The sequence below is a fragment of the Loxodonta africana genome, chromosome 3, assembly GCF_030014295.1.
Source record: "Loxodonta africana isolate mLoxAfr1 chromosome 3, mLoxAfr1.hap2, whole genome shotgun sequence".
Classification (NCBI taxonomy): Eukaryota; Metazoa; Chordata; class Mammalia; order Proboscidea; family Elephantidae; genus Loxodonta; species Loxodonta africana.
The window spans coordinates 166684012-166755695 of record NC_087344.1 but is presented as its reverse complement, the minus strand read 5'-3'; the positions used below and the strand labels follow the sequence as shown (position 1 = coordinate 166755695).

Here is a 71684-nt window from a genome sequence, read left to right as displayed (position 1 = left end):
TGTGTCCAGAAAAGAGAGACTTCTCTGCCCAGAGGATAAAACGTGAATGAGAAGAATGAGTATAGATCCCTGAATGGCACAAATAATTTGTGCTCAGTTGCTAATGGAAAGGTTGGCAGTTCGAACCCATCCAGCTGCTCCATGAAAGAAAGGCATGGCAATCTGCTTCCATAAATAGTACAGTTAAGGAAACCCTATGGAGTGCATCTGTACTCTATAAGAGTGCATCTCTACTCAATAACACATGGGGTCACCATGACTTGGAATCAACTCAACAACAACCTGTTAGGATGAGCATATGTTTTGGAGAGAGGAGACCTGGGTTCTAATTCTAACTCTGCCATTTACTTTGAGCAAGTCACTTCTCTTCTCTGAGCTTCAATTTCCTGCACTGTAAGTAAAAAATAATTAGGATTGAAAATAATATTTGGAAAGTCCCAGCACAGGGCATGGTGGGTAGTAGGCACTCAATAATAGCTGTGCTATTGCTGTAATTATTTACCGCCACTGGTATTAAGAGGTGCGTGAGGAAGGTACAGGAAGCAAGAGCCACTAAATTTAGAGATAGGAAGCTTTGGAGGAGATAGCTTGGGCATGGGATGGAGTGTAGAGGGACCACCAATAATTGTTATGGTGATAATAACCATCAAATATAGTCGAATAATGTCAAACTATCAAGCCGACTCTGTAAGGCACTGTACACACACCATTTCATTAACTCTTTATAACAAACCTTAAATAACATCAGTGGTATCTTTGATGGAATTTCTGATGATATCTCTGAGGAAATAACCTTAGGGAACTTCTCCAAGTTTCAAGATCGCAGAGCTGATAAGTGGATGAAATGGGTTTCACCCTGCATGATTTCAAAGCTTGTGTTTTAGCTTTAATTCTTATGCTACTCTGAAAAATGCAAGGGGTAAAATATTCTGGGAATAAAACCTAGACTAGAAATTTGTCAAGAACGTAGGTGAAAGTTAAAACCAAAAAGCCCATTGTCATCGTTGATTCCAATTCATAGTGGCCCTATAAGACAGAGTTGAACTGCCCCATAGAGTTTCCAAGGAGTGGCTGGTGGATTCGAACTGCAGCCGAACACTTAACATGCAACCAGGACTCCAGAAGAGCTGGGTTAAAACAATAAGTAAAGCTACTAGGCTACATAAGGAGACCCAGTGGGGCAATGGTTAAAGCACTGGACTGCTAACCAAAAGCTCAAAGGTAGAAAAGACCTGGCCATCTGTTCCCACAAAGATTACAGCCTGGGAAACCCTATGGAGCAGTTCTACTCTGTCATATAGGGTCACTGTGAATTGGAATCGACTTGATGGCACACAACACTAGGCTACGTACACCTGTTCTTCAATTCCCTGTGCCTTGGAGTCCCTGGATGATGCAAACGGTTAACAAACTCACTGCTAACTGAAAGGCTGGAGGTTCGCATCCACCCGAAGGTGCCTCAGAAGAAAGGCCTGGTGAACTACTGCCAAAAAATCAGCCACTGAATATCCTACGAAAACCCTGGTGGCGTAGCAGTTAAGTGCTATGGCTGTTAACCAAGATGTCAGCAGTTCAAATCCGCCAGGCGCGCCTTGGAAACTCTACGGGGCAGTTCTACTCTGTCCTATAGAGTCACTATGAGTCGAAATCAACTCGACGGCAGTGGATTTGGTCTTTGGAATATCCTACGGAGTCCAGTTCTACTCTTACGTATATGGGGTCACCATGAGTTGGACTGACCCAATAGCAACTGGGTTCTTCTTGTTGTTATTGTCATTAAAGATATCTTAGCATTTTAAACACCTGAGCTTGTGCTGGACCCAACGGACTGCACTGAGTGTGGACCAGAGACAAAATGGAGAGCTGGTCCTTGGAAAAAACTCTCTGCCTGCACCCCATCCCTTCAGCCGCAAAAAGTTATCAGTGGTTTTAGGAAAGCTGCCTTTTAGGGGTTGCCCGGGGCCTGGAAGATCACGTGAAGGGAGAATTTTATTGGTTTGCATTTCCTTAGCACACATCAGATGTTTGCCTTAGCATACCATACATTCTCAGAGCAGGCAGGACATGGAGCTGCACCCCAGGCACGGCTGCTGCAAAGTTTCATCTGGCTGCAGCCTCTTTGACCCCCAGCGCCCGGTTTCATCCTGTGTTTCAGCATCACAAAGTTTAGAACCCAATTCTGAATTTCTGTGCACTGCTTGCCATTGTTACAGGCATCTTATCTCCTCCAGCCAGATGGTCTGAGTGTGCTCTGGCCCCTAAAAGCCCCAGTGAGTTGCAGAGTACTTAGCAAGTACTAATAAATACACCCTGAATTGACAGGTTAATTGAACTAGAGGAGTTTAGCAATATCACCCCTTTGCATCAGTATTATGTGGCATTAGTAGTGGGGAGGGATTGAGGGAGTTGTGGAGCAGGGGTGATTTCTTTAAAGTCCCTTAATTTGTATATATACATATCTCCCCCACAGAGAGTCCTGCTGAAAATAAACACAACCTGCCCTGTGAATCTCCACGGCAGGAGGGCCAGGAGGCATGAATAAGAACTGGAGCCTTGGGGTTAACTTTTCCAAAGGACACCATCTGTTTACTCAGCAAATATTTACTGAACAAAATGGGAGGAGGAAGGGCATTCCAGGGAGAGAGGACAGTTTGAACAAAGCTAAAGAGGATGGAAAACCAGAGGTATGTGGGGGGATACAGTGAGTAGCGAAATAAAGTCCAACAGGCAGAACAGAGCCTAATGAAGAATTTTAATACTTGGCTAAGGAATTTGGGCAATATTCAACAGGAAAGAGAGAGACAAAGAATTTGAGCAAGAGATGGATATAATCAAAACTGTTCATCAGGAAGATTAATTTGATAATAATGCCTAAAATTGCCTGGAATGAAGAATATATGAAGCAGCCAGCAACGACTTAGTACTTCCTGTGTGTCCAGCACTATGCCGAGCCTTTTGCGTACATTGTCTCAATTAATAAAACAAATAATTAGGTGATGCATTTAAGACTCAGTGCCTGACACATGGTGTATGCGTGGTGTTTTCCAGTCCTCATGACCACCCTGCCAGTTGGGTATTATTGTTATCTTAATTTTACAAAAGATACCCAAGGTTAAGTATGTTAAACCCAAGGTTAAACAACTTTAAGTGGCAGAGACAGGATTTAAACTGAGGTCAGTCTGCTTCCAAAGCTGGAGCTCTGAAGTCGGGAAGCTGTTAGGAAGCAGTCGCACAAGTGTTGACAACTGGTGATCAACTAGGGGAGGGCAAGAAGGAGAGGAAATGGATGTAGACTAAATTACGGATGCATAATAGACATGCCCTGGTGGCGCAATGGGTAAGCACTCAGCTGCTAACCGAAAGGTTGGTGGTTCGAACCCACCAGCTTCTCTGTGGGAGAAAAAACTTGGCAATCTGCTCCCAAAAAGACGACAGCCTAGGAAACCCTATGCGGCAATTCTGCTCTTCCCTGTAGGGTCACTATGAGTCAGAATCAACTCCACAGCACACAACCACAATAGACATGACATGGTAAATGACAGATGGTTGGAGAAAGTGGTCAAATATGACCCAGGGATTGGAGCATGAGTGACCAGTAGAAAGGTGAAACTATAATGAAAATCAAGAACATAGGAGGCGAATTAATTCATAGAGATTCTGAATACATTGAATTTGATGTGTTGATGGCATCACTAAGTAGACCTACCTTGCAAGCCTTTTGAAATCTTATTTCTTACATACTGTTCCTCACTTATCACTCCCCATTCTTTTCTTTTTCTTTCATTTTTTAAATGAATGTAAAGTTAAAATGACTTGTGTACTTATGTGTGTGTGTACAGATCTATAAATTTGAGTACATGTATACACTTATGTAAACACCATCATAATCAGGACACTGAACAGTTCCATCACTTCAAAAACTCCCTCACACTATCCCTTTGTAATCACATCTTCTCCTTCCTCTAACCCTTTCCAAGCACTGATCTGTTCTCTGTCACTGGAGAATATCATATAAATGGGATCATGCAATGTAACTTTATGAGACTGGTATCTTTCACTCAGCATAGTGCCTTTGAGACTCATCAAAGCTCTTTTATGTGTCAATTATCTGTTCCTTTTTTAATGAAGGGTAGTATTCTATTGCATGGATATGCCCCAGTGTGTGTATCCATTCACTCACTGAAGGACATTAAGGTTGTTTCCATTTGGGGGCAATTATAAATAGACCATTATAAACATTTCTGTGCAGGCTTTTGTGTGAACATAAGTTTTCATTTTTCTAGGGTAAATACCTGTGAGTACAACTGCCGGGTCATATATTCCATTTTATATGAAATTGCCACATTGTTTTCCAGAATTATTGTATCATTTTACATATATTTCCAGCTGCAATAAATGAGAGTTCCAATGTATGACAGCATCCTTGCCAACACTGGGTATTGTCAGTATTTTTTAATTTTAGCCATTCTAAAAGATGTGTCATGGTATCTCATCAAGGTTTTAATTTGCATGACCCTAATGGCTAATGATGGTGAACATCTTTTCATGTGCTTATTTGCCATTTGTATATCTTTTTAGTGAAGCATCTATTTAAGTCTTTTACTCATTTTTTAATTGGGTTGTTTGTTTTCTTGCTGTTGAGTTATAAGAGTTGTTTATATAGTCTCGATCCAAGTCCTTTGTTGGATATATGATTTGCAAATATTTTCTTCCAGTATATAGCTTGTCTTTTTATTCTCTCATAGTGTCTTTCATAGAACAAAAGTTTTTAATTTTGATGAAGTCCAGTTTATCTTTTCTTTTTGCTCATGCCTTTCTTGTCATGTCTTGGAAATCTTTGCTTAACCCTGAGTCGTTAAGATTTTCTGTTAAAAGTTTTGTTGTTTTTTATTTACATGTAAATCCATGATCCATTTTGAGTTAATTTTGGATAAGGTGTGAGCTTTAGGCAGGGGTTTGTTTTTCTGCATATGGAGGTCCAATTGTTCCAATACCATCTGTTGAAAAGACTATCCTACTCCAGTGAATCGTCTTTGGACCTTTGTCAAAAATCAGTTGTCCAAGATACTAGCAAGATGTAACAATTGGCCTCTATTTGCCTGGAGCAATGGAGGAAGAAGGAAACCTAAGACTCAGAGAAGCAACTGGACTACAAGACTGCCTTCATGAACCACTACTTCCTCTAACATGAGACCAAAACTGGATGGTACCCGGCTACCATCACTAAATGTTTCAATCAGGGACACAATAAATGAATCCTGATAGAAAGAGAAAAAATGTGGAACAGAACATCAAATTTCCAAAGAATTCAGACTTACTGAACCCACTGAGGCTGGAGGACCTCTGAGATTATTGTCCTGGGATACTCTTCAAACTTTGAACCACAACTACCCCTGAAGTCATTTTTTTTAAAAACAAACAAAAGAATAGCTCAAAAAGCAAAGAATGTCATGCCTAAGTATTGTGCTGTTTTAAACAATTATCTATATGAAACCAAAGGAATAATAGTAACTCTAAAACACAGATGAGAAGTTAGGGGGCAGCGAGTCTTAAATTAATGCAGGTGACATAACTAGAGCAGAAATAACAAAAAAGCTGACACAGCATTGTAAAACCAACGTGGGGGAAGTGTCTGACCTCCTCCAACGCTACAAGGGGGAAGGAGAACCAAGATCAACAGCCCAAAGCTGATTCCTATGAAGTGGAGGTCAGACACACCTCCTCGCTCCTCATCTCTACAATTCTGACACCAACTATCCCTCCCACAGCACTCCTTGCTGGGTTCCATAATTCATGGCAGCAGCCACACAGAACTCACAGACCATACTCACGATTATGGGGTTTATTGGGGAAGTATCGGTTATAATTCAAGCTCAAGAACACTCAGGATACAGGATAGCCTCTCCCCAGCTGCGCTCGCAGACATGCCTCTCCCTGGCCCTCAGTCTCTGCCCAGAGGCACTCAGCTTTCTCTCTCTGTGGGCCCAGCCAGGAAGCCCACTGCATCATCTCCTGTTGCTGGGTCTCTGCTGCTGGGTCTCTCCTGCTGATCTCACCTTCCATGGTGTTGGCGGGCTCCTCCTCCCTGCCCTGGAACTGGCTCTCTTTTAAGGCAAAACTGACCAATCCCCTTGGCAGCCCACAACTATCCTATCACACAGTCACCTGGGTGGGAGTTACAAGACCTAGGTAGAAAGGCCACACACAAAAGTAATTAATTGCACCACAGGTATGAAGAATGCAACCAATGTCACTGAACAATATGTGTAGAAATTGTTAAATGGCAGCAACTTTTGCATGTTTTGATGTGTAAATTTTCACCAAAAATTAAAAAAAAAAATTTTTTTAATCAATTGACCATATTTGTGGGAATCTATTTCCAGATTCTCCATTCTCTTCCACTGATCCCTGTGTCTCTCCTGTTGCCAACACCACACTGTCTTGATTAGTCTAGCTTTTTAGTAAGTCTTTAAATCAGATCATGTGATTCCTCCAACTTTGTTCTTTTTCCAAACTGTTTGAACTATTCTAGTCCTTTTACTTTTCTGTATGCATTTTAGAATCAGCTTTTCTATATCTTCTAAAAATCTGCTGGGTTTTTTTAATTGGAATTGAGTTAAATCCATTGATCCATAAGCTTGATCAATAAAACTGACCAATAAATGTGTTGATCAATAATTTTGAACCTTGAGCCTTCCAATTCATGAGCGTAGTCTATTTATGATCTTTTTTTTATTTCTTCCATCAGTTTTAATGTTTTCAGCACATAGATCCTATACATGTTTGAGGAGATTTATACCTGAGTATTTCTTTTCTTTTTTTTTTTTTTTGGAGCACTGGTAGCACAGTGGTTACGAGCTTAGCTGCTAACCAAAAGGCCAGCAGTTTGAATCCACCAGCCACTCCTTGGAAACCCTATGGGACAGTTCTGCTCTGTCCTATAGAGTCACCATGAGTTGGAATCGATTTGATGACAAGTGGGTTTGGTTTGGTTTTATTTCATTTTTTTAGCTATTATAAATTGTACTGTATTTATGAATTTTTGTTTCTAACTTTTATTCCTAGTATATAGAAATATGATTGTTTTTATATGCTGACTTTATATACCACAACTTTGATAAGCTTATTATTCCTAAGAGGTTTTTTTTTTTTCTTAATGTGGGGTGTGTGTGTGTGTGTGTGTGTGTGTGTGTGTGTGTGTCCTGCTGATTTGGGGTTCCTCAGCCCCTGTAACCACCTGAGTCAGGAAAAGCCTCCAGCCTGATGCCTGACCCATGGATTTGGGACTTGTCAGCCTCTATAACTGTGTGAGCCACTTTCTTAAACTCAATTTAGTCATGATATATATAGAGAGAGAGTTGGATTTGATTTTCTAATATTTTATTTTTATGCCTCACTGACTTATTGTCAATTATTAAATGCTTACACATTTTCAGTGATTGATGCAACAAGTGTTCATGTTTTCCTTCAGCTGTACTGTCAATCTGATTTCTTCTTGTATTTTGCAGCCATATCCAGAATGGAACAGTATCTACCAACCAGGTAAGCCTAGGCCTATGTGCAGCCCCACAACTATGCAGATTTCTAGGGGGGCTTAGAGCATTTCTTCTTCCTTCTCCTTCAGTAAGGTAATCCCAGGTCTCTGTAGGTAAGCATGGCTTTTGGTGGAGTAGACTGCCTATCTAAGGCCCATGGTCCATTGGATAAAGGGCAGCTCTGGACACCAGCTAGGACATGTGAAAGCAGACAAAGTTGGGAGCTTTCGACAAGGCAGCCCCTCTCCAAGTGGTGGGGAAAGGAGTTGGGACATTAGCTATTCATTTGTTTTGTCTCCTTTTCAAAAAACAATTTTTAAGTTTTTCCTAATGATATAGTCCTAAAGTGGAAGGATGTCTATGAAACAGGGTGAGAAAATAAATAATAAATAAACACACTTAAAAAAATTGTTAAAACTTATATAAAACCCATTGCAGTCGATTCTAACTCATAGCAACCCTATAGGACAGAGTAGAAATACCCCACAGGGTTTTCAAGGAGCGCCTGGTGGATTCCAAGTGCCGACCTTTTGGTTAGCAGCCATAGCACTTAACCACTATACCACCAGGGTTTCCAAAACCTATATAGTGCTTTTTATATGTCAGGCACTGCTTGAAGTGCATAACATGTATTAACTCAGTCAAGCCTCACACCAACCTCAATAAGGCAAGTACCACTGTTATCTCAGTGTTGCTAGAAAACTTGCAAAAGAGGGTTTGCAGGATAATATATATAGTACCATATGTGCAAAAAAAAATCCATGTATGAAAATACAAAAACTATTATGTGGAAGTGAAATTCCCCACTCTGATTAAGGAGAGCCTTGGAGTGGCTAGGGAAAGAGAAGATTTTCACTTTTGTTACACATCCGTCTGTTCGCTTACTTTTTTTTTGCAATGAGTGTGCATTATTTCTTCAATTTAAGATATTTAAAATGAAATTTTTGTTCAAATTACTCACCCCAAAAATGTTATACTTTATTGTAGAATTTTTAGAAAATAAAAACAGGCAAGAAGGAGAAAATTAAAATGACCTATAATCTCACTACACAGAAGAAATAAGCATTTGTGTTTACCTCTTTATTCCTTTTTTTCTCTGTATAAATACATAATTTTAGCTTAAAAATTATATCACACTGTCATGCTGTTCTAAAGCAGCTTCCCCCCCCACCCCCCATTAACAATATTATCATAAGCATCTTTCTATGTCATTAACTGTTCTTCTGACTGGCTGCACAGCATTGCCTTGTATGACGACCATATAGAGACAGAGATAGTAATTATTTACTGTACCGTATTTTTCATTGCTTTTGAGAATATACACAACAGAACATACACCGATTCAACAGTTTCTACATGTACAGTTCTGTGACACTGACCACATGCTTCAAGCTGTGCAGCCATTCTCATCCTCCTTTTCCAAGTTGTTCCTCTTCCATTAACATAAACTCATTGCTCCCAAGCTTCCTAACTAATCTTTCATGTTGCTGGTGTCCATTTGATCCCATATAGATGGATCTTAAAAGGGCATAATGCTTAAGGCAGACATTCGTCATTAGCTAACCTATTGTTTGGTTTTAAAGTTTTCAGGAGATATTTTTTGGTTTCAGGTTTAAAGATGATCTCAGGGCAAAAGTTTCAGGGGTACTGTACCATATTTTTCATTGCTTACTACTGAACTTTTCTTTTGCTATTGAAAGTGTAACAGGGTGATTAATTGAATATTTAACGTGGCAAAATAACCTGATTGAGAAATCAGCCATGTCTGGTTTTCTTGGCCATGGACTCTTTAGAAAAGAATGTAAAGTATTTTCCCCACATCCTCCCAAGAGGGTGGCCAGGGCTTCAAGTACTGGAGGTCAGGGAGGTTTGTAAGCAGCAGTTTTCCTAGCCTTACCTGTGGGCAGTGACTTCCAGCACCTGGGAACAGGGTGTTCACAAGTGGTAAAAGTTGAGATCTAAGCGGAACACACACCCCAGGGGTGACAAAACCTGGTAAGGAGATGGCTATGAGGAGCTAGAAGAAAAACCACTGCCTGGCCCGCTGTTGAGAGAGGCCGCTGGGAGCAGGGAGCTCCCCGGCCTGCCTAGAGAGGCAATACCACAGAGGGAGGCACAGCACGCCACACGTAGCACAAGGAGCAACGGTCACTGTGGCATCTTCACAGAACTAGCACCTGAGCCTGCCCCTGCCCCTGTTCCACAACCAAGCCTCTTGTTTGCTTGCTTAGTTTTGGATTTTTGTTTTGATTGATGTAAAATCCAGTGACCCAAGGGAGGAAGCCCTAATGTTAGACTTCTCACCAACTGTGGGTGGGATTTGGGACCAGATTTAAATAAATTTGGAAAAGTAAAGAATACTAACATTTCTTTTCCATCGAATGTCATTCCTCACTTTTGTATGACACTATGAGAAGCTTTCCTGTGGCTAAGTCTTTGAGTTCCTCCACAATTACTGGCTGTTCATTTCAAATGTCTTCTTGGCCCTGTAAAGGGTGGCAAGCTTTGCAGGGTCAGCCAGCTCCATAGATAAACCCCCTGGATTAAAGGACCCGTACTGGGCCAAGAGGAGCCCTGGTGGCGCCATGGTTAAGTGCTCGGCTGCTAACTGAAAAGTCAGGAGTTCGCAACTACCAGTCACTCCACAGAAGAAAGATGTGGCAGTCAGTTTACAGCCTTGGAGACATATAGGGTATTTGTACTCTGTCCTATAGGGTTGCTATGAGACAGAATTGACTCAACGGCAAAACCGATTTGGTTTTTTTTGGTTACTGAGTCAAGACAGATAAGCGTGGGAGAACTGGGATCTAGTCCTCATTCTGTTACTAGTGTGCTTTGTAAATTTCTTCACCTCTCTGAGCCTCCATTTTCTGACTTGTACAGCTCCATGAATCAACAGGTCTTTGTCACTTGGGAGCTCTCAGCCTATAAAGAAGTCTAGAAAAACTCACAGGTAACTTAAATAACACATCATAGAAACCATAAGCAGTTCCATATTTTTCCATGGGCTCCAGTCAAACGAGATTGCTTCCCATGTTTTAGAACATTCTCAAAGTTTCAACCTCTATATTTTTGTTCTTCCTGTTCCCTCTACCTAGAATGAGTGTCCCTCATTTCTGCTTATTGAAATCCTACTCATTCTTTAAGATTCAACAAAAACAACTCTCCTTTCACAAGATCATCCCAAGACCTTCCATGGGAAGCCATCTTTCTGTCTTCTTTGCCTTTGATTCCAGTCATCTGGCACATTCCACAAGCTCCTTGAAGGCAGGGGCTGAGCCTCATTCAGCTCTGCATCCCCCGCAGGACCCAGCCCCAGGATTCTGCAAGTTACAGTGCAGCCAAATGTTTGCGGAACTAAAATTGGGACCTGGGCCTAGACTTGGATGAAGTTTCAGCCAGGCTATTTAAGGCCCTGGAACGGGTGGAGTGACAAAAGGAGTGCGGGTGCTGGGAGATAAAAGTCCTGAGTGAGAATGCGGCTTGGGCTTTACTGACTGGAATGACTCCCCTGGCTCCCTTGACGCCTCCAAGTCCAGCCCTTACAGAAGCAGAGAAACACTGTGTACTTGCGACTCTTTTCAGCCAGAACCTTGGATCTTAGTGCCCTCACTCTGCCCACCCCTTTCTTGAACCCTTTTAAAGAGGGGCAAAGGCCCGAACAGGTCTGCAGGAAATGGTTAGAGGGGCTGCAGGGAGAGGCCTGCATCCAACTTCTTGATATCTGGCTTGGGCTCTAGTTCTCACTCTTAGTCTAAGAAGTTGTGTTGACCCTTTGTCCGGGCTCTGTTTGGAGTGTGGAAGGGGCATGAGCTCATGCTGGAGGCTGAGGAGCTGTTTCCTCACTGCTGTAGAATGGGACAAATGCTGAGGGTGGGGACACGGGAGGTTAACCCTTTTCCCAGGAAAGAGGCTGGGTTTGCACTGCATATGGTGGAGACTTCAACACTCAGAAGGCTGCCCAGGCAGAGTCCCAGGCTATCATGGAGCAGAAGGGAGGTTTTCAAGGTCAGCACAGAGAAGCATTAGGGGCAGACTTGGGAATGCAGGATGACTATAGGGAGGGTGAGGAGGATGAAATGGTTAATGTTTATTGAAAAACAGGGACAGTCTCTCCTCCAGGGGCCCAGCTGGCTGCAAAGGCAGGAGCAGAGGCTCCAAGGGTGATGCAATGGGGCCCGCCCTGCACACCAGAGAGGGTGAGGAGGGCGGGCTCCCACCCAGCAGCAGCCTCCACACAACCAACAGCCAGCCACTCTTTCTTCCTCTGACTCCAACAAACCAGCCACAGGGCAGGGCCTTTGGGGCAAGAGGGCAAGAGACTTGGGGAGTTGCAGCTTCTGCCTGTCCCACTCCATCCAGCCCCGCTGATGAAGCAAGCCTCTTCGCTAGCCCCTTGCAGGCAGGAAGTGAGTACCCAATAGGGTGTCTAATCAGCCCGTCCAACCTCAGGTCTTCCAGTTCCGGGAAAAGAACACAGTTGTCCCTCGGTTTCCAGTCCTAGGGGCAGGCGGCAGGCAGGGGTGTGTGGAGGGCCTGTAAGAGCACAGTCAGGTGATGCAGGACGTGACCCGTCAAACAGGTCCCTCCACCCAGTCAGCCCACTCCCCAATGTCATGGGAGAGGATATCTGCCCCCCACATCCCCGAGACAGTGTTCCAGAAGCTTCTAAAAGGCTCAGGGCAACTTCGATGGTGAACTAAGTCTATCTGCACTCTGGAGACAGACTGCTCTCCTCCTCTCCACCCTGGGGTATGACTTGGTCTTTATTCCTGAGAGGGGCTTCTCAGGGCGGGGCACATGGACAGAGTACTTCTGTGAGAAGGTATTTTGGGGGACCCAGATTTTTTTACAAAGTCCTGCTACTGACTCTAAGCCCCATGAGGACAGGAACTGTGTCTGTTTTTACTGCTGGATGTCTAGCGCCTAGCATAGCTCCTGACACAAAGCTGGTGCTTAAGAAAACACTGACCCGGCCGAGGCCTAGTCCTCTGCTGAAGTCTAAGGCCAGTTCCACAATTTCTGGAGCCTGCTTTTTTGGCAAGCTCTTCAACACACACTCACAGGCACAGAAAAATACACAAAGTAGCCCAAAGAGTCATCTGAACAGATTCCTGGGACATTGTTTACAATCACTGGATGCCTTTTCAGCATTAACTTTAATGGGCTGCAGCTTTGGGAACTGAAGAAGGATACAGCAGAGACTCAGTTCCAACCCAGAAAAGGCATCTGAGGACATTTTGAGGGGCTGCTGGACACACAGTGGCTGGACCACGGGGCCAAGTTGGGCCAGGGAAGTGGCATTTGCTCATGGCTGGGGCAGTTCCAGCCCTCCTTTCGGGGAAGCACAACTTGAGTGCAAACAAGTACTCAACACCAGCAATGACCAGCCTTTCCTGCAGCTGGTTTCTGCTTACTCTTGTCATTCTGGGAAGCAGGCAGAGAGAATCCCAAATCCTTGAAAACAGCCCTATCCGCCTCCAGAGTTTTAGCTTGGCCCCACATCCTAGTAACTCACATTTGCACAATATTTGTAACTTGTTCAAAGCTCTTTTGTATTTATATTGTCATGTTGGATCAGATCATCACCAGCCCCAAATGGAGAGCTAGCATCCTGTTGTGCATGAGGAAACCGAGGCCCAGGAAGGCCCAGGATCCAGTGGCCAAGTTGGCGGCAGAGTCAAGACTAGAGCCTACATCTCCTTCTGCTCAGATTCTCTGCTTCCCTCCACACCATGCTGCCTCCCTGTGAGTCAGCCATCACAAGTTCTGGGCACTGGACCTCAGGTCTCCTGATGGCTGAAGGTGCCTTGCCCTGTGCCTGTTTACAGCTAGGGCAGTTGGCCCCACTAAATATGTTTGCTCCCTCTCTCTTGTCAGGACTTGGCACTACGCCCCAACCTTGCCTGTCCTGCTTGAAAGCCATCCTACCCCCTCTCCTACCCTAACACGCTACTTCTATTGCTAAGCTGGATACAGAAGTCCTGGCAGGTAGTGGTTAAGAGCTCGGCTGCTAACCAAAAGGTCAGCAGTTCAAATCCCCCAGCTACTCCTTGGAAACCCTATGGGAGAGTTCTACTCTGTCCCATAGGGTCACTATGAGTCGGAATTGACTTGAGGGCACCTGACAACCACAAGCTGGATACAAATCAAATGCCCAACAATAGGAAAACAGTTCATCAAACTCCTAAGTCAATATACCGGGAACTTGAGAAACAATGACAAGTACGTGAACGATCTCTTTATGTGGTAATGTGTTTTTTGAAATGTTGTAATGCAATCAAAGCAGAACACAAAATGACTTGCAGACACTGATGGAAGTTATGTAGGAATGAGCTTCCGCAAACTGATACGAACCAGAAGTGAACTTAGAAAGATGTAAAGAGAGATTTTTATCTTCACAGGCTTTTTTTTTCCTATAAAGATGACATTCAAAATAAAAATGAACACGATCATACCAAGCAGAGGAGGAGGCAGAGCAGAAGAAGGAATCACTCCCTGTCCCTGGGGACCTGCCCGTCTTCTCACAAGGGGAGGAGGCTAGAAGGGGTCCTGGGGAGCTCAGGAGGCAGCAGGAGCCAGGCCCTGCTCTGGGGAGGGAGCACCCAGGGCCAGGCTGCTGTTCCAGGACGCAGAGGTGTGGCTGGGAGCTCTGCTCCTGGGTGTCCCTCAGGGCTGGCAGGGCAGATCATCAATGTGAAGTTGTGTTCCAGCGGCACCCTTCACATAGATGTCAGTGATATTCCTGGTGTTGTACAACATGGCAGTTCAGGGGCAGAAAGACAACTTGGGGGGTCTGCTCATGCAGGAAAGCAAAGTCACTGTGCTGTTCACCTGTTTCCGTGCTGCTTTTGTCACCCAAAGGAGCCCTGGTGGCACAGTGGTTAAGTGCTCAGCTGTTAACCAAAAGGTCAGAGGTTCAAACCCCCCAGCCGCTGCTCGGGAGAAAGATGTGGCAGTCTGCTTCCATAAAGATTTACTGCCTTGGAAACCCTATGGGGCAGTTCTACTCTGTCCTATATGGTCACTGTGTGTCAGAATCAACTCCATGGCAATGGGTTTATTGTCAACCAAAGGTCCCTAGGTAGTACAAGTGGTTTGCGATCAGCTGCTAACCTAAAAGTTGGCGGTTCCAACCCACTCAGCAGCGTAGAAGGAGAGAAAGAGCTGCTTCCGTAAAGATGACAGCCAAGAAAGCCCTATGGAGCAGTTCTACTCTGTACAGATGGGGTCGCCATGAGTCGGAATCGCCTCAACAGCTGCTAACAACAACATCACCCAGGATCTCCAGTAATTTTCCCCCACTAGACTCCTCCTTCAAAAAGAAAAAAAAAAATTTTTTTTAGACTCCTCCTTCTCCTGTGCTTATGATCATATTTATCATTATTTTGAATGTAGTCTACACAGGGGAAAAAAAAAAACCTGTGAGAATAAAAATCTCTTTAAGGCTTCTAATTTCACTTGATTCTTTTCAATTTGCAGAAGCTCATTTTTACATACCTGCCATCAGTGTGTACCTGCCATTTTCCGTTCTGCTTTGATTGAATTACAATATTTCAAAAACCTATTACCACATTCCCAAGTGCCAAAGTAGAGCCTGACCTGCAGGAGGTGGAAAGCCTACAGGGAGTACCCAGCCTTTCTCTGGTGGGGTGCCAGGCTGGGTGTGAAAGGTGCCAACCAAGGCTCCCCTGGGTCTCGGGGACAGTGTGTTCTGCAGATGTATCCAGCTCAACATCTAAAGCTGAGCTCTCATCTCGGCGGCCCTTCCACCCAGACCTGCATCTCCTCCCATGTTCCCAGTGGCCGTGCACCACCACCCACGCATGGGCCACCAAGCCCTGCGTGCTCTGGCTCCGGCTTCATATCTCCCTCGCCCAACTTTGTACCCTATGCCCCACCTGTGCAGAGATATTTCAGCTGCCCTGCCTTTTCTCATGCAGTTCCTTCAGCCTAGAATCCCTCCCTGCCTTGTCCAGAGGCAGCTCCAGCAGCATCTCCCTCTAAGACGCCTTCCCCAATCACCCCCTATTCCCGTCCCCAGGTAGAAATCAGGGACCTCATCTGTCTCTGTAGTCCCAAAATCTAGCACCACTCCTGAACTTCTTCAGCACTCAATATATATTTTATGAATAAAAAAAAAAATGTGTTAATGTGGAGGGTAAATTTTGGGACAGACAGAAGAGTGAATTTGGTTAACCAGAACAAGCCCATGTGTGGTACCCTAGGGCCACTACATTTCTGGCGACAGCATCTCCTACTTCACCTCCACACTCACCCCAGTTCCTTCTAGAACAAACACCTCTGGTCTCCAGGCCCTTTGGAGACTTCCCCTCACCACACACAACACATGCACCTGTCATTGGGTTCCTGCTCTTCTTAAACCTGGTCTCTGGACATTTCTCTCATCTGTGTTTGGATTGTGCTGTTCAGAGCGGTGGGCACTGAGTCAGGTGGTGGGTGGTGGCAGACAAATCATTCCTGGGCACCCATGAGAGGCAACCCCATTAGCTGGGCCGGGTAGGGCCATCTTAGGAATGTGTGGCAACATGCAATGGTTCTCAATGACGTTAGGTTGCCACGCTCCCTGACTGGGTGAGCTCTTTGATCTCCAGTGCACACACGGTGCAGGGTGGCAATCACCTATGCCCTCTGAAGTGGGAATGCCCCTAGACCTTGACCTGACATGAACTACAAAGGCCCACTGCCTTTCTACCAGAGCAGGGAGTGCCGCCCCTCCCATCTTCCAGCCTAAGCACCCCCAGCTCCCCTTAGTCGGTCTCACTAAGCCTCTACTTGGGCCAGGCATTCAGGTAAGTGGAGTCTGACCTGCTGGTCTCCTTCCTGGCCCAAACTGCTAAGGCACTGCCTCCTCTAGTCCTGGCCATGTCTTCACCATGCTGCAGCAGCAGCCAACTCTATGAGCCTGGTGTGAGGGCAAGCCTGTGAATTTGGTCCAGGAGGAGGCAAAGAGAGGCTGAACTTCAGTCTCCAGGAATCTCACAGTCTGAAAGCTAGAAGGCACAGCAGGAGACTGAGAGGCAAAGCACTTGGATGATGCGATTTTTAAAAATCAAATCCAAAAGCCAGACACGTATCTTCCTTTTTTTTTTTTTTTTTTTAATAAACTACCCTAAGCCTCCTGGTTTTCTATCCAAGGTTCTAACTGGCTCTGCCTCTGTTCTTCGAGCAGGTAGCTCTGATCCTGAGGCTCTGACAACAGTTTGGGCAAACGCACAGGACGGAAGTGACCGTGGGTCTTATGTTCAGAGGGTGCTGGGTGGGCCGGTTGTAGTGTCTGGCTCCAGCTGGGAGATGAAGAGAAAGGTGCCACTCTGAACCCTTATGGATGAATCTGGTGCTCTGGTCCCCCATCTCTCTGCCTCTTCTGCTACAGGGATGTAGCAGGGAGAGGGAGGTCTGGGTGCTCCGAAGAGTGGGCAGATGAGAGAATCCCAACAGCCCAAGACCAGGTCTGCAGAAGTGAGCGTCCTTCTAGGCACTTGCATTGCCTGCTTCAAGCAGACAGCCTCAAGAGGCTGGGTGTTTGGAATGTATACTTCTCCAACTAAGACTCCCGGGACCCCCAGAAGTATTTCAACCTCTCCCCAACCTTGAACACATGCAAGTGAGGAAAACATCATTTCAAACCACAACTTTGTTCTCAAAAGTGTTGGCCCTGTTAAAGACTTAATGGGTTTCTGGATTTTAAAAGGTGGGCTTGTAGAGGAATTTAGGAAAAAGGCCCTGGGAAGGCTTGAATTGTTCAGCATTGTAGAGAGGAATCTGGCTTCCCAGAATCAGTCAAGAAGGGAGCGGTGGGAGGGGAGTAACAAGAGGGAGTTAGATTAGACGGCAGTGGGCTAAGGGGTATGGCCAGTGAGAAATCCCAAGTGGTGAGACAGCCAAAATAACTTCTTAGAACATTTCAGAAATGTGATTTTAAATTGTTTGCTGTGTGATGTAACCTCTCCCCTGTGACCCACAAGCCTTCATTAAAAGTTCTGCTACATGTTACAGCCTTACTTTTGTAGTTGCTTTGGGGTTGGGGATGGAGGTTGAAAGAGAAGGGGCTGTGTTTCATATTTGGAACACAGGAGCTAAAGAAACAGTTGCAAGACCGGAGCAGGGAGTAAAACTGGGGCCAGAAGTGGCCATGAACATGTAAGCCCACTCAGTAATTCACAGAAATCCTGGCAAGGGCATTGGACTTTCCACAGGACATGGGAATTCCAGCCAATGTCATTTCAATCTCAAGGGACAAGCTACCTCAGCTGACATTTAGGTTCCATACAGGTTCTGCCTCTCCAGCTGGACTTGCTGGCTGCTGTGGAGTTGATTCTAACTCATAGCGAGCCCAGGTGACAGAGTGGAACTGCCCCATAGGCTTCTCTTGGCTGTAACCCTTACAGAAGCAGACTGCCATATCTTTCTCCTCCGGAGCTGCTGGGTGGGTTTGAACTGCCAACCTTTCGATGAGCAGCTGAGCATTTAACTGTGGCACCACCAGGGCTCCTTCCAGCTGGACTAAGCCCTTGCAAAACATAAAATGTGTCACGCATGCCTTTGCCATTCAAGGTCTTAGCGCAGGGGCTGCACACAGTAAGCAAAAAAACAGTAGTGCCCAGTAAAAGTGTGTGAATGGTCCATGAGTGCCCTGGGTGCCCAGTGGGAGTCGGCAGAGCCTAATGCTTGGGTGGAGGATGGAGCAGGAAAGCTTTCAGGCTGGGGACTTCTCCCGCCTTACTATACTGCTTTCCACCCTCTGACCCAGCATGGCTATGCGGCCTGAAGGTCTTGTAAACAGACAAGGCCCAGGCAGAGGCGGTGTCAGTGCAGGTCACAAAGGGTTGTGCAGAAACCAGATAGCTCTGATTTTGTTCTGTCCACCCCTGTAGGGTGAGAAGAGGCAAACATGGCCTCTTAGGAGGGGGCAGCTGGTCCAAAGGGCCTGGGGCAGAGGCAGTGAGTGAGTGAGTTGTCCGTGGCCCCGGAATATTCCTAGGAACGGCTGTAGGATATGACCTGTAGGGTTCTGGTCTTTGCTCCCAGCATACCCCTTACGCCCTCTGAGATCTCGCCTCGCCCGGAACACCGCAGTCCAAAAAAAAAAAAACCGTTACCGTTCAGTTGACGCCAACTCAAAGAGACCCTACAGAACAGAGTAGAACTGCCCCACAGGGTTTCCCAAGAGCGGCTGGTTAGCTGACCTTTTGCGTAGCGGCGGAGCTCTTAACCACTGCCCTACCGGGGCTCCCCCCCACAGCCCAAATACCCTCAATCCTCTGGCATCCAAGCAAGAACCCTGAGCCGCTCACAGGGCTGATGGCGCCACCTGGCGGCACAAAGGGTCCGGCTCACCCTGGGACGGAGTTTTACCATCAGCTAGAGAAAGAGGAGGTGGCTTCTGGGGCCCAGCCCGGTCCAGCGTGATGACGTCACGACAGAGCCCACTTCTCCCCGCCTCTTCCCCCTCCCAGGAGTTGCCAATACTTAACGTGGCGTCCCGCCCTCTGCCCTTACTTTGCGTGCGTGTTTGCGTGCGGCGGAGGTGGCGGCGCTGGCCGGTGGGAGCTCCGCGCTGCTGCTTCTGGTGCTCCTAGCGCGGCCGTCCGTGTCCCGCTGTGTTGAACTGCCAAGCTGACGAGGCGTCGGCCGCAGCCCCTTAGAACCGAACGCAGCCCGAGTTGGGGCCGGGCGGGAGGGCGGGCAAGCGCGTGTCGGAGGGCGCGGAGCGAGCAGGCGGGCGGACGCCCGTGAGGGAAGGAGGCGGGGGCGGCGGGTAAGCCGCGGGCCAGGCCGGCCGGGGGATGTCGATGCCTGACGCGATGCCGCTGCCCGGGGTCGGGGAGGAGCTGAAGCAGGCCAAGGAGATCGAGGACGCGGAGAAGTACTCCTTCCTGGCCACCGTCACCAAGGCGCCCAAGAAGGTGCGGGGGCTGTGGGTGGCGGCGGGGGCCCGCCGGGCCTCGCGGAAGGGGCGCGAGCGAGCCCCGGGTCCCGGCTTCGGCTAGTTTGGGACTTCAGGGGCGAGGGTTTGGGATGATTGGGGACAGCAGAGGTGGTGTGGGGTGGCGGGTGAACGGCCCCAGGCCCATCCCGAGCTGGAAAGGCCGTCCGTGACCTCGCTTTCCTTTGTCCCTCGGCCCTAGCCCTCTAGGATCTTTCTTAAACCCGACAGGGCCGGGCCTTAAATTTCCCACTGAGTTTTCCTGGATGAAGGGCCTCGAGGACGGGAGTGAGGGGGTGAACAAACTCAGCCGGCCCCTACGACCAGCCGCGGGGGCGGCGGGGGGTGGGTTGTGCAGAGAAGCTCCCCTCAGGTGAGTGAATGAATCCGGCAGAGCTTTTTCGGGCAAGTCTTTGGGAACAGTGGTCGTTTTATCCAGCAACTGCGTGATAGCTTGGAGGCAAGAGAAAAGAATGCGTGGACCCAGCGGTTTTATTTAGGTGAAGGCAATGAATGCACCGTGAGATTGAAAAGAAAACTATGATTTTCACCTTCTACGGTCTTCCTGTTGCTTTGACATCTCTAAGGAATTAACGTTTGGAGGTTGGTGACAGCAGACACTGTCATGGATACAGGTTGATCGAGAGTCGTGTGAATAGATCACTTAGACATCCCTTGAGAAAGGAGCTTGGGTGGGTTGGCAGGGTGGGCGGTAGGGAATGATTGCTCATTCTTTACTGCTCTTATTGAGGCAGAACAAGTTTAGTCTATTGTGCTGTGAGTTGAACTCAAAGGACACCCTTCTGATCCTCTTGTTATGGAAGATTAAATGGAACTCTTTGGAGGTTTTAGTCCAAACAGTTCTCCAGGTGGTGGAATTGGGGTCCCTAGTGCTTCCTGATCATTTACTGCCAACCACATCTTGACTTTCTACATACCTGGCACCCAGTTAACAGTAGACCAGAGAACCTTTGCAACAAAAAGGTGACCTTTCTGAAACCAATGAGAACCCGGATAATTTCTCTCCTATATAAAGACAGAGTCTGTCAAAGCTACCTCTGCCTGCAGCGTTTGATGGGATGCAGTGCTTGTATAAGCTGAACAGAGGCTTGCAGGAGTTGTTACAGTCCTTGAGGCTCCTACACCTGAACTGGCTAAGCTATCTTAAGTGGGAGAGATGACATTTAAAATAAAAGAATTTAACGCACCATTGCAGATACCAAATGCCACATTGAAAAGACATTGTGTGTGTGCTGTCTCCTCCCCTCCCCCCCCAAAAATTGAGATCTTACCAACGAAATGCCTAAAAGAGATTAAGGACCATCCCTTGGTTCTAAGGAGTCTTGATTAACTGTATTTTTAGTGCTCTTTGGTTCAGCTGGCTGCAGGGGGCTGTAACTCTTTGTATTCTGCACAGTTCTTTGGAGAAACAGTCACTGCACTTAGAGGCTGAATGGTTATAGGTATTATCTCGGTGAATTAAAAGGAAGAATGGGAAAGCCCTGATACCCTAATTCCCTGGACTCTTACTCTCCCCATTAGCCCATCTTTTGTCTAGTTGCTTCAGGGTATTAAGTGTCTTTATTCTTATTTGTGAATGCCACCGTGATAAGACAAAGTTTGTATTATAGTTTGTAAACTTTCATAAAGGCAGGGCCTCTTTATGCCTAGCTCTGTACCTAGATACTGTACTCAAATATTAATTGCCCACCTGGCTAACAAGTAACTGAGATGTCAGGATGGCTGCCTCCCAGAAATAAATATCCTTTTTCTCTCCTCTTCCCAGGAGGAATGTTGTTAATGTGTATTATTGTCAGGCCAAGAGCTAATGATTTTCGAGACTTGTATTCCATCAGCTGAAAGAAGCAGTCCCGGCCAGGGATGTGGGAATGCCCTGTTGTTAGTTTCCATTTGCTGGTAAATGTGCCCCCGTGTTTCTTATTAACCTTGCTCTTTCTGAGCTTTATTGTTTAGCATTTACGCAGCACTTGTATTAAAGTGCTTTATGATGACTAATTACTTTTCCCCTAGTGATGATAAAAGGCATTTATTTAGTTAATGGGTCACTTGAGGACTAGTTCAAGGTCACATATCAGGTCCTAGGTAATCCATATTTCAGAACTTCAACCTAGTTGGACATTATGACTTAAGTCACTTCTGTACCTCTGCCACGTGCCGATAACATGAGAAAGCATGGAAAAATAAGAGGAAAAAGGTAGTTTGGCATGGTACTGAATGGTATGAGAAAAAGACCTCCTGAAATGGTGCCAGTCCTTCACCTTTCACCTGTGAGGATTCCAACCTGGCTCTAGACCAAGAAATCCTTGAATCATCCAAGCCTGGAGGCCCCAGGGAAATGAGGGCATTTCTGGTGCCAGTCAAAGAATATAGGTTATTTCAGGGTGACCTCGATGGTCCTGCATCAGATTCCAGGGTAGCTTCCTGGTGAGCTTTTACTCACTTTGTTTGCTTTGCTTGGAGTTGAGTGGATGTCCACCCGTTCAAAGCAGAGGTATCTGGATTCTTCAGCTATAATAATGACTTAGTTTTGTGTGGCCCTGGGGTCTAGCACAGTGCTATGTAAATAATAGGGCTTGTTGGATTTCACAGTTTGATCTGGGTGTCAAGAAGCCAACTAAGTGAGTATCTCGTTTAGCAAATGAATTTAGCATCTGCGCTTCAGTTTTCTCGTCTTTCAGATAAGTACTTGTTAAGAATAGGTGGAGATAGAGGCATGTTGGAAACTAAGATAGCAAGAGGGCTTTTTAAAAAGTCTATTGGTGTATTTATACTCCCTCTTTTTAAAGAACATTTGAAATGGCTTATAACACAGAACACATATACAAGCAGGAAGTCAACACTATAGAGAGGAAAAAAAGAACTATTAACCTGAAGCCTGAGACAGTTGATAAGGTTGACTATCACCTGCTGCTCTACACTTCCTAGCAACCAGAGCATAATACAGGGAATCACAGGGTATAATCTCATTAGTAGACATAGTTATGTATTTACCATAAACACATAGCTGACCGAAGTTTTAAAGAAAATTTTCACAGGACAGTATTAATAGCTATACAGTCATGAGCCACATAACGTCCATTCAGGCAACGTCTGACCGCGTGTGCGTTCATGGTCCCGTAAGATCATGATAGAGTTCAGAAATCCCCGTCGGAGAACGGGACACAGCGGATATAACCAGACGTAGCAGAAAGCAACAGCTTTCTTCGTGCAACACATGTATGTAATGTCTTTTGTATACAAAGCAATTGTGCTGCCAGGTGTATAATGGTACAGTACGTATGTAACCTGTAATATGTATTCTTGATAGTCATAATAAATGCCTGTGTGACTGGCTTATGTAAGTACTGTCCTTTTTGTTGTTACTTTCATGTGGATTTTCCCTACTTACAAATAAAAAGTTTATCATATAACAGTGCATTCTTGAGCTCAGGCAGCAACGTCCAGTCTTGTGTATTGCACATCTCTTGAGTGTTACAGCATTATCTCTGTTTAATTTTCTTTCAAAAATACTGCCATGAAGTGCATCATGGCCCTTGAACGCAGCAAAACCAGTACTAGTGATACCAGCAGCAAGAGCCGATACCTGGTGGAAGGAACACCACTCTGATGTTGGGGTTGAGGTCACCAGTGAAAGGGGGATGTCCTGGAGCATTGTCCACAATTAGCAAAATCTTGAAAGGTATGCGTTCTTCCAAGCAGTACTGCATTTCACTGGCATAGCAATTGAGAAGGGCATCCTGAAACAGCATTTGTGTCATCCAGGACTTTTTACTGTACCTGTAATAAACCAGTAAGGTATGTTTGTTATATATGGTACTGGGCAAACAATGTGCAAATCACATAACATCCTATTTCATAGAACGTATCATGGCCATTAAGCAACACATGACTACTGTGATTCACGTGTTAAGGCTTGATAAAGACTATCACTGGTGATTTCAGATCTTATTGCCAGATAATTTGAGGTGAGAAAAGGAGTCCTTGAGTTGTAAGGGTAGTGTACATTGTACCACAGCTGAAGAAGAACCTTGTTTTGTGTTGGCAGTTATCAGTTGAACCAAATATGTTGTCCAGCTCACCGTATTCACTGGGTATTTATCCCTCTTTTTCAGCTACTCTGTGTTGCCAGGGTGATGTCTGTCCTTGGACCTTTGGAAATTGACATTGTGTCAAGTTGATTCTTTATAGGGTAAACTCAGATCTCTGGCTTATTGACAAAACCTCCTGAGATAGACATGTTCCTCTGGACAGCCTGTCAGAACATTTGTTATTCTCCGAATTTCTGAGCATTTGGGAGAAGTCTCTGAGTGATAAGCGTTAGGCATTTGACCTAGGATCTGTGCACTCAGACCTTTAACACCTGCAAAACAGGGAAAAGGAGAACAAAAGAAACCTCTCTTTTGCTTATAGTATATTCTTTATTTGAATAGAGCTTAAACCAAAAAACAAACCCATTGCTGTCGAGTCAATTCCTACTCATAGCGACCTTATAGGACAGAGCAGAACTGCCCTGTAGAGTTTCCACGGAGCACCTGGAGCACCCGAACTGCCGACCCTTTTGGTTAGCAGCTGTAGCAACCGCTACAGCAGCAGGGTTTCCTCAGTAGAGCATATGTAGCCCTAATTCATCAAAAGGAACAACTGAAATTTAGGAAGCAGACCTGGCTGCTAACCTAACAGGTGAAATCTGGAATGTGCCTCTTGTCGTCAGGGTTATCTTAGGGCTGATTCTTGGTGCACTTTTGTGGAGTTTACACCTGTACTTCTCAGATTCATTGAAAAAAGATCCGATGGGTTGACACTCCTGTCTTCTCTGCATCTTGAGTCTCATCAGAGCGTCTACTGTCTATTTTAGTGGCAGTCTTTGGACAAGAGTTAAAGGTGTAAGATGAACCTGACTTTTTAAGATTTCTCCACAGATACTGATTGCCTCTCTTTTTTTTATCTGGTTTGGCGTAGTTACTTAGATTCTGGTTTCCACATTACTTTGTTTAAATTCCTCTAGTTTTTCACCTTGTACGGAGAGAAATCTGTTCGTTAGCTGTATATCCTTTGCTGGCAAGATCACAAATTCGTACCTTTTATTTTTTGCAGGGAGGTGTTACTTAGATCCAATGTGGGTTACCCTGTATAATCTTGTAAAGTTGTTTACAAAGAATGTTTTCATACGTAGACTCTTGTGGATCTTTAGTTACTTGTGACTCCTCTTAAGTTTACTCTGCGACTTAAAGTAGCTAATGATCTGTAAACAAGCTCTTTGATGCTCTCTTGGGGACTGTTATGTAAAGGAGCTGGTTAGTAAAGGAGCAGCCCTGGTGACACAGTGGTTAAGCTCTCTGCTGCTAACTGTAAGGTCAGCGGTTTGAACTTACCAGCCCGCTCCGTGGGAGGAAGATGTGGCAGTCTGCTTCTGTAGACATTACAGCCTTGGAAACCCCGTGTGGCAATCCTACTATGTCCTATAAGGTTGCTATGAATCGGAATCAACACGATGGCAGTGGGTCTGGTTTTTGGTTTTGCTTAGTAAAGGAGAAATCATTTTATACCTGCCTTTTCTCAAATTTAGGTATTCAAATATTAAATTTTTGTTAAAAAGGAAACCCTGATGGCATAGTGGTTAAGTGCTTGGCTACTAACCAACGGGTCTGCCGTTCGAATCTACCAGGCGTTCCTTGAAAACTCTATAGGGCAGTTCTACTCTGTCCTATAGGGTCGCTATGAGTCAGAATTGACTCAACGGCAATAGGTTAGTTATACTGGATATGAGAACAGTGGTGGCACAATGGTTAAGCACTTGGCTGCTAACCAAAAAGGCAGGGGTTTGAACCCACCAACCATTCCATGGGAGAAAGATGTGGCAGTCTGCTTCTGTAAAGATTTATAGCCTTAGAAACCCTATGGAGCAGTTCTGCTCTGTCCTGTAGGATCACTATGAGTTGGAATCAACTAGCCGACAGCGGGGTTTATATTGAGTGTCATAATTCAGAAGGCATGTTGAGATGGGTCAGAAACATCCTTATGATGTATGAAGGACAACATATTTGCATAGTCTAGAGTTTTTCCAACTTGAAGTCTGAGAATCCAAAGCTGAAGACAGATTCTTACCACAAATTTTTCTTCCAGCTCTTGTCAACACTATCAGTGTCTTGCAAATGGTAAGCGGCTAATAAAAACCTACATGGAATTGTGGTCACTTTTTCTTTTCTGATTACATATTTCCCTTTGACTCACTTAGGTGGCTCTCTTGCTATCCCCCTTTGGCTGTTACATAAGAGCCTTTTGACTTCCCGTTTTTGTCCCTCAAACTGTGAGAAGTGGTAGTACAATGTAAGTGCTTCACCTTTGGGGTCACATGGGTTTACCCTTCAGTCTCTGCCATCTGATAGCCAAGCTCTGTGACCTTGAACAAGTGACTTAACCTGTCTCAGCCTCCATTTTCTCATCTGTAAAATGGGAATAATGATAGTACTACCTATATTGAATTGTTGAAGGAATTAGCATTTAGGAAATACTTTTTTGGAGCCATCGTGGCGCAGTAGTTAAGAGCTCAGCTGCTAACCAAAAGATCAGTAGTTCGAATCCACCGGCTGCTCCTTGCAAATTCTATGGGGCAGTTCAACTCTGTCCTATAGGATCACTATGAGTTGGAGTCAACTCAATGGCAACAGGTTTGGTTTTGTAAATACTAGTGTGTTTGCTCCTTTATCCCAGTTTGCCTGGTAGATTCCTGGTTATCTTGTTACCCCAGCATGCTGTCCAATGAGTGTTTCCTTACACTCTGAAAAGTATATGGTAAATTATGTGGTTACCCTGTTTATAACTCCCCAGATGATGCAACATGATAATTCAAAGGAGGGCCTAATTTTGAAATATTTTTAAAGAGCCAAAGCAAAGATGTTTCTATTATATTTTTTTCAACAGGAAAAAACTTTCACTGACAGAAAGTGCTGTTTTATGTAGTGCTTACACCTGTTGAACACTAAAATATTTGTTGATTCGTGGAAAGGGGGAGCATAGACAATGGAAGATCCTAGAGCTTGTGATGGAAATGGGATATGTTCTACCTGACCCCTCCTTGAGCCCACTCTTTCCCCCATACACTCCCAGTGCACCCATAGAATGTAGGTCTTTGTCAGGCACTGGCCTAGGCTGAGTACAGGAGTTTATTTCTCAAACTGCAGTAGTTTGGAGGTCTTCTAGACTGCCAGGATCTTTGAATTACATGAAACAATTCCAAGGACTCTTAGCTGTGATTTTATCTTTTCGTATAGTCACCTTCGATCTTAGCCCTGTGTACTCCAGCTCCCTCCCCCAGGTACTGTTTCTGTTTGCCCTGAACAGCCTGCTCTTACTTACCGGTAACTGGTTTTCTCCTGCAGAAGGTGGCCTTTGCTCCATAGCAGTTACAGCACTAGGGTGGAGCACCCTCTTTGTTGAGACTCAGACAGGTTTCATATTTTGCCTAAAAAAAAAAGTGCTTTTTTTTTTTTTTTTTTGCCTATGTCTGTTCAATTGTTCTGAAGGATTCAGCCTGATGCCTTAATCTCAGAATGTGTATAATGTTCTACAGTGGGGCTTAGCAATGTACCAAACCCGTTGCCATTGAGTCGATTCCAACTCATAGTGACCCTATAGAACAAAGTAGAACTGCCCCATACAGTGGGGCTTAATCATTTATTACCAAAACAGGACACAGTGTTTCATGAACTACTGGTGAAAAGTAGTTTCTAGAATCCTGAGATAGAGATTAGGGAAAGGACTTTGACAGAACCACAGATACAGGACTGTCCAAGCATGCACCTGCTTTCTTGCCACGAAAGCCCCAAAGCCTCACTCAGGTCCTGTGCCTCAGTTGATTAACCTGTAGCCCAAGCCAATTCACTTCTTTTAAAATGGACATACTGTACTCGGTGTGATGGAAATGAGGCTTAAATAGGAGGGGTTTGACTGCTCACTGTTCCATGGTGTGGGTCTTGGACCTGCCCCAGGCTTAGTGCTTTACAAAGTGAACAACTGCCTGCCTAGAGCAAGCCCTGTTTATCCATTTTTCTCTCCTGTCCTGAACCTGTGTATATATGATGGTATCAATGGGATCCCACTGAACTTGCATGCTCAGGGTGCCAAGGAGAATGCACATGTGCTGATCTACAATGGTGTACAGCTCTGTGTGAGCTAAATAGGGAGTAGGTGAGTGGCAGAATGAAGGGGCTGAAGGCCTGGAGGAGATGCTTGTAACCATGTTTCATTTTTTTAGGCCTCCTGAATGAAGCTGTTCAAATCACTTTGTACTGAGCAATGACAGGATTTTGGAAGCTTTGTTTTTAATCAGTCCCCCACCCATGGCGACCCCATGCACAATGGAACGAAATGGTGCCGGTCCTGCACCATCCCGGTGATCATTTGTGGATTGGACCATTGTAATCAATAAGATTTTCATTGGCTTATTTTCACAAGTAGTTTACCAGGCCTTGGCACCAGCTCTTCCATTACTAATTGTGTTAGAGTGAACTTTTGAGGCACTGAGGTTTCCATGGGCATAATGGGAATTATCCCTTTCCCCCAGGACTGGCTTGACCTGAAGTCAAATCTTTTGGGCCTTTACCTGTTCCCATTATGGTCCCAGGATCCTGAAATTTAAAAACAAAACAACAAAAAATCTACCAGGAAAGTTACTAGGGCAGAGATTCTGGTCTTCCCTCTGACTATGTCTGTCCTGTCTCCTTCTTAAAATGCTTTAAGGACAACCTGTTTGGACTCTCATGACTGGGAGCTTTATTTTAGAGCTGTAGAAAAGAGGCATTCACCTCGAATTTTCAAAGTGCCACCCCCATCTCTGTTTCTAATTTCAGGAGAGAAGTCAGTAAATATATAACTCTGGAAGGTAGAGATTTTAAGTAGGTTTGTCTTTTGCCTGTATGAGGGAAACCTCTTGAAATTTAGAGACTCCAGGACAGTGGTTCTTAATCTTTTGAGTCACACACACACAAAAAAAAAAACCCACTGGCCTTCGAGTCCATTCCCACCCATAGTGTCCCTTTAGGACAGAGTAGGTTTCCAAGGACCAGCTGGTGAATTTGAATTGCCGACCTTTTGTATAACAGCAGAACTCTTAACCATTGCACCACCAGGGCCCCTCTTGAGTCACAGGTCCCTTTAATTTTTTATGAAAATCATAGTTCTTTGCTCAGGATAATTCAGGAACACAGGAATTTGCATATACCTTCAGAGGGTTTACTGGATTCCTTGAAACTCATCCATGGGTCCTGGTTAAGAAGCCGTGATTTAGAAGGTCAGACCTCTGAGCCACAATCTTTTCCTTTACGGGTCCAAAAACTGCTAAGAGATTAAGTTTCCAGCATGCAGTTTGTCCCTGTGGCTTGGCACAAAGCTGAGGTTGTTGGTGTTCTTTGTTACCCAACCCTCCCCCACCTTGGGATGCTCCTCCGCTTCCCAAGAGACTCATTATAAATGCCTTGAGGGTTCACCTTTGGAACTTCAGCACACTGAAACCAGCATTTCAGCAACTTTTGGGGCTTTTGTACTGTCTCAACCCCACTGCCCTCCAGAGCTGATTCCCTGGGAATGTTGAGAATAGGAAGCTCACGTAGTAGACTGAATTTAAAATCCTAACAAAATAATTTGCTTCCCAATGTCTCTCAAAAATAGGTTTGATTTCAGTGTTGTGCTTCTCAAACTATTTTAAGGGCTGGTCTGATGATTCTTAATTTGATTTTTCTAGACCAAACTTATTGTAGGCAAGGACCATGATTCATGCGTACATGTTATATATAGTGTCTGGCCCATAATACAAATAAATACTTACTGTATTATGACTAAAATAATGAGGTGATCCTTTCTAGGAGAAAGTGAGTTGGACTCACTTGGTGGCTTTGGCTCACTTTCCCTTTCAGTTGATCTAGATTGTTCTAATTTAGGTCCCTCCCATGTGGGTGATAAGGGAGTATCAAGAACTGCAGGTGAGAAATTTATGGGGTTCTCAACAGCTTATTAGAGGCTTTTATGATGCCGGAAATAGGAGTTAAGGGAGGAGACTGTTGTGAATATGTGGCCCCTAGTTTTTTAGCCCAGTAGCATGGAAATGTAAGTCAGTGGCCTAGAAGCCTAGGGCTATAGTTAAACGTAATGGGAAAGGTAACTTGAATTTCCCACCATTGAAACAAACTTTAAACCCTTAGCATTCGGGCTACTCTGCTCAGAGTTGAAACTGGTATTCTGGTTTATAGGGTGCTTGAGGTCTGAGACCAGTGACGAGTTGAGCAGTTTGATTTTGGAATGTGTGTTGGAGTCCTGAAAGTAATAAAGCAACAGCTCTGCCCAGCAGTGGGAGGCAAACTTCTGGCTCTTCTCATTCTGCAGCCCTGGCTGTCCCTTCGGAGCCAAAGCTGAGCTCAGTGCTGAAAAGCTTTATGTGTCCTTGTCTTTGAACCGCACCTCCTTTAGATAACAGTCTACTGGGACCTGGGCCATTGCTTGTCCTAGCCGCGAGCTCAGACTCTAGTTAGCACTAAGGATTTTGTGTGTGTCGCTTCCTTAAAGTACATGACCTAAGCAGGATTCAGGGGAAAGAGACACCTTCAGAATTGTACTGCTTTGGCACTGGAGATGCTTCTTAGAAACGGCAGATGTGTTCAGTTGTTCTGGTAACTAAGTTTCCTGATGGTGGCCAGGTAGTATCCAGCTTCTGATGTAGTACTTGAGTTTTTAGTGCCCAGCCTCTGAATACCAGACTTCTTGGCAAGCAAAACACGAAGGTTCCCAATGTTCGCTTCTTCTGGGGAGTAGCCCAGCTGGCTTGTCATGCTGGACTAGATGAATTGTGAATGTTAATTATACTGGTCAATACAGTGGCCTTGGTAACAGACTTGTAGCTGCTCTAGAATCTTTTGCCAAAGTTTTTAACAGAAAAGAGACCAAGCTGGTTGGGGACATGATGTTCTAAGTGCAATAAACTATTGTACATCCAAGGAAACTGCATGGCGGAGGGGCTGACCCTTTGTACCCCTTCCCTAGGATTTCCCAGAGGGAGACATTACTCTGGGGTGGCTTCTGTTCTTCTTTCCCAGTTGAGAATGAATTGAGGTTGGCAAAGGCTTGGTACTTTGTGGGGTGGAGAAAAATGATTATAAAGAGTAAAAATTAGAAGAGTGCCCATGTTGGGGAGCACCTGATTTCTCTACCCAGCTTGTAATTAGGAGTGGATAGTTGATGAGTTTTGTTTCAACCCTCACATTCAGGAAAAGGAGCTCCTCCAATTTGGGGAGTAGGGGGTTCAGAATTCTGCACATTCTTTTCTGACTCCACAGCGAGGAGATTAACTAAATGCTGGGCATGTTTGGAATGAGAGCACCTTGCCAATTTTTCCTGAAGTTGAACCGAGCCATTGTAAAAAACACTGTCTCCTTCTTTCTTAGACAGGCTGTCGTCATGCTCTCCTAAACCTTTGTGGGTCCACATGGTGGATTGTCCATATCTGACAGGTGGAATTGGTATTAAAGATTCTCTCCTTCCTTTGCCATATTTGTCTTATCTCTGCCATGGCCTGTCTAACCCATTCGTTCCCTGTGTTCATCGAGCCGCTTTAACAAGAGCCTGGTAAACTCGTGTGCTTGTGTTTGCTTTTCCACACCCTACTTGGATTAACCTGGTTCCTAACCCCTACTGAATTAGAATGGAGGAGGGGACAAGAGTAAGAGGGCAGATGGACAATGGTTTGGTATATGGATTTTGAAACAGTTTCCTCAGGTAAACTTGATAGATCTCAGGTTTATAACCACTCTTTTATCTGACAAGGCTGGCAAAATTTTTAGAAAATCTTACGTTGGAATGGTAGTGCAGCGACTCCTATCGAGGATGACTTTTGGCCATGAGGAAAATCTTAGGCCCAGTGTGGGGGAGCCTGAAAATTATCTGCCTTTATTCTTCTTCTCCAAGGTATTCAGAGTAAATCAGAAATCGTTGTGCAGCCCTATCAGTTTAGGAAGTGGATTTGAGTTCTTTGTTGAATGAATGAATAAGTATTGCTTGATCACCTACTGTGGCCCAGGATCTGTTCAGGCACTTAGGATAGTCAGTGAACAAAACAAAGACCCATAGTCTGTGAAGTTTGTATTACTGTGGGGTTATCATTTGGGTCATTTCAGTTTAGTGTAGAGGTTCGTACCCATTTGGGGTTTGGAGCCCTATCAGAGCTGTGTACATCTCCCAGAAAAAAATGCACCTACCCATTAAAATTTACACTTAAGGGGGTTATTGGCAGCCTATCCATGAACCCCAGATGAAGAACCTAGAATGCTTGCCTAGAATTGAGAATGTGGTGATTGGGACAAAGCCAGTCTCTGAGTTGGGTGTTTGGGATTACTATGTCCTAACTAGACTGGCTGTAGTTTCTTCATCTGTACAGCCAGTGAAGTTTGAAAAGAACTCAAGGGTATCTCTAGAAAAAGTGCAAGGAACAGTGTTTCTTGAGTCTACGTTCTATCTGAAATGCTAACAGTGGTTCTGACTGCTTATCCCCATCCCCACCTCCAGTTGCTGGCTAGCCGAGCTTCCTAGACTCAGTCGATTAAAATTCAGGTCAGAATATAAGGATTTCCTTAACATGCTAGTTTATATTGTAAATTCCTGGACTGAGAATGATAGTAAAATTATAAAGGTCATCAGAGGGTGTTTTAATGAAATTCTGGCTTCAGAAAATCACAGAAGGTGCTGAGAGTAGAGGGACTGAGAAAATAGCCAAAGAGTGAAGTTTGGAGAAAGATAATAGGGAAAAAAAGGAGAGCAGAGCTCAGAAAGACAGTTGACTAAGCTGGTGAGCTCAGTTAGTCAGGAGACCAGCTTCCACCTTAAGCCAGAGGGGATCTAAGACCCAGACAGAAAAAGATTTCTTTTTAGTCCTAAAGCAGTCTGTCACCATTGCTTTCATTTTCTTTTCTTTTTTTTTTTTTGAGCTCTTTGTTGTGTTTTAGTGAAAGTTTACACAGCAAGATTAGTTTCCTATTGAACAATTCATATACAAATTGTTCCTTGACATTGGTTGCTGTCTCCACTTGTGTCAGCACTCTCCCCATTTCCATCCATGCAGTTTCTCTGCCTCTCCTTGCCTTCTCATATTTGCTTTTGGTCCGATGTTGCCCCTTTGGTTTCATATAGTTAATTGTTCTAAGGAGCACACTCCTCACGGGTAGTGGTGTTTTATAGGCCAATCTGTTTTTTGGCTGGAAGGTGCCTTCCAGAAGTGGATTCAATTCCAGATTAAAAGGGTGTCTTAGGGTGGTAGTCTCAGGGCTTACTCCAGCCTCAATCCAGTAAGTCTGGCCTTTTTGTATGAACTTAAATTTTGTTCTACATTTGTATCCCATTTTAACTGGGACCTTCTATTTTGTCCCTGGTAAGAGCAGTCAGTAGTAGTAGCCAGGCACCATCTAGTTCTTCTGGTCTCAGGCTAGAGGAGCCTGTGGTTCATGTGGGCCATTAGTCCTGTGGATTAATTGTCTCCTTGAGATGTTGGTGTCCTTCACTCTCCTTTGCTGCAGACAGGAGGAGACCAATAGTTGTATCTTAGATGGCCACTTGCAAGCTTTTAAGACCCCAGACGCTACTCATCAAACTAGGATGTAGAACATGATCTTTATGAACTATGTTATGCCAATTGACCTAGATGTCGCCCAAGACTGTGTTCCCGAGCCTTCAAACCAGGCATCTCAGTCCTATGAATTATTTGGATATGGCTTGGAAGTTTCTATAACTGTGCCCCCATGTGTTCTGTGATACGTGTGAATATATGTGCAGCATGTACAAAAACGTATATACACATGCCCACAACTGTACATAGATAAGCAGAAGCATGTACTCCCATAGGCGCCCCCCACACACACACCTGTATAGGATACGTATCTACCTGTGTAACCACTCGCCGATTTTTGGTTATTGTTACTGTTGTTGGAGAATGTATATGTTATAGCATTTACCACAGTTGTCCTTTATTCTTGTGTACCTTTTGGTGTCTTCATTTAACTTGGTCATGTTGTGCTGACTTCCCCCATATTGTATATTGCCTTTGCCTTCACCAGAATTAACACGTCTGCTATCTAGTAAATAATTTTCCCGCTCTTCTGCTCCCAGTTCTGGTAACCATCAAAGAATGTTGCTTCCTATTCTTGACTTTTTATAAAATTCGTATCATATAATATCTGTCCTTTCGTGATTGACTTGTTTGTCACAGCATAATGTCCTCTAGATTCATGCATGCTACATATAATATGTTTCATGGACTCATCAATATTTTTTATCATTGTGTAGTATTCCGTTGTATGTATGTACCACATTTTGTTTATCCATTCATCCATTGGACACTTAAGTTGTTTCCATCTTTTTGCTATTTTAAGTAATGCTGCAGTGAATATGGGTGTGCGTATGTTTATTCATGTCACTGCTTTTATTTCTCTAGGTTGTATACCTTGGAGTGGGATGGCTGGATCATACAGTATTTCTATTTCTAGCTCTTCAAGGAAGCACCGTACCATTTTCCATAGTGGTTTTACCATTTTACAGTCCCACCAGCAGTGTCCAAGAGTTCCGATCTCCCCACAACCTCACCAGCATTTGTTGTTTTCTGTTTTTTCGATCAGTGCCATTGTTGCAGCGGTGAGATATGCTATCTCATGATAGTTTTGATTTGCAGCTCTCTAATGGCTAATGATCCCGAGCATCTCTTCATGAACTTGTTAGCTGCCTGCATGTCTTCTTTGGTAAAGTATCTGTTCATGTCCTTTGCCCATTTTTTGATAGGATTGTTTGTCTTTTTTGTTGAAGTGTTGAAGTTTTCTATATATTTTAGAGATTAAACACTTGTCAGATTTGTCTTTGCCAAAAATTTTTTCCCAGTCTGTAGGTTGTCGTTTTACTCTTTTGGTAAAGTCTTTTGATAAGCGTAAGTATTTAATTTTTAGGAGGTCCCATTTATCTAATTTATCTTCTGTTGTTCATGCATTTTTGGTTATATTTTATAGTGTATTTATGCCACAAATTAGGACCCCTAGCTTTGTCCCTGTGTTATCTTCCAGTAACTTTATGGACTTAAATTTAACATTTAGGTCTTTGATCCATTTGAGTTAGTTTTTGTATATGGTGTGAGGTGTGAATCCTGATTCATTTTCTGCAAATAGATACCCAGTTCTGCCAACACCATTTGTTAAAGAGACTGTCTCTTCCTCCATTGAATGGACTTCAGTCCTTTGTCAAAGATCAGCTGTCCATCGCTGGATAGATTTGCTTCTGGGTTCTCAATTTTGTTCCATTGGTACATGCATCTGTTTTGATACCGTGACTGTTCAGTAAGTTCTGAGATCAGGAAGTGTGAGGCCTCCTACTTTGTCCTTCAATATTGCTTTAGCTATTTGGGACCTCTTTCTTGTCCATATAAAATTAGAGATTAGTTTTTCCATTTTATTGAAGAATGTTGGATTTAGATCAGTATTGCATTTTATATCTGTGGATCACTTGGGTAGCACTGACACTTTCACAATGTTAAGCCCTCCAATCCATGAGTATGGTATATTTCTCTATTTACATAGGTCTCTTTTGGTTTCTGCGGTAGTGGTTTGTTGTTTTCCTTGTATACATCTTTTACATCTCTAATTAGATTTATCCCTGGTATTTTATCCTTTTGGGGGCTATTGTAAATGGTATTGTTTTCTTGATTTCATTTTTGAAGTTCTTCTTAGTGTAGAGGAATCCAACTGATTTTGGTGTGTTGATCTTAGACCCTGCCACTTTGCTGAACTCTCCTATTAATTCCGTTAACTTTCTTGTGAAATCTCTGGGATTTTCTGTGTATAGGATCATGTCATTTTTGAATAAGGATAGTTTTACTTCTTCCTTACCAATTTGAATGCCCATTATTCGTTTTCTTGCCGTATTTCTTTTGCTCAGACTTCCAGTAGAGTATTGAATAAGAGTTGTGATAATGGGCATCCTTGTCTCGTTCCTGTTCTCAAGGATAATGCTTTTGATCTCTCTCCATTGAGGATAATGTTGACTGTTGGTTTTGTTGTACATATACCCTTACTTATTTTGACCATTGCTTTATTAAATAAATAAGACTCAGGGTGAAGAAGGGAGGGCAGATGAGGCTTTGCTTTATACCAATATTAGTATGTTTCTCTTCCTGGAAAAGTTAGTGTTTGACCAGAAAGAATGGCCATACCCTGCCTTAAGGTTAGTACAGTGTGTAACATGTACTGCAGAAACACGAATGAAATTTAGTTTGGGGCACGGGAGAAAGAATGATGTAGAAAGACATGGCCAGATATAGAGGTTGGAACACACTAAGCACACAGAGTCCCTTACCTCTCTGAAATCTGATCTGTAGTATAACCACGGGCCAAGACCTCTTTAGGGTGGTCTTTGCAGGGATATTCTTTTTCTCTGCCTGAGGTCTAAGAGGAATTTCCATAGCCACACCGAGAGATTGCTGAATAAATGTTGTATTCGAGGCCTTATGGGCTAAATGTGTATAAACTGAGAGCCCATTAGAGAACAGAGCCCACAGTCCTCCCAGAGGAGCCAGGAAGACCTAGATGGTTCCAGTTGTAACTGTTCTCCAGCACATGGAAAAAATGTTCTGCTATGAAGCCTTTGAACCTGCTGTTAATATAAGAATGTCTTATTCTTTGCTCACTGATGCAATAAAGCCAAGAGGAATTTAAGCACACCACCAATTATCTATTTATTTTTAAAGAAACCCTTTAAGGTGACCAAAGGAATTTCAGAACTGACTTCCTGGGACTAATTAAATTTGTTTCGAGGTTCTTTTCAGTCTGAAACTATATAGTTAAAACCTGTTACTCAATTTTGGGGAAGAGTTTCCGTATCTTAAAAACCATGTAACTGGAGGTTTTTCTTCAGTCGTTCATTGAGTAAGTAAATGTTTACCATAGATATGAAACCATGATTCCATAATCATGTATCATGTTACTTCAATACAAAGTATTCAGTGGAATTAATAGCCTCACAAGAACTTTTTCTAGTCCTAGTAGAGTCATTTGGAGAGGTGATACCAAAATGTGGGAAAGCATCAATGACAAAATTTAGCTTTTTTTTTTTTTTTTTTACTTCACGTCCCCAAATTTAATATAACTCATTTGTAGTGGGAAAATTCAACTTCTCTAGGTATTTCAGGCATGTTATAAAATGGAGAGATGATTTGAAGACAATACTTTCTTTGAGTAGCACACTAGTTGAGAAAGGAACCTACTAGAATGTTCTCATTTTAAGGATGTGATATTTAATTTTTGCTGTTAGTCTCTGAAAGAAAAGCTCCACCATTCCCATTTAGCACAGGATAAGTAAATGTCTTCATAAGCACATTTAAAGTATACTCTTTATTGCATGTTTTAAATATCGTAATTTACTATGAAAATAACCAATGTGTTTTACAGGTGATCCCCCCGCCCCCCCAAAAAAATTATTGGTCAGTTTTAGTCATACAAAATTGAAAATCTGCTTGTATAAATACAGGTTGGGATTTCTAAGTTGCATTTGATGCTGGTAGGAAATGCTAAGGACATTTCCTTTGAGTAAAGTGGTCATGATTAGATTACCCATACATTGCCCTGCTCCTCATTCCATCCATCCCCAAAAGACAGCAGACATATATGCCAGGATGAAACACCTTGATTCCATAGTATTTGAGCTGTACTTTTCTTTCCTTGTCCTTTCTGGGTCTAAGGAACAGTACCTCTCAATAGCAGTTCATTGGTAACTGTAAAATATTACATTTGTCTGCATTATATCACTTCCCCCAAAAGGAGTCTAGATTTTGGAACTGAAATTCTTTTCCTTCCCCGAAAGCACACAAATGTTCAGCTGGTATTATAAGCTCAGAAAGCTTTATTGCAGTAGTAGACTGTTCCATAAACTGACCCCTTGAAAATAAAAGGGAAAGCTGGTATTTCCCCAGCCTATTCCAAAAGAAGGAAAATAGTACTGGGCTGATGGGTCGTTTGGTTCTTTTTCAGTGTCAGTTTTGGTAGCAGATTGCTTTGAGCAAGTCACGTAACAGCATTCCCCCACCACCCAGCGTTCTGCTTTCTCTGTGAAGTGTAGATGCAGCACTCACGTGATTCTAAAATGCTTTCACATACAGAGCATATGTAAGGAAATCACAGTCACAAGCCACTAATGTTGGGGCAAAGCATTTTAACTAGAAAGTCAGGGAAATCCAGGGATTTAGGACCTTGGTGTTCACGATACTAATAAGTATGGATTTCAGACTCCTTCTCTACTCGGCTTATGTAAACCCTGACCTAGTGCTCTCAGGTGGTTCTACCATTGAGGCTTGTTCCTTATATGCCAAAGTTTAAACAAAAATGGTTTGAAAAATACTGACATCAGTGATGTTCTGGCAGTGTTATTTACTGAAACATTTTAGCAAGCAAGCTTTCCTATATGGGGAGTCCCCGGATTACCAATGAGCTGCATTCCTTTATCTCTCTTTAAGTGGAATTTGTATAAATTGGAACAGTTAGGTACAGTTCGTATCTAACATCAGTTAAATGTTTGTCTTGGTATATTGTCTACCTTTCTATCCATCAAAAAAAATTAAAGAGACTTCCAGATACACTACAATAATAATGTTTTGATGCACATTGCAAAGCAGTATCCATTTGTTATTACAAACCATTGTATGTACCTCAGATTTTTAATATACTAAGCTTTACAGGGGTTGGCTCGTAATTCCGGGTTGTATGGAAGTAACCCGAAGACTGCCTGTATACAGAATTTTATTTTGATTTCTGGCTTGCCATACAGCCTAAAGAAAGAGATCTTTATCCTTGTATTTCTGTTTACTTGTTAGAAAATGGCTGTTCAGAAAGTCATAGGTCAGGAAAACCCAAACTTCTGTATTCTGGTCTGGGAGGTAGAGAGTGTTGGGGGTTATACTGTATTCATTATCTAGTAGCTGTTATTTTTAAATAGCCCCACAGAAGTTACAGCCAACACTTTCAGTCATCTTGTTTCTTACAGACCATCTAAGATTATAATTTTATACTGAGGTTTTTCTCTAAAACTGAATATACACAGCTGAAGGTAGAAAGTCAAGAAGATGACACATATTGCTTATCGGGAATAAAAAAAAAAAGCTTTTTAAGTGGTTTGACATGACTATCTTTGATAGACTGCTGTACGTGTATTGTGTCTCTGGTCTGTCCTTATAGAGCCTTAACGTTTTTTGTTTTAAGAGCTGTGGAAACTAAGACCAACTGCCACTGATCTTTAAAGGGGTTTAACCTTGTCCTTTGAACTTGAAAATATCTAGTCTAACTGCATAATGGATTCTGAAAGGTCTCAGTGACCCACACACATTTGGAAACAGTACCAATTATTACTTAGTTACAATTTAACATTAGGTCCTTAAAGTCAGACTTAGTTAATGTTGAGTTTTGATGACCCTTTCCTCCCTTGAGCCTATGCCTTGTGAAAAGCAGTAGATGGTGACTAAAAAACTGATACGGCTTTTGTCTCATTAACTTTTGTTGAGTGCTAGCCTGAGGAGAAAGCTCACCTGCATAGACTTGGCTGCCACTTATTGAAAGTTACTTATACTTCTGCCACCCATGTACTACTTGGCAAGGACTTCCATGTCTTTCACCTCTAATTAGACGTAGCCTAGCCTTCCCAAATGCTAAGCTGACTCATAGTTGAAATTCATTCACTTAAGCAATATGTGAAGAGGGTTTGATTTGTAGGATGCAATTGGCTTTCAGCCTCACCAGATCCAAGAATGGAGAATTGTTCTTAGACACCTCCAGTCTTGCTCCTTCTTGGTAGTGTAAGAAATTACACAGACGGCATTTACGAGTAACATCTGTGTGGCCACCTTCCAAAATGCCAGACACCCCATCTTCCTTCTAGGGCTGTCTACTGATCACTTGCTTTTTAAGTCAACTTTTCTTACCATAGAAATTCATTTGCAGAATACATATTTGCCTATTTGTAAGCAATTGGTAAGTTTTCATCTTCTTTAAAAAAAAAAAAAAAAATGCCAGCATACATTGCAGTAGGGTTTGCCTGTTTCTAACTTCTTGTGAGCTTCATTTAAAATCAGGGTTGGCTTTCGAGAGTTAAGGCTCATGATTTTTTTATTACAGACATGTAAGGTTGGGAAGGTGAACACAGTAACCTAGCACAGTCTTTTCCCAACACCAAGAAATGTTCATTCTTATACTCTGTAAACCAGTTCCCAAGTTAAAAAAAAAAAAAAAAGTACAGAATATTTTAGTATGCTACATTTTGAGTAAGAAAGTGAGACTGTAAATATGTATTTGCTTCCCCCCCACCCCCAAAAAGGAACATGGGTTGGATAAACTAGAAACCAATGGAAACAGGAAGGGGGAGCAGAGTAGCAAGGATAGAAATGGAAGTGAGACTTCTCTGAGTATACCTTTTTAACTTTTAAGACATGTAAATGTTTTATATGTCAAAAAATTAAACCAAAGAGAAAAAAAGAAGCCTTAAAATTGCTTACAAACAAATGAACCTAGCTATACATCAAGTTGGTTATACAATCACACAGAAAGCAGTACTCTGACTGTACATCCTAGTAAAATATATTCTAAGAACAAAAAGAACTGCAGTGAAATCTTGAGATTCACTCAACAAATTATTGTTAGTGGTAATATTAGTCTTGTTATTTCTAAGCTATTTTATGTGTATTAGGGAATAAAGCAAATAAGTAGGTATTGTTATTAAGGACCAAGATTGGCAACATAAGAGAAAAGAAATACAAATAGGAAAATTTAAAGTTTGAAAAAAGTGGTAAAGTTAAATTTGAAATGGCAATGTCAGTATGAACTCATAATTGAAACAAATAGATGTATTTCATTCCTCCGAAAGAACCTAAAAACAATGATACTTCTAATAGCAATTAGCTTACTTTGCCCCCATAAATTAGTTTCTAAGTATCATTTCCCACTGCAAGAAATCAGGACCCTTGGAGAAATGGCTGATTGCAGGTCTGGGGCAGAGAAAGAAAAGGGCAGAGACTGGTGTATCTTCTTATGTCAGAAAGGAAGGAAGTGCTTAAAGACTAATGCAGTTGGGTCAGAAGGATAGAAGAGTCAGCTTGGAGGAAGCTCCGACTGGCCAAATGTGGGACAATTTGAATATTTGGTGTACTCAGTGTGTAATTGATTGTAGCATGTCGAGTAAATAAAAATATGAATGCTAAGTAAAAATGAAAAAGAGAAAAGGGAAATATTTCCGTACAGTAGAGTGCCAGATATGTGGAAGGGAATGATAAAAAATTCATGATTTTATAATCTCCCTCCCCATTATAATTGGTTCAGACAAGGATTATTATTAACAGATGCTAAAGCCAGGAGAGAGTCCCAGGGTGGTGCAAATTGTTAAGTGTTCAGCTACTAACCAGAAGGTTGGCAGTTTGAATCCACCCACAGGCACCTCAGAAGAAGGGCCTGGCAATCTAATTCTGAAAGATAACAGCCATTGAAAACCCTTTGGAGCATAGTTCTACTCTGAAACACATAAGTCACTGTGAGTCAGAATCAGCTCGATGGCAATTAGTTTTTATAAGTCACTAGGGAATTTTTAATTTTTTTTAGGGAAACAGGATATTAACACAATGACAGGGGTCAACCCACAAATAAACCTTCATTTGCAAAGGAGAAAACTTTCAAAGGAGAGGTCTGATGGTCATCACTTTCACCCAGGGTTCAAACATAGCATCACTAATAGTGGTACAACCTGACATGTGCCTACTGATGCGGTACAAAGTGAAATATACATCATTATCTATAAAATATTCTTGCCAAAATTTTGTAAACCTCTTTCTACTCAACCCTCAAAAGTGAACTTCCAGTTTACAGGAAGAAAATAATATGAAATATTCAGAATACAGAAGATTCTGTAACACAGCTGGCCTAGATTCTTCAAAGAAAAGTCAATATCACTTGGGGAAAAGGCAGGGAAGGGACTCTTCTAGATTAGCAGAGACTGAAGAGACCTAACAACCAAATGTATTTAGTGAACCTTGATTCAGTCCTGGTTTCGAAGGGTGGGAGAGGCTGTTGGGACCATACCTATGAAAGATATTCTTGGAGAAATTTGAATACAGACCAGATATTTGATGCTACAGAATTGTTAATATTCTTAACTGTGGTGGTGTTATCTTCGTTCTGTAAAAATATCCTTACTCTTAGAAGATACGTTCTGAAGAATTTATAGTTCAATTTTCATAATGTTTGCAATTTTTTACAGAAACATTTGAAAGTATATGGGTTTATGATTGCACAAGTACAGAGAAAGAAGGCTAATTTGGAAAATGGAAAGATCCAATGTAGGTGGAGGGTGCACAGGTGTTTATTATACTCTTAACTTTTTTGTTTGTTGAAAATGATCATAATAAAGTTGGAAAAATAAATAAAACAGAAAGTGCAGCAGTGGTGGAGGGAGGAAAATTTGGCGTATCATCGAAATTGTGGGTCTATTCCAGAGACGTAAATTTCTTCAACCACCTGTACTTTTTTTTTTTAACCTAAAGTTAATGATAAAAGGGATGCCTGGCATGTTTTTATATAATGTTGGGGTTGGAATTGAGGATGGGAGGTATGACAGCCCAGGCAACAGGTAGGTAGCTAAATCAGTATTGAAACAGTGTGGATGTGTGCTATATCCTGTTGTAAATTGTTTTAAAAAGATTATGAAGAACACACAAACTGCCCAAACTGACTCAAGAAGAAATAGAAGGTCTCAGCCGACCAATAACATGTGAAGACATCGAGTCAGTGATGAGAGACCTCCCAACAAAAAAAGTTCTGGACCAGATGGCTTCACTGGGGAATTCTACCAGACATTTAGAGAAGAATTAACACCAATACTGTTTAAACTCTTCCAAAAGATAGAGAAGGAAGGAATACTCCCTAATTCAATCTATTAAGTAAACATAGCCCTGATACTCAAACCAGACAAAGACACCACAAGAAAACTACAGGCCCATATCTCAGGAATATAGAGGCAAAAATCCTCAAGAAAATATTAGCAAACAGAATCCAACGGCATATGAAAAGAGCCATAAACCATGACCAAGTGGGATTTATTCCAGGAATGCAGGGATAATTGAACATTAGAAAATGAATTGACACAACATTAATAGAACAAAGGAAAACTACATGATCGTCTTTATGAACGCAGAAAAAGCATTTGACAAAATCCAACACCTTTTCTTGATGAAAACCCTAGAGAAGATTGGACTAGGAGGGAAATTCCTCAGTATGATTCAGGGAATATATGAAAAGCCAACAGCTAACATTATACTTAATGGAGAAAGACTGAGGTTTCCCCTTGAAATCAGGAATAATACAAGGGTCCCTGCTCTCATCACTTCAATAATAGAAGCCCTAGCCAGAGCAATAAGACAAAAGAAATAAAAGGTATCCAGATCGGAAAAGAAGTAAAATTATCTCTGTGGATGATATGATCCTATAAATAGGAAATCCCAAGGAATCCACAAGAAACCTCTAGAGCTAATCAAGGAATTTAGCAACGTTGCAGGGTACAAGGTCAACAAACAAAAACAGTTGGGTTTCTATACACCAACAATGAGGAATCTGAAAGGGGAATTAGGGAAACAATTCCATTTACAATAACATCTAAAAGAATAAAACACCTAGGAATAAATCTAACCAGAGACGTGGACTTATACAATAAAAACTATAAAACACTGCTGAAAGAGTTAAAAAACCAAACCCATTGCTGTCGGGTAGATTCCAACTCATAACAACCCTATAGGACAGAGCAGAACTGCCCCAGAGGGTTTCCAAGGAGCAGCTGGTGGATTCAAACTGCCGACCTTTTGGTTAGCCGCTGAGCTCTTTAGCCACTACACCACCAGGGCTCCAAAAGAGATTAAAGAAGACTTAAATAAATGTAAAGATGTTTCATGTTCATGGATTGAAAGAACTAACATTGTTAAGATGTCAATACTACTGTGACGGTTAAGGTTGTGTGTCAACTGGGCGGTGATTCTCAGTGGTTTGGCAGTTATGGTGTGGTTTGGCCAGCTATGTAGTGATGTAATCACTTCCATAATGAGATCTGTTATAATGTAATCAACTCTGTGATGAGATCTGCTATGAGCAGCAAATCAGTGGAAGGGGAGTTTCCTTGGGGTGTGACCTGCATCCAATATAGGTGGACTTTCTGGCAAAGCTCACTGGCTTTTGCACATTCTGGATCCTGCTGCCGACTCCTGTTCATCTGACCTGCAGTTCTTAGGACTTGAGCTAGCAGTTGACCTGCCCATCTTGGGATTTGTCAGCCTTCACAGCCTGTGAGCCAACAGCCTGTCATCTTACTGCTGATCTTGGGATCTGCTGGCCTCTGCAGCCTGTGAGCCAGAGCCCTGCTGTCTTACCTGCTGATACTGGGTTCATCAGCCCCTTCAGCTACATGAGTCAGGAGAAACCTCCAGCCTGACCGAAGGAGTTGTGATTTTCCAGACTTGTGAGCCATTTGCTTGATATAAATCTCTCTCTGTATATACTTACGCACTTCACTGATTTTGCTCCTCTAGAGAACCCAGGGAAACCCTGGTGGTGTAGTGGTTAAGAGCTATGGCTGCTAACCAAAAGGTCGGCAGTTCAAATCCACCAGGCGCTCTTTGGAAATCGTTTGGGGAAGTTCTACTCTGTCCTATGAGTTGGAATCGACTTAACGGCAATGGGTTAGAGAATCCAGCCTGAGACAACCGCACAAAACTATGGATTCAATGCAATCCCTATCAAAATTCTAACAGTCTTCTTTACAGAAATAGAAAAACCAATCCTCAACTTTATGTAGAATGGCAAGAGGCTCTGAATAGCTGAAACAATGTTGAAAGAGAAGAACAAAGTAGGAGGACTCAGACTTCCTGATTTTAAAACATACCATACAGCTATGGGGCAGCTCTACTCTGTCCTATAGTGTTGCTATGAGTCGGAATCGACTCAATGGTAACAGGTTTTTTTTTGTTGTTTTTTGGTTTTTTTTTTAATACAGTTTTGGAGCCCTGGTGGCACAGTGGTTAAGAGCTACAGCTGCTAACCAAAAGGTTGACAGTTCAAGTCTACCAGCTGCTTTTGGAAACCCTGTGGGGCAGTTTTACTTTGTCCTAGAGGGTCGCTGTGAGTTGAAATCAACTTGATGACAGTGTGTGTGTGTGTTTTTGTTTTTGTATCCAGCTGTGAGTCAGAATTGACTTGATGGCAGTGGATACAGCTGCAGTAATCAAAACAGCCTGGTACTGGTTTAACAATAGACACGTAGACCAATGGAATAGAATTGAGAGTCCAGAAACAAACCCACACATCTATGGTCAACTGATTTTTGACAAGGGTACTAAGTCCCATTCAACAGGTAGAATCTCTTTAATAAATGGTGCTGGGAAAATAGGATTTCCGCATGCAGAAAAATGAAACAGGATCCATGCCTCACACTGTACAGAAAAATTCAAAATGGATTAAGGACTTATATGTGCAAACTAAAACCATAAAATTCTTAGAAGAACAAGCAGGGACACTGTCAGGTCTAGCTTTCAACAGTAGATTATCTAATGTAATACAAAGAACGAACAGCAAAAGACAAATAGGAATCATAAAAATTAAAAACTATTGTTCATCAAAAGACTTTACCAAAAAAATGAAAAGACAAGCTACCGACTGGGAGAATATCTTTGGAAATCATACATCCAACAAGGATTTAGTAACCCAAATATATCTAAAACTTCAACACGTTAACAAAGAGAACCCAGTCATAAAATCGGCAAAGGACTTGAACAGACATTTCACCAAAGAGTACATTCAAATGGCCACCAAACGCATGAAAAGATGCTCAGTGTCATTCACCATCAGAGAGATGCAAATCAGAACCACAGTGAGATACCATTTCACTACCACTAGGATGGCTAAGATAAAACATAAAATAAATGTTGACAAGGGTGTGGGGAAATTGGAACCCTTCAGTGCTGGTAAGAATGCAAAATGGTACAGCCATTGTGGAAAACAGTGTGGAGGTTCCTCAAAAAACTAAAAATAGAACTACCATATGACCCAGCAATCTTCCTAGGTGTATACCCAAAAGACTTGAAAGCAGAGACTCAGACAGAGACTTACACACCAATGTTCATTGCAGCCCTGTTCACGGTAGGCAAAAGGCGGAAAAGACCTAAATCCCCAGCAACAGATGAGTGGATAAACAAAACGTGAAACATACACACAGTGGAATACTACTCAGCCAGTAGGAAAAATGAAGTCTTGACACATGCTACGGTATGGATGGTGCTCGAAGAAATGCTGAGCGACATAAGCCAATCATGGAAGGACAAATATTGACCTCACTTATATAAAAAGACAAATGTATAGAGACCAAATTTTATTGGTAGTTACCAGTAGTGGGAAGGAGGGGGGGAAAGGTGGGTTAACAGTGATGGAAAAATCACATTGATTAAGGATAGGGTTGTGCAGCCAGTTATTGTAATTGCTATCAATAAGTTCTACACCTGTAAAAAGTTGAATTGGCACAAGTCATGTGATACATTTATAACAATGACAAAAGAAAAAAAAAAAGCTGCTGTGGCTGCTTATATACAACCAAACACCTCATGAGATTTGGTTTCTTGGTTTAGAGGTTTAGGGTCATGGTTTAATGGGACAGCTCAATTAACTGGCCTAATGTTTAGTGTTTCTTTTCTACTTCCTTGTTCGTTGTGTAGCACCTGGGGTCTTAAAAGCTTAAAAGCAGATGTTCCAAGGCACAGCAATTGGTCTCTGTTCTCCTGGAGCAACAGGAAGAAGGAGAGTCAGGAATAGGAGGAGGATATGGAATGTGTGGCTAATTGACTCTATGAACAACTGCCTCCTTTGCCATGAGGCCAGAAGAACTGGATCGTGCCCAGCTACCATTACTGAACATTTTGGTCAAAGATTCCATGAAAGAATCCTGGTCAAAAGGGAGAAAATGTAGAAAAAAATTTCAAATTCTCAAGGACCTTAGACTTTCTGGAGCCATGGAGGGTAGAACTCCTGAAACTATTGCACTAAGATAATCTTTAAACCTTCCGAAATATCCCCTGAAGTCACCTTAAAACCCAACAATAATTTAGCTTAACTAGTAAAAAAAGTCTGCCTTGAACATTATGCTCTTGTTACGCTCTTTTTAAGAACTATCTGTATGAGATCAAATTGACAACAGCAACTCGAAAGATTAGGTAGGAACCTTAGGGGGCAGTGACTTTATGTTCATGAGGGAGGAACAACTCAGAAAAGAAGGGTGAGAGTGGTTGTACAACTCAAAGAATGTAATCAGTGCCGCTAAATTGTACATGTAGAAACTGTTGAGTTGGTGTATGTTTTGCTGTGTTATGTTCTCAGCAACAACAAAATAAATAAAAATTTTGGAAAAAAAGATTAGGAAGCCCTGTTCTGTCCTACTTCTTGCTATTTTTTAACCTCTTAATTTTGTATCTAGTTGGCATTTGGAGGCCCAGATCATTCATTTGTACTAGAGCACTTGAGGCGATAATAGGAAAGCCAGTGAGTATGTTGTCTCATATGAAGGGAGGGGGAATCGCTTATAACGGTGAAATTTGGCAGTTTTTCAACCTCCACCTTCCTCACCGCTTAACCGACTCAGCAATGTGGTGCCCGGTGTTACCTCACCCCTTCTTCCCACCAGCACTGACAAAAGATCAAGTTGAGTCCCGTTTCTTCTGACTGTGGAATTGGATTCTACCAATGTGTGTGTGTGTGTCTCATATCCTGTTACTGTTGAGACACAGAGACTGGTGGAGTGGGGGAGGGAGCTGTGTGCTGTGATTAGTCAGCTTGCCCACCTCTCCCCTCTCTGGGGTGACTGAGAACTTTAGAAACTTGAGACAGGGAAGGAGGGCAGGGAGCAGCCAAAACTGAGTCTCAGAAGACTGGTTTGTGCACTAGGGAGTGGAAGAAGTGACTGAAGGAGGCTGTGGATTCAACTCTGTGGCCTGAGATCGATTCCCTTGAGATAAGTTGTTTTCTGGTAGGTGTGCCTGAGAGCATCGTGTTGGGAAGGGGATGCCCTTCATCTCTGGGAAAACTTCTTTTACCAAATTGAGGTGAAAGATACTCAGACTTGTCTATTTCTTATACCAAGAAGTTGGTGTTTCTTGATAACTTTCTTTGGATTCATCTGAAATGGGAGTCGTACTGATAGCTCACAAGTTATCTAGAAGAGGTAGAGAGGCTGACAGTCATTCCCTCTTCCTGTCCTCTGAAAAAGAGAGGGTGAAAGTAGAATCCGTAGAAGAAAGGATAAATTAGCCAGAAGATGTATGCAGTAGGGTTTAGAAAAGATAATAGGAATCCTGGAAGGTGTTCTAGCACGCTCTTCAGTAATTTGCCTTGTTAAAATTTCTAGCTTATAATAGTTGCTTTTTTAGTACTCACTTGCTAAGTGTTGATTTAAAAAATATGCTTATGCTGACCATAATTTCTCAACAGAAAAATCTGCACACACATATGCTAGAGTAGACAATGGGACAGAATATATAAAACTGGGGATGTTCCAGAAACTCTGTAGGGTACCACAAGAGGGATACAGGCCTTTCAAATAATCCTCGGCAGTAAGAAAGACCTGCTACTCACTTCTAAGGTATGTTTTCTTAATGATTTGTTTTCCTAATAATCGCTGTTTACCTTTGAGCCTAGTTCTTCACCCTTAGGAGGAAACCTTTCTGAGGAAATTAAAAGCTGTTAGATAGTCATGTGAAATAACAAGTTTAACAAGGTGACTTTTGGAGGCCTAAGTTAAGCAATATGCAGATAAAACTACGAAGACTGTAGTACCCAGCACGTTCCTAAAGAAATAGTAAAATTCCCTGACAAAGCCACCTGTGTCATTGTTAAACACTGTGGGTCAAAACACCTCTACAGACTTTAAAGTACCATATCGCCTTTCTTAGATCTTTTGTGGAATAGCCCTGGGTTTAACATGCTCAGCTGTTAACCAAAAGGTTAGTGGTTGTAGCCCACCTAGAGGTCTCTCATAAGAAATGCCTGGCAATCTACTTCCAAAAAATCAACTATTGAAAACCTTGTGCTACACAGTTCTACTCTGACATAAATGGGGTCACCATGAGTTGAAATCGACTCAATAGCCGCTGGTGCTTAGTTGATGCCCATTAAATGTGTTGACTGTAAGAATGTAATGCCCCATAGGGTGTTATCCTTATCACTACCCCTTGGCCATAGTGTCATAGTGGAATTCTGGTAGCTTTTAATTCTCTCTTATTCAGGAGCTAGAAGGCAAAATTGAGTGGTACTTGGGAAGGAAGTATAGCTAAGCATGAGTATATAGGCCATGTGTTTGTGGAAATAAACTTCTCAATCAATGTCTAATGGTAAAAAATATCAGTTAGGGTCAACTGAGTAGGATACAACCGTTTTTCTTTTTGAGGCTTATAACTTTTTTGGTTTGCCTCTGATCCCTTTTTCTTAAAAAGTTCTGTATAATTCTTTCGGCTCACTCTATCACCAGACTTACCACTAGGTGGTGGATGTACCCACAAGTTGTTTCTTCAGTAGAATTTTTCTTTGTCATTCTCAATATCACATGGAAGAGAGTCCATCATTAGTCAGCTAAGCTATTGGTAAAAAAAAGGTAGAGGTGCTTTAAAACAGTTAGCATGATAAACTGGCCTGATATTTAACTGGGTTTTTAAGACATAGCAAGTAGAGTTCTGTATTTGGATGTGCCATTTGGAGAATGGGCCAATATGACCTTCTAACCTTTCTCAGATTAGTATTAGTTCAAGAATGGAACACTAATGTGCTTGCCCAGCTGTTGGTAAGGCTGTTTATGGGGTGGTGAGCACCCAAGCACAAAATAGTTGTTTAACACAGAACTTGTAGACTTTAAGGTAACTTTTTGGACTTTAACCACTTTATCTCCTTTCCCTCCCTCCTTCGCCTGCTGTCTACATCATACTTAAGACCCAGCATCCCTTGGAGATCTAGATTTGAAGAAACACCAAAACACACCAATTAATACTTAACAACGATAGGAAATAATATAAACAGAGCAGCTTTGCGGTTTGTCTTTGGATTTTGTTTTCACCCAAATTAGCATATTTGGCTTTAATTGCAGTGAATCCAGCCCAGTTAGAAGTCTGTTACTAAGATCTGGTTTCACTAGAGAGAACACTCGTGACATCCAAGTTGCTTTTGGCAGCAGTGTCTTTATTTACAACGTGAAGGTGAACAACACTCCAGGAAGTGCTTTGTGCAGGGGGCGGGGGGGTGGGTGGGGACAGCTTCTAGCTGTGAAAGCAACCAGTGGACCTAGCCTGCCTGGAGGAAACTGGCAGAGCAGAGGCACTCCACGGCAGCAGTTGTGATACAGGTGTCATCAGCTTTTAGGTTGGGGTCAGAGAGAAGGCAAGGTTAGCATGCAGCTTGTATAGCTGACGTGTCACTGGACCACCTTACAAGCAGTGAGAATATCAAAGAACGTAAAGAATAGGCAGCCACTCATCCAGGGTCATGGCTTGAGTTAACATTCTGCCCACTTCACATATGGACCATATTCATTATTCAAATATGATTAGTAAGCTGCTTGCAACACAGTCTCATATTTTTAGATGGGAAAGATTTTTTCTAAGCTTTAGGCTACCGATGAGCTGTATTAATACAAGGTAGGATTATGCCTATTAATTCCATTCTTAGGTTGCTAAAGAAACGTACTTGTATCTTGCCACAGCTGCCTAGTTTCATATTTAAAAAACTGCAAATGTTATTGCAGTTTTCCCTTCTCCCTGCCCCCCAGGTAGGTGGTATCTGGGAACATGCCTAGAACTTTTTGAAAAAAGATGAACAGAGGAGGGAGGCCTAACAAGCCAAGAGAGGAGAGCAGCTTCCGGATAGGCTGCCTGTGCCAGCAGCACGGAGGCTGGGAGGGGGAGGGCTGCCACTGTTTTAAAAGGCTTTGCTGGCCCCTTGATTATTTTTTTCACCACCAAAATATTTGCACATTGGGTTGAAAGTCATTACCTTGGCCCTGGATTAATCTCTTCAGTAAAACAAGCTTTGCTGACTGCAGAAGTCACATGAACATGCAGTGGGAAATCCTATCTAGGACTAATGCCGACCTGTGGCCATCTCATTGAGTGTGTTTTTGGACAGCACTTGTGCTTTTGACATTTCAGGTATTTAAAATTAAAGTTTTAGCACCTAACACGAAAGAAGAGCTGCTTTGGACTTAACAAAGATATTTGTTAACCGCAGTGCAGTATATGTGGTTTAACTTGAGTTTTCTTAACTTACTTATTTTGAAGCTTGAGTGATTTGATCTTACAGAAGGATTCTGAAGGGGTAACACATTCTACAAATATCTACTGAGTGCCTTCTGTGTTCAGGGCCCTGGACTAGGTGTTAGGACATGAAGGTCTTTTCGTTCTGTGCCTTTAGGATCTGTCCTCAGACTTAATAAAACAGGCGGTGGTCTCTGCCCGCTCCTTATTTCACCGAGTAGCCTAAAGGAAAAAACTTGCACGATTGGATGTTGAGCCTGGGCGGGGGGTTTAAATGGAAGCGTATCCAGCTATTTCCCCGAGGGCCTGCTGCCCAAGTAGTGGTGTATATGGCCGTTACTGCATGGCTATTCATTCTCTGCTTTCATTTTTGATGTGAACCGTGCCAGATGGGAAGTCGAAAACACAAATCTGCGCTGCCTTGATTTTTGCTTTGTAACCTATGGACCCTACTAATTCAGTTTCTGATTTGTTCATTTTAGCTGCCTGTGCCTAGGCTGAATTTCAGCCTGTGAGGCTGTACTTCCCTGGCTGGAGAGTACACAGTGACAGAGGGGAAGGTTTTGCAGCTGTAACTAATGAGCACTTCACTATTGCTGGCTTGGGAATGACCATAGCTATGTTGCCAGCTTCATGGAGAGAAGATTTTAATCTATAATAGCTTACATTTCCAGAGATACTTGCTGAAGATTTAGCTTAATGGATTCTCCAAGGGAACCCTTCCAGATTTAGTCAGATTGTGATGATACAGAAGAGATTCTCAATTCAGAGTCTCACACCATCCTGTTTATTTTCGGAGGCTGAAGTTTATTTTATATTCTGATGAAAAGGTTTATCAGAGTTTAAACAGCTTAGGAGAGAGGTTTGAACCATTTAATAGAAGGAAGTGTTTTAACGCACTTTAGAAGCATCCATTAATTTATTTACAAATAACATTAATTGCAAGCTATTTGCCATTTATAAAGCCAGTCTTTCAAGCACTCTTCAGACAATTCTCTAGTTCTGGTTTATTTCATTTAAGGGAGTTTCTAATCCAGAGTTTACCAAGTCATTATTTTCCCTTTCAAATTAGTCCTAATTAGTTGGACTTTAATATGATGTGTGTATGTTTTTTTATCTTTTTCATCAGTATATTCTTTATTTTAAATTTTTAATGAGTGTAGAAGGTCCTAGAGAATGCTACATTGGCTATGTGAAGTATAGGTTATGGGTGGGCTCTGACTATTGGCACCCCAATGTCCACTAGCATTTCTAGGCATCTCTTTATGATTCTTTAAAAAGTCAAGACCGTTGCCAACTTCAGGGTAAGAATATGCTACAAGGGAATGTTCTGAAGCAAACAGAAGCACTATAAGGTTGCGTCGGTTTTTTGATAGAGTTGGGAAGAAGGGTAAAAAGCTTGTTTTAACATGTGAAGGTTATAAGAGAAAAGAAAACTATGGAATGTGAGAAAGAAGGATTGTGAAGTTGAATAAATTCTAAAAGAAGTTGGGTCCTCACCACCACCCTTCGCCTCCCCCCAAAAAAGAATTCCTCCTGAAAGTTGGGAAGTGACAGTAATGGGCATCTGGGGGGCAGGGCGGGGGGGGAGTCATAGTAGCCTCTACTCTGTCATTTCTGGTGGGAGAGTTGCTGCCTCAGTAGGAGCCACACGGTAACGTTGCCATTTAGGGAAAACAGTGAATGGCTTTAAAAAAGGGAACATTTCATAGTCTTTCTTATTATAAGTTTTCAACTTTCTGTCTTCTGCTTATAGCAAATCCAGTTTGCTGATGACATGCAGGAGTTCACCAAATTCCCCACCAAGACTGGCCGGAGATCTTTGTCTCGCTCCATTTCCCAGTCCTCCACTGATAGCTACAGTTCAGGTAGGTCTGAGCTTCGTGTCCTCTCAGAGCCTTGAGCTATTTCACTACCCAGAGGCCTTCACTTATCTGAAATCTGAAAATACCTCATGTCAGGACTGTCCGTTTTTGTGCCAAACGCTAATAATTAATGGCTGAGCAGTGGGAAGTCCTCAGCCAGGCTTGTAGCTGGGGAAGCTCTTGTCATTTTGAGACTTTTTACCCCTGACTGTCTCTGTGTGTGGTCTGTGGCCAGTGCCTGGTTGATAGTACTGGGCCGGTTCCCATTCCCACGTTTATCCCCTCCCCACCCCCAAACACAAAGGGAGGGAATCAATCGTATTTTGGCTGACGGAAGTAGCCTTGAAAAAGAAGTGTACTTGAAAAAGAAGTGTACTTTGGAAGCTTAGTTTATTTATAAAATATTCCCTGCCACCTATCTTTTTTTCTTTCTTGTCTCAACACTGCTTGAATTGTAAGAATGAAATTTAACATTTTAGACATTTATTAGGTTACCCTTTATGTGGAAGTACCTTCCTCTGTTAAACTCTGGAGTAGGAAAGATTCAAGTTACTATAACATGACTCCAGTTCTTTTCTTGTAGTTCTCTCCTCCTATTTTAGCTCTGTGTAAGTAAAGTCTTTTTCTGCTTTGAATTACGCCTCTCTCAGCTATAGAGAGGGTGTTATGAACATTAACATGGAAAGAGATCTGGAGCTTTAGGATTTGAATACAGGAAGAAACATTAGGAGAGTCTAATTTAACCCCTTCATTGTTCGTCTGAGGAAACTGAGTCCCTAAGAGATAAAGAGGCTTGCCTCAGGTCACCGATGGCCAATCGTGTCAGCAAAGAGATTGTTACAAAAGCTAATCATTGTCTTTTGCCAGAATATTGTTTGCATTGTCTTACTAACATTATGGACTGGGCTTGATGTACAAGGAGTATAAAAAAATCAAGGAAACCAACCAACCAAAAAGCCTTGTCTTTGCACTGTGCCTTTGATAATCCAGTATAGACCACATAGGCAGACAAGAGCAAATTTGGTATACGGCATTAAGTACGAAAATAAATGAATATACAGATTCACTGCGGGGATAAGTATGCAAGAAAAGGTTCCAGATTTAATGGCTATCACAAATGAAAAGGTATTACAGAGTGACAAATATGAAAGGTGGCACATGACAAGCAGGCTGAGTATATCTCAGAAAGAAGGCAAATTAATTTTGAAAGCTTGAGTTATAAGAGGAAGAAAGATGGAACAAGTAAAGAAGGCTTTAAGAAGTCTTCAAAGATCTTGATGGCCGTGTAGTATGAGAGCATTTTAAAAAGCTTAGTAATATAGTTTAATTGTCCTAGTGGGGAAGATAACCTTTAGTATTAGTCGCGTTAGCTGGACGGAAGAAGGACCTATATGTCACGGTCAGTGAGAGACCTGATTCTCTGGCGGAGACAGTGAGGAGGGAAACTTTCAAATCAGAGAGGAAAGACGTGATTATTGCACGTCCTCTTACATATCTATTAAAAGGACATTTTTAGCTGTTAATGCAGCTGCTTTTTAAAGTTGATCATTTTGACAGACTTCCATGACCCGCAGTAGAACCGAAGCTGTTCGCCTTTTGTGCCATTTCTTTCCATTTCTGTATTCCTTCAGCACAACTTAGTGTAAAATCCCTTGTAAGATTATCTTATCTCTTTCATCCATGGCAATGGTTCTCAAAGTGTGGTCCTCAGACCAGCATCAGCAACACCTGGGAACTTGTTGGAAGTGCTAATTCTTGGGCTCTAACAGCGACCTACTGACTGGGAAACTCTGGTGTGGGGCCTAGGAATCTGTGTTTTAACCCACCTTCCACGTATTGCTGATTGATAGATGCTTAAGTTGGAGAACCAGTGACTATAGAAATAGCATTTCTTATTGCCTTAATTTATTTTTCTGGTTTTTTTCCAGGTCTGGTTCTAATCCAGGTTGGGGCCAAGTAGTCCTATTATCTGGGGTTCGCTAGAGCTGATGCAGGATAAGCATTAGTGGCTGCTTAGCACAGGCGCTGGTGGCATCAGGATGGGTAAAATGGCTGAAACACTGAAAGATCCACAGTAGTTTCATTCCTACCATCTATTAGACCCCGGAACTGAGAGTGACCTAAAAGGTGGCACCAATTAAGAGAGTTCGCTTACCTTAAACGAGAGTCCCTTAGGGGCTGCACTCTGTGGAACTGGGGCCATTGAGGTTTTTCTGCCTTTGTTTCTTTCCTTCCTGGCTCTAGCTGCATCCTACACAGATAGCTCTGATGACGAGGTTTCCCCACGAGAGAAGCAGCAAACCAACTCCAAGGGCAGCAGCAATTTTTGTGTGAAGAACATCAAGCAGGCAGAATTTGGACGCCGGGAGATTGAAATTGCAGAGCAAGGTAAAGAAAAGGAGTGGGTAAGGGACTCAAATGGACAAAGGGACCAGAAGCAGCCCTCTTGCTGGTCATCAGGATCCACAAACAACTTAAGCCTTAAAAATTCACTTGAAGATGTTCTGGACAAAATACAGCATCCTGGACTTTTTGACAAAGACTTCTGTCTGTATGGAGCATGAGCCTCAAGGGTTCTTGTTCTCCCTTTTTCCTGGTCTCAGCATATGGTACTTACACACAGAGTAGCTTCTCCTCTTTTCTCATGACACCATATTCAAAGATCTCTGTGGTAGAATCAGCAAGTCCTAGATCACTACATGGTGGTTAGTTCTGCAGGATCCTACCATACCTGCAGTCACTCAACCAGAAAAACCCAAACCCGTTTCCTTCGAGTTTATTCTGACTCTATAGGACCCTATAGAACAGAGTAGAACTGTCCCATAAGGTTTCTAAGGCTGTAAATCTTTGTAGACTGTCACATCTTTCTCCCAAGGAGCAGCTGGTGGGTTTGAACTGCTGACCTTTTGGTTAGCATTCTAGTGCTTTACCACTGCACCACCAGCGCTCTTCCTGCCAGTCACAGAGACCCAGATTTCCCAGAAGCAGCAGACCTAGGAGGGTTTTAAGCTAAGGATGTAGTGACCTAGGATCATGTTTGGTTCTGAGCACCCTCTGCCGGAGCAAGAGTAAAAGTGACTAACAATTGGTTAACTCTTGGTTTCTCCACCCCACCCCCAATAATGTCTGATTGCTCTCCTGTTGCTTTCACCTTGGGAGGGAGTAGAGAAACCAAACTGACACGGTGGGGTAAGGCAGCCTGGAGAAACAGAAGCAAGTGGCTTCTGCTAAAGGTAGAGTCTTTCTTCTTGGTCTAGTGATTATATTTAGTAGTTCATTAGCCAATGCCATAACTGCTTCCTTCTCCTCCCAAATGAATAAGATTCCTCCTCCATTTTGATCGGCTTTCACTCTCCATTTTGATCAGTTTTGAGAATTTACTTCATTCTCTATCCAGTCCTCTGAAGCAGTGGAGGAAGAGAGGAATTCCAAGTGATTGAATGGTGACTCCCCACTGTTCTGCTGTTGATGCTGCGAGTCATCATGGAAATATGTTTAGAGTTGTTCTGCCTCATCTCACCATATCTCAGCAGATCCAGGCCAGCCCCAGATGTTGCTCGGGCAGGAACTGATGATGTTGCTAGTGCAGACCTAGCTCAAACCCTCTGTTCTTTCACAGACATGTCTGCTCTGATTTCACTCAGGAAACGTGCTCAAGGGGAGAAGCCCTTGGCTGGTGCTAAAATAGTGGGCTGTACACACATCACAGCCCAGACAGCGGTGAGTTTGTGGGGAGGAAAATGAGGGACTCCTGATAAGGGGAAGAAGGGAACAGATTTTTTTTTTTAACTTTTCCTTCCTCATTAAAAAAAAAAAAATTTTTTTTTTTTCCCTCATTAGCCAGCCTCCAAATGTTAACTATGAGGTGGGGACCTCCCTGTTATACAGTAATGAGGTTCTCTACTTTGTGTGTGTAGTTATAATCCGCTTTTAGCAAACCTGTCTTACAAAGATCTAAATTTGCAAAAAATATGACTCTTAAAAAATGTGATTAAGACTTTTAGGAACATATCTTTTGGGTAAAGTTAGATACCATTGTGCCACCTAACTCTTTTGTAATCTCCCACCTCTGCACCTGTTGCTCCAGAGGTGAGGGGTATCGTTCTGTTAGTGAGGTTTGCGCGTCACCGCTGTCTGGGCCTCCTCTTTCTCACGCTGTCTTCCTACGCATCTGGACAGGTGTTGATTGAGACACTCTGTGCCCTGGGGGCTCAGTGCCGCTGGTCTGCTTGCAACATCTACTCCACCCAGAATGAAGTGGCTGCAGCACTGGCTGAGGCTGGTAAGTTCAGCTTCTTTTCACCTGCCCCCAAATAATTAGCTAAACGTAACTGCTGTGTATCAAAATTGTTGTTACAGTATCATTTATGTCTAGGAGCTGTAAAATTTGGGGGATAATAAAAACATCGACAGGAAGAGATTGGATCATGCAATTGATGTCCAGATCTACGGTGGAATATTATGTCCTCATTGCAAACGATCTTTGAAAAGAATCTAATGACGTGGGGAAATGCCCAATTCTAATGTTAAGTGAATAAGTGCAAATATTAAACTGTATAAGCTATATCATTTGAGTTCAAAGGTCTCTTTTCATCAAAAGTCTCATCAATTTTGAGAGAGAGAACACAGGAAGAAATACCTTCTTTATTGACTGTTCAGGAGATAATTTGGTATTCGGTATTTGATTGCAAAATACATGGACTACTTGCACGTTAAATTGAACATGAAATAATTTTTCTTGTTAAAATGTTCCAAAGAGACTCATCATAAAGTTTAAGGACCTCTCATCTTCCTGGCATCCTCAGAAAGTGACTTTGTAATACTTTTGTTTTTGTTATTCACTTTTTCCCAGTGAGTATTTATTGCCGAAAATTTAGGAAGTTCCAGAAAAAAATTCATAATTCTACTACACAGAGATAATACTTGATGTGTTTTCCCCTTTTTTAAATTCATTTTTGACAGAGAAGAAATAAATCTTAGAATGTGTACGGTTTTGTAACCTAAATAAGATCTCTTCAGAGTAGTTGTCCAGCTGACTGAGAGACGCAGAAAGCATCATTTGTAGTGCGCATTCACATGGCCGTGTGATTCTGCTTCACTGTTTTCCTAAGGTTAAACACGAGATGTTTGCTAACATAAACAACACTCGACTAAACAACTTTGCATTCATACTCATTTCATTTTCTCTCCTTAGGATAGAGTTCTAAGGAAATCACTAGCCCTAAGAGAATAACATTTTAAGGCTCCAGAATTTGTTTTTTTTTAATCCCTAAATGTTAACCAAAGTAATTTCTGAACTAGAAGCACTATTTTGACTCCTTTTGCTTTTGCCGATTGTTTCCTTTCCATGATAGTTTCTTTGGCCTTTTTCTCTTCATGGGATCTCAGAAAGCATTGGTGGAATAGGGCACTCCTCAGAGGAAGAGTCAGCTGACGCGTTCTGTTTCTACAGGAGTTGCCGTGTTTGCTTGGAAGGGAGAGTCAGAAGATGACTTCTGGTGGTGTATTGACCGCTGCGTCAACATGGATGGGTGGCAGGCCAACATGGTAATCATGCATATCTGTCCTGCACTCCTGACAATAGATTTTCCTTTTTTCCCTCAAAACATGGTTCCCTAAATATGTTTTGGATGTTTGGTCTTACGCACTGACTTTGTTGCTTAAGTGTTTAGCGTGGTACCTATTCAGAATGGGTACTGAGTACTGAATGGAAAGGTGGGGGAAGGGTAAGACTAGCTGAACACGTGTGACTCAAGCATGGCAGAACGAATTAGAAGGAAATGATGTACCTTTTTTGAGTATGATTCTTGTTTTTTCCTTCCGCCCCAGCTCTCCTTTTGCATTCAATGGGGCCACGTATTCCAAGACTCTAGAGTAAAAATGACTCTGTAATAAGCCTAAAAGTACTATTCATCGTAGCCTAGGACAAACCTAGGAATCCTTTTAACCATTTTACACCAACAAATTTTACTGTATTTCCACTGTCTAAGCCTGCTCTAAGGAGCTCTAAGAAGGGCTCTTCTAAAACAAACAGGGCTCTCTCACTAGTGCAGAAAGTGGGTTCAAAGTTCCCCCCAGCTCTAGCAGCCTGAATGCCCATAGAAGTCTTCTGGCTGTTCTATAGATCCTGGATGATGGGGGAGACTTAACCCACTGGGTTTATAAGAAGTATCCAAACGTGTTTAAGAAGATCCGAGGCATTGTGGAAGAGAGCGTGACTGGTGTTCACAGGTAACAGATTCTGGAGTAGCTGCCCCTGTTGTCTTTGCCTCAGCAAATTCTTCCGGTCTCTGTTAGGCTTTAGGGCTGTGTTCCAGATTTAGAGTAACTAAATGGGAACATCTTCACTAGACAAGACTTGAGTTTTTATTCTTTGAAAAACCAAGGTGACCTTATATAAGGAGGTTATTTCAGGTTCTAGTTTACATATTTTTCTCTCCCACTTACTCCACTGAGTGATTCTCAACAAGTGTTGGGAGGTGGGGAGTGAGTGTACCTGGCAAAACTGTATTCAATATTGTATTATAACTTTATATATGAAATATGAAGAATAAATCCTATTGTATAATTATTCGTTATGCACACTACAGAAAGTAAAACTGGGCAAAATATTGTTGGCTTACGAGGATACCTAAAAGATAACTGAAAGCGTGTTTCTCAGTTGGGGGCGCATTGCACATGCTGTCACCCAGGGACCCATGTCAGAATCAATGATAATCTTCGTTCATCAGACGTAGCCATGGGTTTTTAAAGGTTGAGAAATGTTGGTGTAAGGAAATAAGTAAGAGAAGTAAATTTCTTCAATTGAAAGGATTTTTTTTCTTTTAAGAAAAAAGTGGGGGGTGGGCAGGAAAAAAGAAAATAAAAAGGTGAGATGACAAGGAAATGATCTTGTTGACTGATATCCTTGGGCAGTTAATAAGGCTGGGGGTAGGGGGGCAGTGTGGACCTTGGCGAGAATTAGGCAGTTTTTGTCACATTTTATGCTTTACAGCCTAACTTGCTTTTTGTTTGTTTTTGTGGCCCCTTTTCCTTAGGTTATATCAGCTCTCCAAAGCTGGGAAGCTCTGTGTTCCAGCCATGAATGTGAATGATTCCGTTACCAAACAGAAGTTTGATAACTTGTACTGCTGCCGAGAATCCATTTTGGATGGGTAGGTTGGAATTTATAGAGATAGAAACTATGGGGGGTGGATTTGGAGTGGGTTGCTGTGTTCATCTGCTGTCGATCTTGCCTGGTCCCCTGATCATCTCTTGGCTTTAAACGTTTGTTAGAGGGCCCAGTTCATACCAAGCTCAGCCGGCTTCCAGCTGTAGTTCTCCGGGGCGCTGATCCACACTTTTTACTTTGTGCAGAGGGACTGTGTTTGAGTTAATAATGTTTAAGTTGAGCCCTTGTCTGTTTCCACAGCCTCAAGAGGACTACAGATGTGATGTTTGGTGGGAAACAAGTGGTGGTGTGTGGCTATGGTGAGGTAAATAGTGGGGCCTCATTGTCTCTCTCTGTCTTTTCGTAGACTTACTAGAAATGTTGGGTGAAGACTTGTGCTGTCAGTCTAGAGTCAGTCATGCAGGGTTTCAAATCTGCTTTTAAAGAATGTGTCTTAAAAGAATAACCGAGGTCCTTTATTCAGAGTTATAAATAAGACTTCATGCTGAACGAATGAAGTGAGTTTTCAGATTTCACCAGTTTGGCTTGTGGAATGGAATCTCAGCATCATTTCCCCCCAGTTATAACAAAAACCTTTTGTGGGGCTTAATTCAAGCACATATGTAGCTTTTTAGCCCTATAGGTAACTTGCTGTGGAGTGAAGGGTGGGGTCCAAAGTGGTATATAGTTGCTTTTTTCTAAACTGGAATAGGTTATGGCAGACTTTATTGTCATCAACAATGACCCATGGAAGCTCCCGACCTCCTAGACTGTTTTTAAATAGATGCGTCGCAAGTAAGAGTTACCAGGTTTTTTGGAATAAGAAATTCGAGGTTATAGTTGCTCTGCCTTGGCCTTGTTTCCCTAACGAAAACACCTTTTATTTCCTTGATCTTTTTCACTATCCAAAGCCCCAGCCCTTACTATGAAGTGTTTGCTAAATTACCTCTCTGACTTTAAGATTTACAGCATACTCTGGGTCCATTTCTGCTCTGCCTGGGCTTGGAGCATCCCTGCGTGTGCTCACTAGATGCTGAATGATTTCAGGAAGGTTAATTCCAAGAGCCCTCCCAACCCACCAGCCAAGCCTTAATGAGCCTGACAGCCTTCTTTCCTGTGCTCTGCAGGTGGGAAAGGGCTGCTGTGCTGCTCTCAAGGCCCTTGGAGCAATTGTCTACATCACAGAAATCGACCCCATCTGTGCTCTCCAGGCCTGGTAAGAGCACATGGGTAATACTCTTAGAATCTCTCCGGGTACTTTATGTTCCTCAGGGCTCACCATTGATCACATTCACCTTTCCTCGCAGAAATCTCACAGGGGAGAAGAAAGCGTAGGATTGCTAATCCTGGGGCTCTTCTAGAGCTTTTTGGCATTTCCCTTCCTGGGTGGAATCTTGGGGAGTCTGAAGAGGCCAGTGTGTGTAGTTTAGCACAGCTGGTCACTTGTCATCCCTGTTGGTAGCACTGGATCTGACATTAGAAGGGGATTTAGTTGTCTTATTTTGTGACCAGCTTCTGTCCCACTTCCTTCTTGCTTTGCTCCTAATGTGCTTTCCTTTTCTTCCAGCATGGATGGGTTCAGGGTGGTAAAGCTAAATGAAGTCATCCGGCAAGTCGATGTCGTAATAACTTGCACAGGTAAGTATCAGTGCTTTGATATAGATGGAGGGGTGTTGACCCAGAAGCTAAATCTTGAAAGTGGTCTGACTGACTTCCATTCAAAGTAGGTGCTAGGTTTAAAGCTCTCAGAACTAGAGCGTTCCAGTAAGCTATCAGAATCTTAGCATGTTTTCCAGAGCAAAGAGCCTTTCTTCCCAGTGGCTTTTTGTTCTGCTCAATCTTAAACAACTGAGCCGAAAGAGCTATATACATACTTCTTTTCTCATAGTGCGTTCATGTTCTTAACGTGCCAGGAAACCTCCTCTCTTCCGTGTTCTAACTGAAAGCCAGTTGGTACCTTTTTCCCCCAAGTTTTTCTTTCCTCAGCCACCCTTCTTTCCTTTTAGGAAATAAGAATGTAGTGACACGGGAGCACTTGGACCGCATGAAAAACAGTTGTATCGTATGCAATATGGGCCACTCCAACACAGAAATTGATGTGGTAAGACTCCTCTCATTCATTTGTTGCTAGGCCTTTCTCCTCTTCTTCCATCATAGCCACAACCTGCTGTGCCCTCTTCCTTTCAGACCAGCCTCCGAACCCCTGAGCTGACATGGGAACGAGTACGGTCTCAGGTCGACCATGTCATCTGGCCAGATGGCAAACGCGTTGTTCTCCTGGCAGAGGTACACACACAGAAGGACCCAGGCAGTGCACCACCACAGCAGTTGGGGTGGAGGCAGGGAATAAATATTTGGGCCTAGGCTTCCTTAAACTTTGTTTTTTGGTAGAGGTATAATTTCAAAAAAATTTTTTTTTTCTGATCCCCAAATTAGAATCACTCAAAAATTCTACTTTTTACAAAGAAACGCTATTTCCATGCCACAACTGATTCTTCACCTTTTCAGACTCAAGTGGACTTAAGGAAAACAGGATAAAACCTAAGAGTTCTGATCTGGAATGTAGTTTTTCCTCTTCTGACAGAGTCTAGAGGGATAGAAAGTCCTTTCCTGTTCTTGCCTGACTTGTTCGACACTGGAGTCTGAGACAGAGGGATGACACAGCTGATGCCAGGGCTCTCTTTTACCTTTTCAGGGTCGTCTACTCAACCTGAGCTGCTCCACAGTCCCCACCTTTGTTCTGTCCATCACGGCTACGACACAGGTGTGTGGCACAGCGCCTGCTCCCCCTGCACTGAGATTAGTGGGACTGAGCAGAGATCAGCGTTCCAATGAGAGTGGAGCTGGGCGGGGGTCGGACCTCTCTGAAGTGCGCACTGCGCTATGTTCTCATTAATCTGTTCTTTTTCCAGGTCGTAAGTTGTTGAGACTTAGGCTTCTTCAAGTATAGAAAAGAGTCATTAGTCACAGTCAGTGTTTGGCGTCCGTTTGAGTTGGCTGTTTTGTTTGAGAATCTGGTGCTCCAGCTTAGTTGTATTTAGTCTGTTCTTTTATCAGTAACTAAACAAAAACACCAACAAATCCACTTGGGGTGTGTGCCGACATTTAATTCAGGCAGAGCCCTGGGTGCTTTCGCTGTAGTAGATCACTGTAGTACTTACTACTGAGACCCTGTTAGTCCTACTTTATTGTTATACCCCTGCCAAAGAAGTGTTTGCTTTTTCTGACCCTCCCTTCCCACCTTAGGCATTGGCACTGATAGAACTCTACAATGCACCCGAGGGGCGATACAAACAAGATGTGTACTTGCTCCCTAAGAAAATGGGTGAGTGGACACCGATACTGATCCTCAGACAACTGCATGGTTTGGTAAAATGAATATCCTGAAAAGCATTGGCTTTGGAGTCAGAGTTCTAATCCCAGTCCCAGCACGTAGTGGTTGTTTGACCTCGGCACAGATTCTAATCTCCTTGAGTCTCAGTTTATCAGTAAAATGGGAGTATCAGTGCATCCATTGCAGCACTGTAGTAAGAATTACAGATGAAGAGTAAAAGTGCTTAGCATCGTGGCTTAGTGTAGGTGCTCTTATGCTTAGTAGCCTCATGAAGTTCAGTGAACTCTCTCCATTTCCCCAGTGCAACTAAGTATAGCCTGGGGCCAAAAAGGAGAAACAAACAATGCAGATTTTATCATCCATCCTCTGTGTAGGTATGCAGACCACCCCTCACATGGCCTCCTGTATTTCCAGACACCGCCCTGCTGTATTCATGTAACATAATGCCTCATCTCTAGTTCTTTACCTTTCTGAACAGCGGTGCCCACCTCCCATCTCTCATCGGTCAGCCCAAATCCCTGACCTCTTAAAGCTAAAATTTCTTACCCTCAGCCCTTCCCACACCTTACTTCAAATTGGTTTCAAAAAATTTTTTTTTTGTTTTCGTAAAGGCAAAGCCAGGGAAGCTTATCTATGGAAGAGTAGTAAATTTGTGCCAACTACCAGAGAAATCTCCGATCCTAAGATTTGAGGCCTGTTATTGTTCTTATCCTAAATAAGAGCTTCCTGGTATCTACTTTGATTCGTAATTTAACTAGCATTTAATCCAGTGATGAGATTGCTGTAGACAGGTGAGAATAGTATGCAGCATGTTGGCCACCGAGGTGATGGCCGCAAACTTTGCCAGAGAAGGAGAGGGAGATACAAGCCCACCCCGTTTTGACACCTTGGTAAGGGAAATGCACTCTAAATGTACTGAGAGAAGTTCCCTGCCGGAAAGGCAGCTTTGGGTTTTTTTTTTTAGTTGACCATTTCAAGTCATGGATTCTTTCAACCCATTGCCCACACTCTCAGAAAACTTCACATGAAAACAGAAATGCATATTTGAGATGTCGTCCTCTCCCCTGCTGCTTTTTCTTCCTAGATGAGTATGTTGCCAGTTTGCACCTGCCGTCATTTGATGCCCACCTGACAGAGCTGACAGATGACCAAGCAAAATATCTGGGACTCAACAAAAATGGGCCATTCAAACCCAATTATTACAGGTAACTTCTTCCCTGTTCCTCCACAGGGGTCTTCTGAAAGGCTCTTTTCCCCAGTATTAAACCAGCAGGCTGGCCAGCTTTCTTCAATAAGGATCAGGAACTATGGTGATTTTAGAGAATACAAGAGCTCTGTTTCAGATTAAAAGGGTAGGCAGAGAAATTGTATTGCCAGTGGTAGATGTAAAGAAGTATGGATTTTCTGAAATTTTACAGCCTGGTCCTCACCCCCAGAGATTCTGATATGGTTGGAGCTGGATGGGGCCCAGGCATTATTTTCTGAAGGCTATCCAGGTTATTCTAATGTGTGGTCAGGGTTGCAAACCATGGAGTTATATTATTAGGGAGCAGGAAGTACAACCAGAGATGGTACCATCAGAGCCCTGAGGAAGAACAGGGAAGGATGCTGAGCCCACAGACAACCTGGGGAATGACTGCAGGGGTCCCCAGCCTGGGCCCTGGAGGGACCGTGGAGAATATGCTAGTTTTGATTCTTCTCTTGGAACTCACATATGGAGGATACAAGTGCTAACTGGTCTCTCTCTCTCTTCCCAGATACTAATGGACCATATTACCAAGGACCAGTCCCCATGAACCACACAAGTCTAAAAGAAATATTTTTTAAGATAATTTTTATTTTCTTCTTACTCCTTTCCTCTTGATTTTTTTTCCCCCTGTGATTTCATTCTTGTTTTTTCATCTCATTATCCAAGTTCTGCAGACCACACAGGAACTTGCTTCATGGCTCTTTAGATGAAACTGAGGTTCAAGATACCTCACCCTAATCACTAAAGAAGGATCTTACTCTCCCAGCCCAGAAAGGTGATTCCTTCTTTACCGTATCTGGGGACTTCAGTCTTAATTGGGTACCTTATTAACAGGAAATGCTAAGGTACCTTCTGTGTGGAACAATCTGCAATGTCTAAATTGCCTTAAAAGAGCCCATTTCTCAGCTGCTGAAATCAGTGCTCTTTCACTTCTCCAGAGGAGCAAGGGTGGTACCTTACCAGCCAGGTAGGTTAGATGTAGGTGGTGCATGTTAATTTCCCTCTGAAGTTCCAAGCCCTGTTTCCTGTGTAAAGGTGGTATGTCTGGTTCAGAGATGTGTACTAGTGAGTGTTGTTTGTTAAGATCCAGTAGGTCCACTTGGATTCAGTACAGCCCTTCCTCCACTCCTACCAGACCCTCTCATTTTCCTAGTTTTTAACCAGACTGCACTTTATTAGGTTGAATTTTTCCCCTAGCATTTGTTATTTCTGTTGTACAAAAAGAAATTTTTTTGTAGTGTTAACACTGAGGAACCGCTTCAGTGCTTGGTTAGTTGTTACCAGTTTCTCTTTCAGACCTTTGGAGCTATGAGTGCAGAGTTGAGTCTAGTGAAATGCTGGTCTCAAACTCTGAGAAGCCCCTCAGTTTCTATAGTTTATAGCTTCAGTGAACTGGGGCCATAACAGCAAAGTCTATCAGCTCTGCCCCATCCAGCTTGTGCTGAAGGCGAGTTTCTTGAGCCACTACTCAGTATAGAGCACTGAGCTCCCTTTTTAGGATTTATCCTTTAAAAGCAAATTTCTGGTCAGCTGTGCTTTTGCAACCTAAAATATTTAAACGGAGGTAAAGGTAGATGGGAGAAAGGAAGGATAAACTGGGCCAGGGTGAAAGAAATCTAGCTCTGTATAATTTGTCTGGGACTTCAGGCCCTATATAACATTAGTTTTACTGAAATGGTGCCACTTTTGGTTGACACATACTGCAAAAAGTTTATGAACCAAGACTTTAAGGGGCAGTTAGTGTGTAGAGACAGTAATCAGCAGGTCCTGGCTCACGTGCTAGAAGAATCCCCAGGGAGGCTCTCAGATCAGAGAGCGGTGCTCCCACGCCACGCACCCTGCTTACCAGCGTCTCTGCATGGTCAGATGAGCTTTGTTCTGCTCACGAGCTTTAACTATATAATTATCCAAGATTCTAAATCCTCAACTTGTTCTAGCTTGTGATCCTTCAAAGTTGGGTCAGGCGTTAGTGCCAGGTACTAGAAAATTTCATTTCTCTATTGCCACTGATCAGAGAGACAGATGTTAAAAACAGGAACATAAGAAAGGAAAGCTTTCACCTGCAGCTTCCAGCAGGGGACAGTTGTCTTGCCAAAACTTTTTTCCCTGTCCTCTCCTGTTTCTCCCCACCCGAGTCCCTGCCCACTCCTTGCCCGTGTGACCATTGTCTTCTCTGTAGATGCTAAGGGTTCAAGCCCTTTTTCCCAGGGCACATAACCAGCCAATCAGAACACCACACCCATTAGGGAAGGTAACCTGGCCAACAGTGTATCCATCGCGTGTCAGGTCTGTTGGAGGGAAGGGGCCAGGTCCTGCTGCCCTCCGGCCTGTCCCAGCTCCCATATCAGTTACTGTGTCCATAGGAATAATAGGTAAGGGCTCCATCTCTGTCAAGCCATGTAACAAAGGACACTGGGAAAATGTCTGGCATCAGAGGGAGCGTGTGGAGAGCAACTTGGGAGGAACAAGTTTATTTTGTATTGAATGATTTTTAATGAATGCAATATTAATCCTTGCAGATGAGCAATAATCATTAAAGTCCATTAAAATGATAAGACTTTATTGGCAGTCTGCGTCATTCTTGGTTGAACAGCAAAACTTCCTTAGGACCTGTTTTCCGGGGTGGGATGAGTCACGGGTCAATATTTAATAGAGGAACAAGCTATGTACAGAGCTCTGTAGTAGTATCTGAAGTTTGATGCCTGCTCTGTTGCCAAGTACTGGGCCTAGGCACTTTCAATCTAACTTTCTTCAAGAAGCAAACTTGCTGCTTAAGCTTTGGAGCTTCTTATTTGCTCAGTGCTTTTCCCCACAATTCAGCTGTTGTGTGGGACAGAGCAAGCTAGGTGTCCACAGGATCTGAGGCCTGCTGTGGGAGTGGTCCACATGGGAACTGGTGGTGTGGGGTAGGGGGCTCAGACCCTAAGTAGGATGAGAGGGGCATCCAGGCAGGTTGGTTAGAAATAGGGGGGCTTGATCAAATAAGCAAAAGCATTGAGAATAATGGAAGCCAGTTTTCCTGGAAAGGGAAAAAAAAACGCTGGTGTTTGGTTTGAAATGGAGGCATCACGGTGAACTTGTGAATTTGGAATAGATACAGAAACCCAGATGTAAATGTGTATGTGAATATTTGTGTGTCTATACAGACATTCTAGCATGTCTACTGCACGAGCCTTGGAGCAGCACCCCCCCCCCGCCCCCACTGCAGAGTGCACACCCAGCATTCAGATGTGGGCACCACGGTCTCCACTGAAAGGAGCCAAGACTCCTTGGAGAAATAGCGGATTCCGTGGCTGGGCCAGGAAAAGTACAAGATGAGCCAGAAAGCAAAGAAGTACTAAGAAATTACGAAGGCATGTCAAAAGCACGCACACCAGCTTTAATGGACTTTGGCTGGGAAAATTCGAGCATCAAAATAAATAATGGCTTATAACCTATTGAATAAAATGGGAAACTCTGTGTCTATAAGAAGCCCTGCTGGCACAAATGGTTAAGCACTCTGCTGCTAACTGAAAGGTTGGTGGTTGAAATCCATCCAGTGGCTCTACAGGAAAAAGACCTGGCAATCTGCTTTCATAAAGATCTCAGCCAAGGAAATCCTAGAGGGCAATTATACTTTGCCACACGGGGTTGCTGTCAGTTAGAAATCAACTCAACGGCACCTAAAAACAACAACGTGTGTCTATACTGATATAAATAAGCAAATGAAAAGTTTAATAAGGAATGCATACATAGTTTCAAAGTACTTTCCCATAAAATATTTCTTAATTACAATGGGAAAAAGTAACTTCCCAGTGTAGAATCCTGACAGACCAACTTAAGTGAACATCTGTACTGGGAGAAATCTAAACCCTCCACCACGGGAGGTGGCATTGAGAACACAGCATCCCTTCTGTGATATTCCTGCCAAAGATGCAAGATTGGAATGTAATCATGAGACATCAGACCAATCCAAACTGAGGGACATTTTGCAAAATTGGAGCCCTGGTGGTGCAGTGATTAAGAGCTACATCAAGCTATGGCTGCTAACCAAAAGGCTGGCGGTTGGAATCTACCAGCCCCTCTGGGGCAGTTCTGTAGGGTCGCTATGAGTCAGAATCGACTCGATGGCAACGGGTTTTGGTTTGCAAAATAACTGGCCTATAATCTTCCAAAGTATCATAGAATGACTAAGGAACTGTTTCAGACTGAAGGAGAATAACATGACAACAAAATGCAATTCTGAACTAGATCATTTTGCTATAAAAGGACCTTTTTGGGACAATTGGTGATACATGAAAGGGGTCTGAGAATCAGATGGTAATAACATCAATTTCCTGCTGTTAATGGCTAAACTATGGATATATAGAATGTCTTTGTCAGAAATAAACACTCAAGTACTAGGAAGTGATGGGTCATCAGGTCAACAACTTAGAAATGGCTCAGAAAAAAAATACTATTTGTACTGTACTTGTTACTTTTCTGTAAGTGTGATTATTTCGACGTTAAAAAAATTTTTTATGCAGTTTCAAGACAAGAAAAATTAGACTTGTCTTGACTTTAACAAAGTCAGTTATGTTCTATTTAGAGATATCTTAGACCAGATAATAAAGGTAGTCTGAGTTAGTAGAAGAAAAGAAAAACAGTATTTTACATGCCCACACAAAACGGCATTTCACTGACAATAAATCCCAACTAATAATAAATATATAGACTGAGACTGATCAAAGGAAGGTGGAGAGTGGAAGGGCGTGGTATAACCACTCCAGAGTACCAAACAAAGTCTTACCTGCTGTCATAGATTGAATTGTGTCCCCAAAAAGTATGTGTTGACTTGGTTAGGCCATGATTCCCAGTATTGTGTGGTTGTCTACAATTTTATGATTTTCCTATGTGTCATAATCTCTGCCTGTGGTTAAAGAGGATTAGGGTGGGATGTAACACCCTTGCTCAGGTCACATCCCTGATCCAATGTAAAGGGAGTTTCCCTGGGGTGTGGCCTGCACCACCTTTTATTTTACAAGAGATGAAAGGAAGCAAGCAGAGAGTCAGGTACCTCATACCATCAAGAAAGAAGCACCGGGAGCAGAACGCGTCCTTTGGACCCAGAGTTCCTGCGCAGGAAGCTCCTAGTCCAGGGGAAGATTGACAAGAAGGACCTTCCTCCAGAGCTGACAGAGAGAGAAAGCCTTCCCTTGGAGCTGAAGCCCTGAATTTGGACTTAAAGGCCTCCTAGACTGTGAGAAAAAATCTCTTTGTTACTAGTGGTATTTCTGTAATCGCAACACTAGATGACTAAGACACCTGCCAGATAATTTCTGAATGCAGGAAACTTCTAGAGAAATTCATAAGTTTTGAAAGACTGTAAGACAGGAATTGACATCATTACCTCCCTACTACCTGATTGCAAAACCCTGGGTTTGAGCAGGGGTCAGCAAACTGCAGCTCTTCCATGAACCAAACTACTGCTTGTTTTTGTATAGTTTACAAGCTAAGAATGGTTTCTACAGTTTTAAATACCTGAAAGAAAATCAAGACTAATATTTTGTGACACGTGAAAATTACATGAAATTCAAATTGCAGTGTGTAGGCATGCTTATTCATTTATGTAATGTCTATGGCTACTTTCTTGCCACATTGACAGTTGAGTCATTGCAACCAGTGGCCCACAAAGCCCAAGATATTTACTATCTTGGCAGAAAAAGTTTGCTGCCCCCAGGCTAGAGCATAAAGGTTGTTGTCTCAGTCATCTAGTGCTGCTATAACAGAAATACCTCAAGTGGATGGCTTTCACAAAAGAGAAATGTATTTTCTCACAATCTAGTAGGCTACAAGTCCAAATTCAGGGTGTCAGCTCCAGGGGAAGTCTTTCTCTGTGGGCTCTGGAGAAAGGTCCTTGTCATCAATCTTCCCCTGGACTAGGAGCTTCTCCGAGCAGGAACTCTGGGTCCAAAGGATACGCTGTGCTCCCGGCACTGCTTTCTTGATAGTGTGAGATCCCCAACTCTCTGCATGCTTCTCTTTCATCTCTTATAAGATAAAAGGTGGTGCAGATCACACCCCAGGGAAACTATCTTTACATTGGATTCGGGATGTGACGTGAGCAAGGGTGTAACATCCCACCCTAATCCTCCTTATCCACAGGCAGAGATTATGATTCATAACACATAGGAAAAGCACAAAATGGAGGACAACTACACAATACTGGGAATAATGACCTAACCAAGTCAACACATTTTGGGGGGACACAATTCAGTTCATGACAGTTGTGTTAGGTGTAAAGGGAAAGATGAGTTGAAAGGCACATTTCATTTCCATTCTATTAGGTAAGAAGAGGGAGCCTCTGGTTTTCTTGAGCAGGAGCCAAGACAGAATGAAAGCATTGGAAAGGAAAGGACATTGAACAAAAAATCCCAAAAACCCATTGCCATCGAGTCGATTCCAACTCATAGCAACCTTATAGGACAGAGTAAAACTGCCCCATAGGGTTTCCAAGGCTGTAAATCTTTATGGCAGCAGACTGCCACATCCTTCTCCCAAGGAGCAGCTGGTGGATTTGAACCTCTGACCTTTTGGTTAGCAGCTGAGCACTTTAACCACTGTACCACAAGGGCAGGATTCATTCTGGGATTAGGAAATCTCACCAAACTGATAAAACCAACCCATTAATATCAAATTGATTCCAGCTGATAGCGACCCTATAGAACAGAGTAGAACTGGCCCATAGAGTTTCAAAGGAGTGACTAGTGGCTGTAGCTCTTAATCACTGTTCCACCAGGGCTCCAATTTAAAATGTGTGATTGAATGATCAATTTAGACTTGCAATTTTAAGTTACAATCAATTTTGTACACAGTATTGGGAGTTAATGTATTGGAACTTTTAAGACTAAAACCCTTTAAAACACCCGTGTTTTGTTTGCCAGACCGTTAAACTACTCCAAAAATGAAATGGATTACATTAAATATATAAATGCACTTAAAAATGCTGAAAGGCGTTTAAGTTTATAAATGGGTTGCTCGCTTTAAAATCCCATTAAAATGATTAACATTTGCTGCATTTATAAATTCAGTGATAATATCTGTAAACTAAACTTGCAAAAGCTTAAGTAACGTTTTCAATTTTTTACTTTAATAAATTGCGTATGAAAATTTTAAACTGAAGCAATGTCTTCTCTGTCCACAGAAGCAGCCCTTGAAGACATTTTAAAACATCCTCTAGAAAGGATTGTTCAGGACTATGG

The 71684-nt window shown here is 42.8% G+C and overlaps 1 protein-coding gene across 2 annotated transcripts; it reads left to right on the top strand.

Annotated features, from left to right (window-relative positions):
* Positions 1–19289: 19289 nt before the first annotated feature.
* On the top strand, positions 19290–67026 carry AHCYL1 (adenosylhomocysteinase like 1). Of its 2 annotated transcripts, XM_003409560.4 has the most exons (17): positions 19290–19465; positions 52623–52734; positions 54976–55119; positions 56351–56451; positions 56911–57013; positions 58184–58278; positions 58856–58962; positions 59769–59885; positions 60143–60206; positions 61009–61097; positions 61449–61519; positions 61888–61982; positions 62069–62167; positions 62577–62645; positions 63128–63206; positions 64300–64420; positions 64973–67026. In XM_003409560.4, exons 1-17 carry the CDS (start codon positions 19346–19348, stop codon positions 64977–64979), a joined length of 1593 nt encoding a protein of 530 aa, XP_003409608.2. In that variant the 5' UTR covers positions 19290–19345; the 3' UTR covers positions 64980–67026. The 2 variants fall into 2 exon arrangements, with proteins under 2 accessions (XP_003409608.2, XP_064138498.1); XM_064282428.1 differs by lacking the exon at positions 64973–67026 and having other exon boundaries at positions 19311–19465; positions 64300–64424.
* The last annotated feature ends 4658 nt before the right edge of the window (positions 67027–71684 follow it).

Coding starts and splice junctions, on each gene's coding strand:
- AHCYL1 (XM_003409560.4), top strand. CDS start 19,346: ATGTCGATGCCTGACGCGATGCCGCTGCCCGGGGTCGGGGAGGAGCTG. Junction 55,120..56,350: donor GATTGAAATTGCAGAGCAAG/GTAAAGAAAAGG, acceptor GTTCTTTCACAG/ACATGTCTGCTCTGATTTCA. Junction 62,168..62,576: donor GCGTTGTTCTCCTGGCAGAG/GTACACACACAG, acceptor TTACCTTTTCAG/GGTCGTCTACTCAACCTGAG.